Source organism: Liolophura sinensis, chromosome 9 (assembly GCF_032854445.1).
Source record: "Liolophura sinensis isolate JHLJ2023 chromosome 9, CUHK_Ljap_v2, whole genome shotgun sequence".
Classification (NCBI taxonomy): Eukaryota; Metazoa; Mollusca; class Polyplacophora; order Chitonida; family Chitonidae; genus Liolophura; species Liolophura sinensis.
In genome coordinates, this window is record NC_088303.1 from 11,690,097 (window position 1) to 11,751,945 (window position 61,849).

At 40.8% G+C, this 61,849-nt stretch overlaps 4 protein-coding genes across 5 annotated transcripts; 1 reads left to right on the forward strand and 3 right to left on the reverse strand.

Annotated features, from left to right (window-relative positions):
- Positions 1-3,753: 3,753 nt before the first annotated feature.
- On the reverse strand, positions 3,754-8,881 carry LOC135475345 (coiled-coil domain-containing protein 115-like). The gene is made up of 3 exons (XM_064755202.1): positions 8,859-8,881; positions 7,141-7,236; positions 3,754-6,327 (listed from the first exon to the last, which is right to left on the reverse strand). The coding sequence occupies exon 3, from the start codon at positions 6,280-6,282 to the stop codon at positions 5,662-5,664; it is 621 nt and encodes a 206-aa protein (XP_064611272.1). The 5' UTR covers positions 6,283-6,327; positions 7,141-7,236; positions 8,859-8,881; the 3' UTR covers positions 3,754-5,661.
- Positions 8,882-12,029: 3,148 nt separating this feature from the next.
- LOC135475446 (F-box only protein 42-like) lies at positions 12,030-17,820 on the reverse strand. Its single transcript, XM_064755349.1, has 8 exons — positions 17,529-17,820; positions 16,644-16,880; positions 15,866-15,969; positions 15,459-15,619; positions 14,979-15,075; positions 14,611-14,667; positions 14,132-14,252; positions 12,030-13,636 (listed from the first exon to the last, which is right to left on the reverse strand). Exons 1-8 carry the CDS (start codon positions 17,689-17,691, stop codon positions 12,435-12,437), a joined length of 2,142 nt encoding a protein of 713 aa, XP_064611419.1. The 5' UTR covers positions 17,692-17,820; the 3' UTR covers positions 12,030-12,434.
- Positions 17,821-25,257: 7,437 nt separating this feature from the next.
- On the forward strand, positions 25,258-35,427 carry LOC135475596 (endoglucanase E-4-like). The gene is made up of 11 exons (XM_064755521.1): positions 25,258-25,454; positions 27,384-27,482; positions 28,344-28,552; positions 29,043-29,227; positions 29,824-29,983; positions 30,573-30,681; positions 31,332-31,491; positions 32,269-32,404; positions 32,913-33,090; positions 33,615-33,811; positions 34,565-35,427. Exons 1-11 carry the CDS (start codon positions 25,258-25,260, stop codon positions 34,585-34,587), a joined length of 1,653 nt encoding a protein of 550 aa, XP_064611591.1. The 3' UTR covers positions 34,588-35,427.
- A 1,447-nt stretch (positions 35,428-36,874) lies between these two features.
- Positions 36,875-57,806, reverse strand: LOC135475453 (caspase-2-like). Of its 2 annotated transcripts, XM_064755359.1 has the most exons (9): positions 57,630-57,806; positions 54,130-54,274; positions 52,836-53,259; positions 50,030-50,088; positions 48,939-49,109; positions 46,913-47,141; positions 44,402-44,572; positions 43,520-43,629; positions 36,875-37,361 (listed from the first exon to the last, which is right to left on the reverse strand). In XM_064755359.1, the coding sequence occupies exons 2-9, from the start codon at positions 54,259-54,261 to the stop codon at positions 37,242-37,244; spliced, it is 1,416 nt and encodes a 471-aa protein (XP_064611429.1). In that variant the 5' UTR covers positions 54,262-54,274; positions 57,630-57,806; the 3' UTR covers positions 36,875-37,241. The 2 variants fall into 2 exon arrangements, with proteins under 2 accessions (XP_064611429.1, XP_064611430.1); XM_064755360.1 differs by lacking the exon at positions 57,630-57,806 and having other exon boundaries at positions 52,836-53,165; positions 54,130-54,257.
- Between the last annotated feature and the right edge of the window lie 4,043 nt (positions 57,807-61,849).

Here is a 61,849-nt window from a genome sequence, read left to right on the forward strand (position 1 = left end):
TTTTCACAGAGCATAGGCCCTACAACATTTACAATTTTACATGAATTATACCAATACTCATTTTGGGAGCAAAACATGGGTGATCAGAATTAATTTGTAAACAAAGCAAAGGTAAATTTCATAACACATTTCGCTAATTTTCTCCCTTTCTATTGTAGGAAAGTACTTTCTATTGTAGGAAGTAGGCAAATACTCTTAATTCTCGCTTATCTTCCATTTTAAAGCTTTGAAATTTTGCTTAAAATAAAAAACGGTCACTCACATTGTTGATATCTTTGCTTAGTAGGTGTAAAGATATTAGTAAAAGAACATCAAAGTTCCCCAAACTGTTAAATGATCACTTAGAAAAAATTCTGTGGGGACATTTTTTTCTTAGTTTAAGTACATGTACAAATCTATGCACTTGGACAAAATTTTCAAAATGTTGAAAATTGGTAAAAAAAAAAAAACGTTTTGAAAAACAACCGCTCTGATATAAGCTTTTATATTTTTACTAATACAAAAGTTAGATATATGATTTTGAAGTACTTTTTCAAACCTTTTGGAAATTTGAAAAGAAATTTTAGTAACATGAACTGTAAATGTTAAAAATAATATTAGTCTAGTAAGTGCCATACATGTACTATCAAATAAACTTGTACTATCGAATAAAATAAACCTCGTGATATAAAAATTTCGTATTTTATAATTTAGAAATTTCTGTATAATTTCAATTTTCTAATGTCGATATCATCCTATTCCAAATGAGAATACAAATGGGACATCACAAAACAGCAGCAAGGTACAGATTGGAAATAACCAGCTTTGTTGAACTTCGATAATTCCTCAGAATTCATTTCATAATTGCACTATTGCCCAAATAACTTACCGGAGGAGTGGAAGTGGTTGAGGTCCTGGATGACCATTAAGGTACATCCTCGCCAGCAATTTACCCCACCTTACGGTTAACGTTGTTAATCACGCGTGTTAAATATCTGTTTCCTTTGGCTTCCGTGGTATCTGTTACAATGTATCTAATGGATATTCACCAAGTGATGAAATCCATATAATAATTCCTATAAAATAATAAGGAAAACTAACTTATTGCGTTTTTTTAAGGTTTGAGTATTACCACTCAAATTTACATTTACTTTAACAATAACAGAATGTATATTAGTGAATTGTGTTTAAAGGTCGACCCCAAAAAGGGTCAAAGGAATTTTACAATATCTGTCTTTATATATTTCGCTCAGTGTTTTATATAAAAAAAAACAATTGACTTCAAACCTGCAACTAAGAATAATTAACTTGTCTGACCAATGTTCAATTTACTATATGCACTATATGTGCACTATATAATTATATAAGTTACGTCATTATGTTAAGTTTTCTGATTATGGACATATTTCCTGTGTTGTACTGGTAAGCCTTCTTGTACAAATTCCATTTTGTTATTTCTCCAGCTGTACGTTGGAAGGTATGCAACCTGGTCATGAGTTTCCCAAGGGCTTTGCCCGGTTTCCCCCCACCATAAAGCTGGCCGTCGTCGTATAAGCAAAATATTCTTAAATACAACAAGCACCAATCAAATAAATATATAAATGAAATAAACATTTAGCAGTCCTAAGTTACGGGGGATATTTTCTCGGCTTTATAAATGTGGTACAATTTTAAGCGATGATTATGGTATAGTGTGTACATACATCCATTGTGTCGGCAAATGTGAATTCACCATGTGTTCAACAATTTCACAAACGCAACTCCCCAACCCCAGGCACTCATCCACCCACCCAAAAGATATCAACATGACCCAATTAAGTGAAAAGCACAAATGGCTAATGGTCCATTAGAGAATGTAAATACCTATGGTAAAAGTAGTAGTGTCATTTTGTGGGTTGGTACACGAAAGTAATCAGGGGATTTAATTAATACTTCCAATATGTTTTAAAATTTGATTTCTTAACATTTGTTTTGAAGTTTCAAGAAAGGTGTCGTGTTTGTAATTAACACCCCCTCCTCTCCCCTCCTCCACTCAGTGAGATGTGGGCTTAGCTATCATTGGTCTTAAAACAACTGAACATGGCACATTTCAGACTGTGTCTCCAGGCCAACTTTGTCCAGTTGTTGGCCTCTGTATGACGTACAACTACGTCATACAGAGGACAACAACAGTATATTGAGGACAGCACATTGAGAACCAATGAATGCAGGTGGATACACATATGTCTCTTTATTTATTTCACTGGGGTTTATACGCCTTACTCAGGAATAATTCACTCATTACGATGACGGCACGTATTATGGTGACAGCAAGCCGTGCAGAGCCACGGGAAACCGCGATCATTCGCAGGTCGATGGCAGAACTTTCCATGTACGACCGTGAGCTTGAATTCCCCCGTAGAGCTGTTCTTAATGTACTAGTACTACCCTTATCAATGAAACTAATTAACTTGGTGCAGTGTGGTCACGTAAATAATACAGCGAAAACTTTAAAGGCACTGGACGTGTCCAGATAGACAGCCATTCTGAAAAGTCAAGTGACATACACGTGATTTCCGAAATGTAAGGGCTCTTGCACCGAAATAGTTCTGAGACTATAACGGTTTCATTAGAGTCTGTAGGAAACACTTCAACCTTCACAATTCAGCTGTGAAGGACATAAGAACAGGACTGGCTAGTTTTGTGTGCAAATAAGTTTGATGGCCACGAACAAAGACCTTGCTGGAACCATGCAGCTCTCCAAGTTACACCGTTCGGAAATGTGTGGTGATTCTTTTGAGACACATGAGGATGAACTCAGTGTTACCATTAATATAAGAATTTTTAGATACTACACTAGGTGGGTCCATCTAGATGTACCAAATTCACTTAAGCATTTAGTTTTTTTCTGAAACTATACCTGCCATACAGTGCTTAAACTCATTTATTTATTTCTCATGCTGGTTCGTGCCGATACCATGTATTTCTGAATCATTTACCGTCCATTACTTTAGGTATTCCATCCGCTTACGAATACATGGCTGACGACGAGCCCAGGACTGCCTTCTGGGAGGCTGAAATACCAGTGGGTGATTGCTGTGACGACCTGGGACAGTTTGACGTCAAGGAGCCGATGAACGTTTTGTTCAACGTCATCCCAAGGTGTACGTCGACAGAAGACGTTTTGACGTACTTGAAGAATCATCGTGGGCTAAAGGCTTGGGCAATGTGCTCAGCCAGCCATATCGGCACGGTGTCCACCGTAGTCTCCCATCAGGTATCGCTGCTGTTGAGTGACGACGTAGTGGCGAGGCTCTTGGAATCCCTGAAATCAAAACCTGATGGCTTTATTATTTATGATTTGTCGAAGACGGAGTTGTTTTCGAACATGACAATGTGGAACACAGTTGCGGCTAACGCGCCGGAAATTAGCCACAGATATCTCTACTTAGGTCTGTGTTATAATTTCCAGGTAGCCGTCGAAGTTCTCGAGGAAGCCATTCGGGAAAACTCCCAAAAGCGGCGTAAGAGTAGCTTATGGACAACAGCGTGCGCGCCGATCACGTTGGGCATCAGTCTGTTTTGCACTTTCCGTGAGAGTTACAGGCTGGTCAATAAGGAAAACTTTCCCAGAGACATTCCTTTGTCACATAAAGTTTACCGAGGAACTGTCGTCGAATAAAGCGGACTTAAACAACTATTTCTTTTGTGAAGCATCAACTACATTTTCTGGCATCAAGAATGTATATGTGAATGTCTGGGGTTATGTTACATGGTCCGGTTATGTTGAGTTGGGGCCACCGTGAAGTAGGCCTAGAACTCCGCGTGAACACTCAACGCTCACTTTTCTGCACTCCTCTACTAAATTCATCCTGCACGGACGTGTTGAAACCCATCCCCGTTATTTCAGATTCACTATGCTTATATAGACTGAGGGATGCATGTCATTTTCTGGAGGAGCACGTGCAAGCGTCGGCCTTTAGCTGAATTATATCCAGTAAAACGATTGCAAGCATGTGTTGAATTGTCGCTCAGTGACCGGTTTAGGCCATGACGGGTAGATTTGCAACGCCCAGGTCCCCATTTAAGTACGGGGTGTTATGGGTTAGGAGTTTTGATTAGGATCATGTAGTACATACTCTAGATAACGAGGATACACGTGTATAAAGTATTATTAGAGACAGAGGCTGAGACAGAGGTTTTTTTTAAAATTATATACATGTATATATACAACTTCGAGTCTCATGATCGTGATGCCAGTAATCTCAGGGTTTTGCTAGTGGTAACAGTGTTACGATACGCGCATGCGCTGTAAGGAGTAGGACATTTATTTCACTACATGAATGATGAAACATTTACTATGTTTCTGTTCACATAAAGACTTTAATACATTAATTGTGTCATTGTTGTGAATCCCATTGGGAGACGAATTGCTGGAATTTTCTACATTTCAACACATCATACTCATTGCTGTAAACAAGAACTTAAGCATGTGGTACATTGTTTCAATAAGTCATTTTTTTTTTACTTTATTATGCTTCCCATACTTGCACACCACTTACATAAAAATAAGCTGTATTCTGGTACACGTGAATCCTGTATTAAGTGATATTGTAATACAGCTTTATAATCTAGACACCCTCATATAATGACAAAGAAATTTATGAGCAAGTTGATATTAGAAATTCTGTGAGGGTGGCATCATATATCATCATGTGCCAGTAAGCAGATTAATTCTGACAGCTCCTGAAGGAATCAAATCCCTGTGCAGTATCCATGGTGATGATTTCTACAAACTTCAAGCCGCATGTACGATAGGTGCAGCGAGAGTTGTAACTCCATAATGTCCTTAGGCAATGACTTGGACCAAACATTACATGATGGTCATTTGAGTCAGTTAGACTTACAACTTAGTGCATGAGGACTGTTTCACAAGTAGGAAGACCAGCAGATTTGGTTAATTACAAATTACATTACTTCACATCCTTTTTCTTTTTTCACAAATGCATCAAGACGTTTAAATAAAATTTAACACAAATAATACTTAAATACTTAAAAATAATAATGAAAAATAATCTTTAATTTAAATATTCAAATTAGCTTTACAAGTATGTATATTTGTCTGATTTCCCTTTCAGAAAAGGTGACAAATGTCTTGTTCAAAAATCAAATTATGAGTTGTAATTATATTATAAGTTTAGGGAAGTGAATCCTGGTTATATAATGTACTGTGATTGCTAGGAGTAATATAAAAGGAGCCACTTGCCACTGTATGGGTTTCCCTTCCATTTCTGTAAGATGACAAACAAAAGCACACCTTAAAAACTCAGGTAGATAAATTACTCAGGTATATTCCCCCTACACCGGGTGGATTGGTTCACCAGTGAAGGACACTTGGAGTAATAAAATCTGGAGGTTTGGGACCAAGTACCAGCAAAACGTATTTCTGAAAACAGGCAAGCTACAACTGGAGTAACACCTCTACCCACACCATGCATGTATATCATGGCAAGTAAAGAAGGGTTCCAGGAGGTTTTGTTATGAAATTTCTCGCATTTCCAACCATCATTTTCAATAAGTTATATGTTATTCCCGAAATCCTTATTCAGTCTCCTGATTATTAATAATGTTACGTGCTACATAGATTGATACCTGTATAAAGAAAACGTCAAAACTTCCATCATTCAAATTTCCTAAGATTCCTCACGATTCTACTCTGGCTTTCTCAAGCTCTTGATAGCTGTTTTTGATGGTCAGAAGTTTGTGTCGCAAGTTGGCCATTTCCACTGCCAGCTGTATAGCATCCTGAAAGCTTTTCTGGCTAACTCTCAGTGTTTGTGGGACTAGAACACCAAACCACTTGAGTGGGTCCTGGTTCACTGGCTTGGACTTCGGCTCTGTAGGAAGTCCATCCAGGGATCCAATGCCCATCTTCTTTATCTGATCATTAATCCAATCCATGTCGTCAAAATCTTCTTTTTCAGTGTCGTCTTTGTTGGTGCATTTTTGCCCTCGCTTTCTGGGTTTTCCTGATTCCTCATTGGTACTGCTCACTTCTGACCCTTCCCTCACCAGTACAAACAAATCTGTGGTATCTCCTTCTGAATTCACATTGATCGTAGCTAAGGGCGTCGTTTCACGTTCATCAAACTGTAAAGCACCAACTGCCTTCACACCCATTGTGTAACGCGCTTTGGACAAGTTGAAAAATCCGGCGCTGAGCTGGTCTTGAAATTCCTGTTGACAACAGTACAAACTGTCCAAGGTGTTGAAGTAGTCCACAACTTTGTCATCCATCAGTTGTCTCCCTTTATCATCAGTCATTGTTGGGAATGTGTATCAGGTAGAGTCAACTTTACCTTTCACAATCTGAAAAGACACAAATGCTGTATTCTGCAGATGTTTTGCACTATACACGTATCAGACAGGGGAGGGAATGGGGTGGGTGGGGGTTGGAGGAAGATGATATGCTTTCAAACAACCCGTAGATCAATTCTAATTTTTGCCTTATGTTCATCCTTTAGCAGATGGAAATATGCACAAAGCAGGCGTATTATTAAGAGATATAAAATATTTTTTCATTTCCCTTACAACCATAGTCTTTGTTTTAGAGTTCCTTTTCATGTACCCTGTGCAAATTATTGTTCTGTAAGAGTGGGTTGGAGAATTTCTGGTGAGTGCTCAACCAGACCTGAGCGCATGGCAAATTTATTTATTTTATTTATTTGATTGGTGTTCTACGTCGTAGTCAAGAATATTTCACTTATATGACGACGGCAAGCATTTTGGGGGAGACTACATGGCAGATGGTTTAACTCACATGGAGCTTCATCACATTCAACTGACCTATGGCAAATATCTGGCTAAGACTGGAAACATCAATGCATTTATTCTATACACAGAAATTTTTGACACCAACACAAATGAAACTACATTCATGTCTGTGACCCTTTTTGTTTTATACAGAAGTATCTGATACATGAAATTCACAAAGTAACATGCCTTATGAAATGAACACAAAGATCTGCAGTCATCTGCACATGTATATATGTGGGCACGCTCTCTACATGTTTGTCCATAACTGATTCTTGAACTTCAAACACACTTTAGTTCTTCAAGTATTGATATTTTAAAATGTATAGTGATGCATAATATAAATTCAATGAAAGGTAGAGCACTTACATGTACATAAATGGTGACTTTCTTCTGCAAACGAAAACTGTGACCCGTCCTCATGCAGGGCTGTCACCTTCAAGTATTGTCCTAGGATCTATTAGCCTGGAGACAAAGTTATGTTTGCTGAGAAGTCAAATACACAGCACATAATGGCGAGAGATCAGAGTAGTGGTATACCCCTAACAACCCAACGTGATATCTGAGCTACATACCATGGCTGAGAGGGAAACAAGAATACTAATTGCTGTCATGAGATATTTTTGTTTGACTCCTACATCAGTGTATTTTTATTAAATCTGTATCACACCCATACACTAAGGATGAGTGTGGCATTTCGATTGTCAGAGGAGTAATACATGGTCTACATGTAACTGCTACCCTATTTCCTCGACCTTTTCACATATGAAAGAGCAACTTTCAGTTCAACTTATGCATATTTATAATTTCATTTTGGAGACAAGAGCATATTGGCTGGATTGGCCAATTTCAGGGCTCCGCAAAAAGAATAGTTTTATCTGTCAACACAGAATAATGCCTTCGGAATATGTCTGAATGAACACCTAGCAAACATGCTATAATGAAGAGCTATAATGCAAAATGCAATATGTCCTGAAAATATAGTTCCCAAAAACAATGTACAAGCCAAACTGAAAAGTTTATTTGACAATGTGAAAATGGAAGCTTTTCAGTGGGAACTGTTAAGCAATAAGTACTCACACGTAATGTATGACTATACCAGTGACAGATGTGGATGAAGGTATAAATTTTATTTAAAAAAATCACATGCAAAATATCCTTTCTCAGGGACTTCAAGAAGGCATCTTGTTCAGCATTGTAACTGTGACACTTAAATACGAATCACATTATTGAACCCAAAAATCTGTTGTGGTTCAGTTAGTCAATTGATTTGTTAAGGCGTAGAGAAAATACCTGCCGAGTAAGATTAATTCACCATAATAAATTTGAAATCACACAGATTCCTTAAAATGTACATTTTGTCTGCTGATTAACCACAAGTACAGCATCAACCATATGTTTCCAAAATTTCAAGGCCATGGGATACAGACATTCTTTTGTACCAGACAACATACAGTCCGACACCAGTACACATGATGTTCGGAACGACCTGCTGTGCTGCCAGCCACAAGATACATGTATATTTCACAAGCAGAGTTAACTGCATAAGGTTTTTAAGCATTCTGTGGAGCATTCTCTGACAATAGCTTCAGGCCGAAATTAAGTAATTTATTTATTTCATTGGTGTTTTATGCCGAATTCAAGAATACTTCACTTATACGAAACCGGGCAGAGCCTGAGGGAAACCCACGCCCATCTGCATGTTGCTGTCAACTCTTCCCACGTATAGCCAGAGAGGAAGCCAGCATGAGCTGGACCGAGATTAATTACATTTAACATCAATTGTGGTTATACATGTGTATGATTAACTGGTGACAACCACATCAACAGATTTATCAAAAAATGGAAAAAGCAAGGGGCATCTTGTGCACGAGATTTTCTTGTTTGTATGTTGCCCTCAACCCTCAGATCATTAAATATCCCCAGAATAGACATTTAACTTAATTTTATTGAATTTAATGGGGCACACTCTACGTTGACAATAAAATCATCTACTGCACGATATTGTAAATGGAAACGATCTGTCCATATTGTGACTATCTTATTCACTAAGAATCAATTTAAACGAGTAAAGCATGTATACATACCCTTACGCACATCCATGAATATCAAAACCACATGACCAGGACAACACAGGGGATATTTGTGTCAGCTTTACAAACACAAACCTATGGCCGATTGTCTATGACTTACCCATCGACAAATCTCATACACATGAAACGGTGACGTCATCCGCATGACTAAAAACTGGAATCTGCATATGAACCGGACGCGTGGTTCAGTTGAGTGCACTGCATGCCACATGTACAAACCGCTTAAGCCATGCCATAGATCCTAATGTAAATGTTTTCGGGGGATCTTTTTCGCCTTACATGTAACTTTCCCAATTCCATATTACTTAAACTTCAGACAAACAAAGTCAGTGTCACGCAAAGACCTAACCGATTTTATAACATTTTTATTTTTAGAATTTTTGCCGCCGCATGAAATTCATGTTAAGTAGGAAAACGTTCGGTGGCCTATCCGGACAAAATCTAAGTGATGTGATGTCAAATCACTTACTAAGAATGCCATCAACCGAACATGTAGGCCTATTTGCCTATGTTTTGGACAGAAAGGTATTTGCCGTGAAATCATCTCTGATAAACTTACTTTTGGGTGAGTCAAGTAAGTTTTGATACTTAGGTGCTTAAAATAATGTGCAAACAACTTTAGAAAAACGCATTGGAGGAATTACGCCGTATGACCTATAATGTTATCAAGCGTAAAACAAAAGCTACCTGTACATGGAATTCTACAGAATTGTGCAGAAATTGTCCACCTCCTTCTTTTCAAACGAGCTGTTTATTGAGGAAAGTCCGCATTCTTATTGCTCCATACTACTAGTAAAAGGCACCTCGCTTTCTGGGAACATTTCCTAGAACTTCACAAGCAGGTTTCCTCTTCAAAAATTACGTCTGCTTATAAGGAGCACTGAATATTTCCTATGTTTTGTAGAAATAACTCGTGGATTAAAAAGACACGTCAACCACATTCGATACTGACTGGAATCTTGGTAAACTCCTCTGGTTTTATTACGTACGTGTAGAATACACCAATTTACATGACATATCACGGATATTTTTGTTCACTTTTTCCATGAAACATTCATTTCAAACTGATGAGTTTATGCTGCCAATGAAACGCGATAGGATGCAGGCATGTACAGACCATGTCAGGTGGAGGTATACATTTGTACCTACTAGGTGCACTTACTCTAATTCTTCAACTATTTCAATATTTTGAAACATTCTGAGCTATAGGGTGTAGAGAACTAATCTGCAGTTTTATTAAGCGTGCATCTAAAGTGAAAAACGAATCATTTTAGCGTCATTTGTATGCTTAAATTCCTCAGGAATTTAATGGTTATAAAGGTTGTAGATTTACAGTATATATGTACATAGGGCCTATTTCTGATCATTAATCTTCATCCTCCAGTTGTCATACCTGTATCACCTCTTCAGATTTGCCAGGGACCAAGAAAGAAAGAAAGAAGTGTTTTAAATCGTTAAGACCTAACAGTAAATGTCCAATTAAATAAGTGTGATCAAAAGGGAAGAAAAAGCAATATTTAACACCTTTTTCATGCTTCAATTTGAAAATATACTTTATCATGTTAAGATTATATATGTGAGCTAGACAGAAAGGTGATACGATCCTGGACAATTATTTACAATAAAAAATTTAAATTAAAACATAACATACAGAACATAGAATGTGTGTTTTCTGTGAATAGTAAATTTTCTTTTCTGTAAATTGTAGCTACATGTACATGTTTGCATTATTTACAACTTAACACTTCTATACATCGCAGACATATTTCACTTTTGTTAAATAATAAGTTCATTACTATATGACAATTCACCTACATGGCCAGGCATATGAGGTACAGGCAACGGTGTTTCAACGGAGGTTGGGTGGGTTGAGCGGTGTTTCAACAAGGGTTGGGTGTATATGGTTGGGAGTGATACCTGTACAGGCTTTATTGTTACCTGTGCAATGACATTCATTCAACATCAATCAATGAGGTTTTTGTCTCGGTGATACTTCAGGTGTACCCATCGTCTCTTATGGACAAGATGCCATGCCAGGCATCAGTACGAAGCTTTAAAGCTTGAACGAAACCTGAACAAGCCCTTGTCACTTTTCACAAAGTTGTTCCAAGCATTTACCAAAAAAACCCAAAAAAATAAAACCCAACCAATCTTTAACTATAAAGGTTTTTCAGGCAGAGTTCCTTAAGATGTTTTACAAAGCTTTTTGAGAAAGGTTATTCCACTCAGTCTTTTCTAACCCTCTTATGTGAGTCATCTACTTTCACATGTGATAAAAAGGCCAAAGTGAACCATCTGACATAATTATTTCTTCCTTCCTACAGTACAAATGTACAAAACACAGATATAAAGGTAAAACAAAAAAACTGTCTCAAGCCAAGTGTATCACACCTAGGAAAAATTTGGCAATCTTTCAGATCAGGCAAAAACTAAAACGCTGCACCATCCAGGCAGTTTTACCAAACATGCAGAGTAGAATATAACATAAAAAAAATGTTTTTTTCCTTTTTGCATGTAAATGGCATGAATGGTTATAATGCTAGTGCTCATCTAACAACTTTTTTTGGTTGGAACGCCAAAGGGCAATACTCAAGAATTTTTCAACTATAAGGTGGCAGCCAGTTTATTGATTGAAGAAATGGGAGTGCCTGAGTTAAACCACCAACACCTCACCAACTTTGCCTGTGTTCCATACCCGATGCTGGTAGAGGACAAGCAGTCTCTCATCTTTAGCAGGATTCGGGCACTCATTTTGGGTAAAAAATATATATCCTTGCACTCAGGTGTGTTTCTAATGATGAAGTAAAACATACAGATTCTGCAATAATTAGCCTTTTGATAATAACCACTTCAAAACACTACAAGTTGATAAAATCTCACGAATAGGGTCCTACCACACTTTCTAAGTTCTGTATACACATACAAAATCACACGAGCATGCAAACTTCATGGTTTTAGATTGAGCATATACTAATCTCGCTGAACAATGAGATCAGAAATACACCTAAATAAAAACAATGTAAAACTGGAGAAAGATAGTGGACAGGTGCACTGCTCCATTGCACACTTGGCACCATTTTCATCACTTTCATCCTTCATAACGATACGGTACAATATTACCAAAGTGGCATTATGCCATTCTCATTCATTTAAATGACATCAAATGGCAAAATGAAATCAATTGACTGCAGCAAAGCAGCCTCTGGCCAACTAGGATGTAGACTAGTATTCAATGGTCTGGCAGCCACCTGGCTTAAGCTGATGTATCTGGAACATGTACCGGGCACTGGTTTATGTAGGAGAATCTGATTTCTTCCACCATTAAATCAGTAAATGTAATACAGTACCTAAAGTATCTTACCTGCCAGTTGTCATGAAAGTAAAAACAACCAATAGTTTCTAAACAGAGCTATCACCATTATTAACATATGAAGCAGGGTAATAAATGCTACACTGTGCGCGTACATCTATTCTTGTGTCTTTATCATAACCTTGAGGCAAAACAGGTTCCCCTAAATAAGAGGACGATGTATTACACAGAGATCATAACTCAGACATGACTCTACTTTTTTATGTGATGGAGGGTTTGGGCATGGATATCACATACAGATCATTACTAACCACATGGGAGTCAATGTCCGCCCCAATCTGCATGGAACTCAAGTCCTTCTGGATGCCACCAAACATGAGCAGTTCGCCGCGTCCTGCCGCCAGTGAGTAAAACACTGTCTCTTCTGGAGCATGGCAGAGAATGCGCTCATTGGTCTGCTGCCAGGTGGCCTCGCCGTGACAAACTACGCGCGACAAGTCCAGGACGTGAACAAACATGGGACTTTTAGGGTCCTTTGTGACAGGACTAGGGGGGCTGACTTCTCGCCGCCCAAACGCAGCACGCCCCAGATTGTGAGGCACATGCTGGTTTAGGGCGTCCAGGCCCATGTCTCTGCTGCGGCCTTGATCAGACGCTGATGCCAGGTGCTGTTTAATGCGGTCAGCATGGCGCCGCAGTGCATCAAGCTGTTTTGACCGATTCTTCATGGCGTTTGGTCTCACTGACGGGAGCCCTGGGCGAATGCCAGGCAGACCAGAGGAACTGGGGGAAGAATCAAGGGAGAGCCCGCAGAAACGACGGACCTGCTGACGAGAAGTCTCTGTTGTGGGAGAATGTGTGTGGCCTCTGTGTGAGCTAGGAACCTGATCATTATCGTGCTGACTAGACGTGCCAGGAGTTGGGTTGTCAGACAGAGAACTACTGCCTGTAAACGCAAATCTGGAGGTGGTTTTAGATTGGCAGTGTCGAAGGTTTCGACTGAGTGGGACTCTGAGGCTGCCAGTGCCCTCATCGCTGGAGCTGTCCTGACTGTTAGCATAGGTAGATGCCACACTTGCGGACAGTTTGCGTTTGCTACCCACGCCCAGGCTGCCATTGCTTCCTGCTCCCTGGTGGGAATGAGACCAATCATTATTCCCTTCACAACCTCTCGGGCCACCTGGAGAGCCTGGATCTGCTGTGTTCAGATGTAGGTCAAGGTCACTAGTATTCCTTTCAAGGTCATGTGAGACACCGTCACTGGGGTCACCCTGAGGGTCTGGGAGGGGTAGATTTTCTTCTCGTGGAGGGATCCACACTCTTTCTACCCTGACCCTTGGGGATCTCGCATTAACTGGGGCCTGAGGAGCAGGGACATGGTGTTCTGTTGGTCCCTGGCGCTCATCCTGTGACGGAGATTTTATCACCTTATTTGTTCGGCTCAGCACCACAGCACAGTCTCCTACCTGTGAACATAGAACACCAAAAGGGCTTAAGTCAATGGGCTTCACCTTCAACCCTCCAACACACATTTAGCTGTGTAAAAATATTCCAAAATCATTATAAGTATTTAAAACAAATCTTTGGAATAAAGATACTACAAAATCTCCCCCAGGCTGGACAGTTGCCCACATGCACGTGTGTCTACATATGATCCTAGCACTTTGAAATGAACTGGAATCAGGCCATAGTTTGGCTGCTAAAAGAGCTTGATATTCAATTGCTAGGACACAAGAGGCACGGGTTCAAACCTGACCTTAAACAGGGATGTATACTGTATTCCTGCATTTATGCTTGTGGGGTTTTGGTGACAACAAGCAGTGGAGAATGCTGATGTGGCGCCATGAACAGTCTATCGTTCATTGAAGACCACTTGCCTTCCCCCAATATATTGTGTGTATCTGTACAACTGTACATCACAGGTGGGAAAGTCAATCAGTAACTTGCCAATGGTAACCTACCTTACATGCTGGGTGCGACCACAGCTGAGACGGTGAGTTGGCTGGACAATTGACCGTCACCTCTGACCACGTCCACATGCTGCCTGTCAAACTTAACAGCCAGAGATCATTGAAGATCTGAAATGACAAACAATGGTGAGAAAAGAAAATTAGGCATTGACTGGTGTCATTACACCTTACACAGGAACAACAGCACATGACCGATAGGGTTATGAAGTTCAAATCCTGCTTGTGCTCTTATGTCTGTGGCCTTAAGTAAGGAGGTTTGTCAGTTGAGGTGCCTAAAGAGTTGTTGTGCAAAGTTTCCTCAATAGCTCTCACTGACTACAGTCATAAAAACATTGTGAAAACACAGATCAAAAGTTTTGGTGAGTTCTCATTAATAGCTACACTGTGATTCTAACCACTCTACCAAGACTTCCCACCCTTTTTTTCAACATGTGATCAATGTTTAGGTGCCGACTGAAACACTCACTTGGTTAGGGCCTCCACATCCACCTATTATCAGGATATGGCTCTCGTCTATGGTCAGCTGCGAACAAAGATAACTGCACATTATTACAGGTCTCTTGTGATGACTTTTGATGTATATTTATTATTGTACTTAACTTTGATATCGGCACTATACTTCTGCTGACAACAACTACTGCCATCAGTATCAATGTCACAACATGAAAATGCACTTGGTTTCATCACTGAACAATACTGTGCAGTCCCATAGGGTTAAAGTACGTTCACCTGCCGTGTTTTTCATGGCTCTGTGATAAGTAGGTTAGCATCTAGAGATTTACTGATTATGCTGACCCCAGTGAGATGACTCATGATGGTTTAACAAATGTTTACCTGAGATTGGCCATAACGAGGAACAGGCTGAGGTAAAGTTGTGTTCTGCTTCTCCCAGTTCTTCTGCACAAAATCATAGACCCAGGTGTCGTTACATCTGTCAACATGTAGTCAAGGAAAGAAGGGAATGGAAATCAATGTTGTGCTTTTAATCATGTTTGCTCTTAAAGTAATAAAATGAGATGAAATCAGATACAGTATTACACCAATGTCTAACCTTGTACCTGGCAGAAACAAATGCCCATATGTACATGTAGATACACAAACATCCAGCTCTAAGTAGCAATACTGCATTACATCAGAATAAAATGAAATCCAAGAGAAAACTGATCCATGCCTTTTCCGTCATACAGCCCCATTCAAGCCAGATCCATGTACTGATTAGTGAGTCACCCTGCAGTGAACTAGGAGAAGTATGGCATGACACCAGGCCAGTGTGGAACTAAACAGGACTACAGGTACACACATTTACACACTTACCCAAGCCCAGGACTGTGACATCCTCCAAACACAACCATCTTGTCCTGAACGACACAGGCGGAGTGGCCAGCGCACGGCCGAGGACTGGTTTGAGGGAAGAGGTGGGACCAGCGGTTTGTCACTAACGAGTATGTGTGCAGCTCATTAAAGAAGCGTGGTGCCTAGATATCACATAGAAGAGAGAGAAAAAAGTTGAAGTACTGTGTAATGCTATCCACAGGTGTTGACTTTCAGAGCCTGTAATTAACAGGTTACTCACAAGTTCTGATTTGGACAAACTTTTTTACCTAGAAGCCATTTACACAAAAAACATGAGCTGCTCCTTACAGGCTTAAATTTACCGGCATTTACCTGAGTTTTTGTATCTTTCAGAAAAGAGCACGGCATTACGTGAATCTTTATCTCACCTGATGCAGAGGGTACGGGGAGGGGTGATTCCAGCCCCCAAATAACACCAGCTCATCCTTGTAAACAACCATTGAGGCACAGGCCTTGGGGGAGGGATATGTTCCTAGAAAACATCAAGATACAGGTACAGTACAAATAATAGAAGGTGGGGAGGCCACCCATGTATAAAGTAGAAAGTAGGTCTCAGCACTTATTTATTTTATTTACTTGACTGGTGTTCAGTGCTGCACTGAAGAATTTTTCACTCATACATGAGTTGTCAAGTATTATGGGTAAAGGACTTGCCCTAAGCCAAGAATCTTCACCAGGTATTAAACCTAATCACTCGTAACAGCCGAACCAGCGAGAGCCAGACACCTGACTGGTCGACAGCATATTGGGTGCGATGAGAAAAACCCTTTCGCCAATCAGCCAACCAATGCTCTACCTGTACGAGTCCGCATTAGATGTGAAGAAAAAGGCCTGCAAATTCACAACTGCCCCAGACAAAAAGATTAAGTTGCTCTCACACAGTGGGTGTCAAATAGAAGGGGCAAATAATTCACTTATACATCAGGTTTTTGAATGGATAAATTTTTCTGTTGACATATACATATAAATCAAGTAACTGTTGGTGTGTGACAGCCTCTTGAGACTTTCAAAACGGACAAGGCAGTGCCTCTTTATTAATAAAATGGTCTATAGAACAGTCATCATAGTGTAGAGCACCCAAAAAATATACAACAAAAGTCTTTAATGATTATTTGTTGATGGAATGGGGAGATGCTCTCTGCTTACCCATCGCTAATGGCCTGATCCACTGTCTGCTTGATAGATCCACACGCCATAGATCATTAAAGGTTGTACTTGTGGAAGTGCAACCTCCAAACACGTACATGGACTTGTCTGTGTAACAGGCACAGTGTGAATACCTCTCCGCAATCGTTGGTCCCCCATCTTGTCTCAGTGGCTGCCAAACAACGGATGCCTCACGCACAGCTTTGTTAAATGACTGTTGCATCTGGCGCATCACTCCTGTTCAGACACAGATACAGTCACTGACACTTTAATTCTTGTTTGAATATATAAGGTCACAATAGAAGGGTTGCATGACTTACTTCTGGTAGCCATACTGGAGTACTGTACATGCAGCCATAGCAGCCCATGTTAACAGGACTCCAATATGGCTACCTGGCTATTGTTCTGCCAAGGTGACGACGTCATCTAGACCTGTCACAGAGGTATACAAAATAAAAAAAAAAGAAAATAAAAAAGAAAAACAACACTGGACACGGGCTGGACAGGGCGAGCAGAAAGTGAACATCAGCAACAGCATCCTATAACTAATATTAAATGCACTGCCACTGAATCCACTGACAATAAATGCACTGACAATAAATACACACAAAGCCACCGGTTTCCACATAAATTAATGATTATGAAAGCTTTTCCACTTTAATTCTAAGATGTTCAATGGAGAGTTACACAACAGTTCATTTATGCAGTCTAAGAGTATTATGTATCACTGAATGAAAAGTCTGACGGATGGTTTTACGACTGATGTGATTTGTCACAGTTTTAAAACAGTAGACCTGGACAGACTTGATTTACTCGCTGTAAACGAAAAAAAAATCTCAAATGTGACAAAGCAACAGGTACCCAAAGTATATTTGAAGCGCATACCTTCCACCAAGCGATGCCATTGTTTGCACACCTCTCTGGCCGCCTTTAGGTCGTGGTAGGGAGACAAATTCTGAATTATTTGTTCCAAAATCTCTTCGGGTAGGTCGTTTATTGAAAGCGATCGGATCAGCCCATCAGCAGAGATTTCGTCTTCTTTCAACATCGCTGCGAAGGTAGAGAGCCGCAGACAAATGATGAACAAAAAATGTGTGGATTAACAACCGTTTAAAGTCATTGCAACAGTAAAACGATCTTGGCTTTTGACAGAAAGTGGTTACTCAGATTAAAGAGAAGCGACATTTCAAAAGAAACAGGAAATGAAGACGGTAGACTTTCTCCGGTTCAAAGCTTATTTTATCCCGGGTATTTTTCAAACACATAACACGCTTTACTGTGTGACGTCACTGGTTTATGAGCTTGCGAGCTTGCGAGCAAGCTGGAATTCACGTTTTGTATTCTAGTTTCGTGGCGTTTGGGTATAGAGTTGGTCACGTCGATATAAAACCCCCTGGATTGTGTGTAGATTGACCAGTCTTAGCAGCGCATATTTTATTGTGTAATATTGGTTGAGTATTTCCCGAGAAATCTCCAAATTAAACATCTGGTCTATTTCATATTTTTACTTTACTGTCCACAGCACTTGGTTGATTTAAAAACGTTAACCGTAAAAGTCAGATGGAAAGTCAATAATGTTGGTATCTCATTCATAACCAATTTTAATTCTACCTGTACTGTTAAATGGTTACACCTGTGAATTTATTTATACTGTTTCTTTTATAAGTTTGCATTGCCCATTTTGTTTAATTGTTTCATATGGCTTGGCCTATATTATCAATACAGGCCTATACGTAGTCTTACGGTACTTAGAACAGTTTTAATAAGGACTGTTATGCTCTAAATGGGACTGAATTAAAATGTATCCAACTGATTGAGCGGGTTTTAAAGGTAGGCACACATTATGATCACAACAGAACATTTGGATGCTCTTGTACACACCAGAGCAGAACCAGCGACACAATTTTTATATAGACCTATCGTATTTTATACAAATCGTGGTCAAACTCGTGTAGGGTCATACCAAAGATTTGGTAAAAGAAAAAAAAAAGATACTTATTGCTGCCTCGCTTGGTGCCCCACACTGAGAGGCTAGAGCAACAAAACAGGATTGATTGTCAGTATAACGGGACTGGGTGGGGTGTCATGTCTGGTGACTCCAGCATGATACATGTACTTAAGTTGCGACATGGACTCGCACTGCCACAAAAAGACACAGTGTATTCCGCACACACTTAATGACTCCTCGCCGTCGTATGGCTGAAAAATTGTACAGTACGATGTTAAAGTCCAAGCATACAGCTCAATGAATATATTTATTTATTTATTTATTTGATTGGTGTTTTACGCCGAACTCAAGAATATTTCACTTATACGACGGCGGCCAGCATTATGGTGGGAGGAAATCGGCCAGAGCCCAGGGGAAACCCACGACCATCCGCAGGCTGCTGACGATCGCATTGATCAGAGGCTTCTGGGTCATTACGCCCTAACCAACTCAGCCAAGGAGGCCCCAGGTAAATATAAAACAATGGAATAAAAGACAACATAAATATGAAGTAGGCTTGTCTTTGAATTATAAATGGAATCAAATGTTTGGGTTCTAGGGTGGTCAACTTGCTTGAAAGTGTATATCTCCAATGACATCAGACCCACTTTTCCATTGCTCTTAAAGTGACTAATGCCTATGTCCACTAAAAGACTACCATTCAACGTCTCTTAAACCGGCGTTAAATATTTCTTAAATTTTTTTCAACCCAAGAAACGTTTAATGAAACATCGTCTTGACATAGGTTCAGCACGTCTTCATTATCGAGGGCAAGGCGACCAAATGTTTACTCTAGCTCTCTAACTGCGAAGGTATTTTCCGTAGAATAGTCTAAGCAGTAGCCCATGACAGATAAGTTGTGAACTTCGGCGATGAAGGCCCACGTGATAAATATACATTTCTCAGACACTGGACATACGAGAAGAATATTTCTCTCACTGTTTGTACTGTTAATACAGCAGGCCTACTATATCATTTACAAGGAACTCCAGCGACCCTGTTTCAATAGCCTAGCTGTAGATGCTGATGCGCTGCCGGTGTAGTCCTGGTTCAGCTCGTAGTCTCCAGAGGGGTTGTGCTGGTAATTTTGACACCAATTAAATGTTTACAAAATTACAATGGGGTTGTTGTACAACTAGATTCTGATTTTGCTCAATTCTGAAACAAGTGGTAAAAAATCTAAGTACCCTGAGGCGGTTAAACATTGGCGATATCTTACAAATTCATGCCACACATACAATATACACATAAGTATGGAAAAGCAGACTGAAAAAGCAAATATATGCAAACAATTTCTGGACATCATGGAGAAAAAGTAGACCATAGCCGTGCACCATGTAAATGTGTAAAATTTCTGTTTTAATAACACAACAGAACGCAACAGGTGGGACGTACACACGGACGGAACCTGTTTTAACATACCCCCGCTGAACTTTGCGCGGATGTAAACATATTTAATCCTATACAATCCAAGAAATTTCGCTTTGAGAGAAAGATAAGCCTTTAGTGCCAAAGCATGTGGATTATTCTGTCATAGGAACATGGTTTAAAGAACAAGAATTTCTGCACGTGGTTGTATATAGCACAATATTCACGCACGAGAAGCACTGTTGAGAACTTTTGGGGGGGGGGGGGGGGGCTTGGTTGCAGAATTGGTCGCGGCGCAGTGAGCTAGGAGCCTCTCATCAATGCTGTCGCTTTAAGTTCAAGTCCAGTTCATGTTGGCTTCCTCTCCGGGCGTACATGGAAGGGTCTGTCAGCAACCTATGGTCGTGGGCTTCTCCCGTGCTCTGGACGGGTAGTATCAACCCACCATAATGCTAGCCGCCGTCGTATATATTCTTGAGCACGGCGTAAAATACCAATCAAATAAATAAATAAATAAACAAATATATTTGAAACCTTTCGGTGTAAACTGCGAAACAGCAAAGCTTAAATCGTCCTGCAGGTTTTTGTCAACGGTTATAAAGAATTTTCATCTTGAATATTGACCCTGTACATTTATCAGAACGACCATAGCTTTCTCTCCCGTCGAGAGATGGCCATCTATGCAACTATAAATCTGTTATACGTTACATATTTGGCAATGATGAGGTTTAAATTGTTGCAATAGCCCCGAATGTCCTACATTCAATGTATATATTATAGAATATTCCATGCACGACTGATGCAACTGCATCACCAACCTGAGGTATCACCTGCAGCTTTTATATGCCTGTCGAGCAACTCTTCCAAGCCAAATTGTGAAAAGCATATTTTATTTTCAGAGTAAGTTTACCTTCATGTTACTAGTTTAAAAATCGGCCAGACGCTAACATGGCGGTGAAAATGGAGGCCTTGTCAGATTGTTGGTGGAATGGATTTCTGGCTTACCAAGGGCACAACCGACCTTGTGGTAATAATACAGCACTTCAGATGCGCTGGAGGGGCCTCCGTGGCTCAGTTGGTTAGCACGCTAGCGCAGCGTAATGACCCAGGAGCCTCTCACCAATGCGGTCGCTGTGAGTTCAAGTCCAGCTCATGCTGGCTTTCTCTCCGGTCATATGTGGGAAGGTCTGGCAGCTACCTGCGGATGGTCGTGGGTTTCCCCCGGGTTCTGCCCGGTTTCCACCCACCATAATGCTGGCCGCCGTAGTATAGGTGAAATATTCTTGAGTACGGGGTAAAACACCAATCAAAAAAAAAAAAAAAATCAGATGCACCGGTAAACAGTTACTTCCATTTGATTCCTTTCTTCCTCGACTACGGCGTTAGTTCCTAATTAAATAATGAATAAATCAAGATAGACTGTGCATAAAGTTCTCTGGTATGTATAAAGAAACATCCACTAGACACTGAATGAAGATGCAATCTGATAATAAAACACGCATGGAACATACATTATATGCATATATAATAAATACCTTCCGAAATAAAGAAGAACTTTCATGAAGAAGTAGCAGCCCAAGAAACCTTTCTCTAAACGCAAAGAACAACTTCCACGAAGAATGACGTGTCTAACATACCTTCCTGTTGAAATAAAGAACAACTTTCACAGAGAAGACAGTGTCTAATATACCTTCCTGATGGGATCAAGAACAACTTTTACAGAGAATACAGTGCCTAAAATACCTTCCTGTTGAAATAAAAAAAAAACAACTTTCAAGAAGACGGCTTTGCCTAAGCAAGATTCCTCTAAACATAAAAGACCAACTTCCAGGTAGAAGTCGGTTCTTATCGTACGTGACTTTCCTGTTGAAATAAATTTTCCACAAAGAAGAAAGTGTCTAACATACCTTCCTGTTGAAATAAAGAACAACTTCCACTAAGAAAACAGTGTCTAATATACCATCCTGTTGAAATAAAGAACAACTACCACAAAGAAGACAGTGTCTAATATACTTTCCTGTTAAAATTAAGAACAACTTTCAGGATGAAGGCATTGCATAAGGAAGCTTCCTCTAAACACAAAAGGCCAAGTTCCAGGAGGAAGTCGGTACTTATCGTAAGTTACCATCCTGTTGAAATAAAGAACAACTTCCACAAAGAAGAAAGTGTCTAATATAATTTTCCGTTGAAATAAAGAACAATTTTCAGGCAGAAGGCGTTGCCTAAGGAAGCTTGTTCTAAACATAAAAGACCAACTCCCAGGAGGAAATCGGTACCTGTGGTACGTGACCTTCCTGCTGAAATAAACACCAACTTCCAGGAAGAAGACAGTGTCTATAATATACCTTCTTGCTGAAGTAAAGAACAGCTTTCACAAAGAAGACGGTATTTTATGTACATTCATGTAGAAATATATACACTACTTATACCGTGAAGAAGATCATACCGAATGTATACCTTTTTGTAGATGTAAACAACAACAGCCGCTAATAAGACAATGTTTAATATACTTTCCTGTAGAAACAAAGCAACTTTCACAAAGAAGACGGTACCTAATATATCTCCTTTTTGACAAAAAGAACACCTTCGACGAAAAAGATACTATACTGCCTCACTTCCTACATGCGAGGAAGTTATCAGTTTTGTTAACCAACAACTCGTTCCTTGTGAATGAGTAGATGCTTTATTAATGAAATCGAGATATGAAGTCACATGATGATCACAAGGTGTAGAGGTGATGAGAAAGTAAAAAGCTACAATAGAGGAGAATAGAGGAGAAACAACGTTCGTTAGGTATTTTCCTCATATAGTTAAAGGATATACATCCACATATTATGAGTTCAATTATGACAAATGAATTAAATGCAATACGCCTGGCAGTACATCTCAAAACGTTTTATCAACATGTAAAGTTAATAACATTTAAAGTTCTACCTATTCTGACAACTTAAGAAATGGCAAAATTATCCCAGCCATAAAATGACGGTCTACTTTTATTATGTTCATCTGTGTTAGAACATAGCTGGAATGTAGTGTATTACTACGAGCCGGCAGAGGTATAATTAGATGAAAGTACAACCGAACACGTGCTTATTGAGCTAACAGCACCTTTAACGAAATGACGCTAACAAAGAAGGTATATCGTGATTAGATATCTACACATCACAATTACAGACACCTTTAGAAAGTTATTTAGGCGAACATGTTTGTGGTGATACAGTAAACCACCAGAATACTTTCAAATTTAGCCAGAACACATTCACTTTCTGTATCAACAACAACATGCACTGCGCACAACGATATGCCTCTCTCACACTAACCTACACAGTTTCATGATATGAAAATCACATAGGTTTGTTCTATTTCGTTCATAGTCAACTCACACATGCAGGGGGAATCTGAAGGGATTCCAGTCCGTGACACGAGGTTTGTGTCGTCTGTGTTCAGAGCTGAACATCCGATCCGGCTGCAAACTGCTTGCCGTGGCAACATGCCGTGGCAACACGGAATATACCAAGGAATAAACTGTGGCGTTACAGTTGATCCGACGACACAATCCACAGCTTACCCGAGACAGCGGGTACCACCTACCGATCGCCTACAATGAACTCATCAGATTAGACAGTGACCGCCTTAAACCCAGAAGCCATTAACCCTGAAGCTATTATCTATGTTACATTGTTGCCTCTTTTTGACACCACTCACTCTCTTACCGTATATACGTTGTCTTGTATCTCTGTATGTTCATATGGTTTGATAACGATGTAAGAACCTACATCGAAACGTCACCAACACAATAAATCCAGGAGTTGTTATCCATAAGTAATGCCGCTGTCAATCTATACCATCCCAATTCCTAAATGACTCTGAAAGAAGCCATACGTCATCAACATGGAAATGCGACAATTGCGGACATCAACAAGCTCAACAAATCAGAGAAAAACTATGTCAAAACCAGCAACCACCTCACCTTTTTGATGAAATGTAGGAAGAACAACCTGACACCCAATGGACTTACCTTGAAATGCCCAGTGCATTCACATGCAGCAAAGAAGATTATTAACACAGCCAGCAAATTACTAGTGAAAGAGAGAATCCAACATCATCGGAACACCAAAGCAAGAACCTTAACCACCATTACCCAGCTGCAAGGTCGACCCTAAGTGATCATCATTACAAATCATTGCGACAGGCACAAACAAACAGCAACCAACGGCTTGGCCAGAAAATTAAAGGATCTCAAAAAAAGGTTGAACTTCTGTCTAAGCACACTAACAGGGAGAGTACTCAAATATACTCACAATAACAAAACCGTCATCAATCTAAGCAGTCGGACCCTCACACCCAATGAAGCGACATTACTGGCTAAGGGTTTGAACTATATTCCTACCCAGAACAAAATCCCCAGAGATGATTTTGTGTCAGCTATAGAAAAAAGGTCTTCAACAACTCGCCCCTGGAGGTAATGTTGATTACATCCGACACCAAATCAGCGACATTCTCATCAAAGCAACCAAGCAAAAACCAAATATCACCCGAGAAGAAAGAACGGCCATCAAGAACCTACGCTCCGATAATACCATCACCATCGCCCCTGCAGACAAAGGAAGAGCCGCAGTTATACTTGACAAGAACAAATTCAACCAACTAGTCAACGACATGCTCAGCGACACAACGACATACGGGCAAAATAACCAAAGACCCCACACCGAAACTAGAAAGAGAATTTAGGGCAAAACTCAAAGCCCTGCAGAACAGCAATGAAATCGACATCCAACTGTACCGAAAGCTCGACACAACGCACCCCAGAGCACCTTACGCCAGGGCAACCATACATAGTCCATAAGAATCCAATCAGAGCCCGACATATTGATCTGCTCCAGAGGCACTGTCCACTACGACACGGCACAGTACCTCACTAAACTCCTAACACCTCTGGGCAAAACTTCCAAATCTTACATCAAAGACTCAGCAGAATTTTGTAACAAAATTAAAGACTCCAGGCACAGCCCAACTGATCAGTTACGACGTCATCGACCTATTTACCAATATCCCTAGAGAAGAATCCCTAGACATCATACGACAGAAGCTGAACAGCGTACAACACCACCTCAACACAGCCATGAAACCTGACAGCATAATCAGCCTTCTGGACTCGCGTATGCATTCCACGTATTTCACGTGTGGGGATGACATATATGAACAACTCCACGGTTTACCGATGGGATCCCCCTATCACCACTTATCTCCGAAATATACATGACAGAATTTGAGAACAAAGCCTTAGCTGCAAGCCCCATCAAACCTTTGTGTTGGTTCCGTAAGGCAGATGACACATTCGTAGCACTAAACAAGACTGACAAGCCCCAGTCCCTACTAGACCACCTCAACACCCAGAACAACAGGATACAGTTCACCATGGAACAAGGATGCAACAAAACCATACCGTTTTGGATGTACTTATCAGCAAGAGGAACGACGAACTCGTCACTTCAATATACCGCAAACCCACACACTCAGACCAATACGTGAATTACCAATCTAACCAACCTAATCGGATCAAGAGAGGAATAATATCTACCCTAACAAAACGAGCCATACAGATATCCAGCATCAACCTCGAAGAAGAAATAAATCACCTCAAAACAGCCTTCACCACCCAAAACCGATACCCCCCACAATTAGTGGAGAGAACGATCAGTAAAACCCTCAATCCGACTAACAAGACCAGAGCAACGAGACCCGACCAGATAAGAAGACTTCTGCGTGACAAACTGAACATACAAACAACGTTTACCTCCGTCTCTAACCTTAACACCCTACTCAAAGCCAATGGAAAGAAACAGCCAACCCATAGGGAAGAACCCAAAGGATCTGTGTACTGCATTAATTGTGACTGTCAACGGCAATACAGAAACCGGTAGACCACTCAGTATCAGAATTGCAGAGCACAAGGCCTCAGTAGAAAAATTAGATGGAAAATCAACCCTCAGTGACCACATCAGAGCCCATCCAGAACACCAACTCCAATGGAACACAGTTCATACCCTACAGAACAACCAGTCAGACTATAAAAGAAGGAAACTGCTGGAAGCCATCATGATCCGACGACACAATCCACAGCTTAACCGAGACAGTGGGTACCACCTACCGAGCCTACAATCTTCCTGTACAAATAAAAATACTTTTACGAAGGTACAAACAACAATATACACTATTACAGCGCAATGAAATCTCGCCGGTCACTGGAGTAAACAGGGGTGGTCAGTGTGTGTAAATCACTCAATTTTGAATGATTTATTTATTTGATTGGTGTTTTACGCCGTACTCAAGAATATTTCACTTATACGATGGCGGCCAACAATATTGTGGGAGGAAAACGGGCTGAGCCCGAGGGAAAGCGACGACCATCTGCAGGTTGCTGCAAGACCATCCGACGTACGGACTTGAACTCACAGCGACCGCATTGAGAGGCTCCTAGATCATTGCGCGGCACGGAGCAACACCCCCCACCCCCAACGCAATTTTCAAGAAATTGGTGGTTCTTTTTCTCACGTGTAACGTGAGGGATACTGCTGCAAAGCATCTGGTCTCCAGCGACCTTCATGCGCGACCACACAAGAAACCATCAAATTCCCTGTCTGAGAATAGGACTGAACATACGTCTCATGTGACCGGGCGATTGACTCAAGAATATTTAACTTATACGACGGTGGTCAGCATTATGGTGGGAGAAAACCGGGTATAGCTTTGCTAGGTAGCCTATACCGCACCTGACATAACTTCTAACTTAAGGCCGCAACCGAATCATCCAAGCTGGAACTGATCACAGTGCCGTGACAGCGATATCGGCAATACCGTGATAGCGACGCCTTTGCCAACAGAGGCCCCGAATGGCGCGGAATGAGGTATGCATTATGTACAACGCACTGTGTTTCGTTTATTGTAAATGATTATAGTGTGTTTACCGAGAATGAATATCGATACAGATGTTCCAGAAAGTCTGTTTTGAATTTTCCTGACGAAGACGGAATTAATGTACAATCGATTTTATCTATACAAAAACAAAGACGACACCTAGAAATGTATGTTGTGCAAATGCGTAGTGCTTTGTGTTTCAATCAGAAATTCTAATTGAACTAAGAAAACAAGAATTAAATCCTCGTGGATAACAAAATAAAACAATCGTCATGTTATGGAGGATCAGTCTGAGCTTAGCCCAGTCAAACTTCTGGGTGTGGCTTACTGGATCAGTTTTCTCGGATTTACATACGCTAGCAGAGAAAAAATAATTTCTCGGTAAGTCATCGATATGCACTTACGGACAAGTTCTCCGCTGAATTCTTTGCTAATTTGATATGTTTGATATTTTGTTAACCGCACAGTCTGGGTCACAACTCTGCTATAAAACAGTCCCCCGTTACGCTAACCAGTCAGTCACCACATTTCTGGAAGGACTCCAAGACAAGAGAAATTGACATAATGTAAGTTTGTATTTTTCAAATTGTAGAATATGGTTAATTTCAGTCTTCTGTGTTTCCTACATTTGAGGAGAAGAATGGAATCTTAACTGTGGTAATACTTTCCCATATCCGAACTTCCCAAAATAGAAAACTTCCTATTTTATTTCCTGTTAAATCCCTAATCCAGCCTAATCCCCGGGGATATGTTGTCCGGCTTTTTGTATATCGCCCATTAATAGGGAGCTATATTTTCATTTTTGGATTAAAGCATGAAAATATTGTTACATTAATTAGTATATACATCGGCGAATATTTATGTGCAATTTCCCTCCTTTTATTGCTACTTTATAAAATCTGTTTCATTGTTTTTTCTTGAATAACACAGAGAGCAGATGCTGAAGTTTACATTTCGGTAATTCTGCCGTCAATATAGTCTCACGCAGTGAGCTTCATGTGCCTGATTTAAGAATGTATGCTTATATTTTTAGGCAATCTGGAAACATCGCTTCAATCTTTTTAAGTGCCAAAACGCTCATCTTGTACAATTTTACAATAAACATTTGTTTACCTGACAGACCATTTCCCTGGAATATGTTACATATATAAATAACACCATTCAGTTATTGAAGTTCACCATATATTACACATCAGGCAAGAGACAAACGACATATAATTTGGACGGGAACGTGCTATATACCTCAGGCACTGGATTGCAGTGTGTGTTTCACCTCTAAATCTAAGAAAAGAAATGCTAAATTTTGATATTAATGAAAATCTGACAAAAAAGCAAAGGACATTAAAAGACAGTAGTTATATTCTGTATGTATACAGTAGGTAATGTATCGTGGATATCTTTGACACTGTCTCTGCCTTTTCCACCAGGTTTCTTCAGACATTGTTTTTATCCTTGGCTTTTGTGGCCACGTGCTCAGCACACAACTACGGCACTGTGCTCTCCAAATCCATTCTGTTTTACGAGGCTCAGCGCTCTGGTGATCTTCCTAGCAACAACCGCGTCTCGTGGAGAAGAGACTCGGCGACTAATGACAAGGGAGATAACAACAGGGATTTGAGCGGTGGCTGGTATGACGGTAGGCCCCATTCACGCAATTTTTCTTGTCAGTCCAGATGTTTTTTTATAAGCACTGGCCTAGCATACATCCCTCTGATAGCCAGCTTCTATAGATGTAATCACTTCTGTGGGCTATGGATTTTATATCTGACACATGGGTGATATTAGAAGGTATGATTAACAGAAAGGTCTGTTCTGTACACGCATTGCCATTAGCTTAGACTAGACCAGGTAACGCGGCGGTGTAGACATGCTATGCATGAGAGAATGTTATAACTTACTTTAGTGCTGATGCGATGCACCCTTTTGTTTGAAAATGTTTGTATAATGGAACACACTGCGGCATAGAGTAAAACCAGAGCAGCGACGACGGTTTGATTGCTGGCGAATGGCCACACTGTCAGCTTTGGTTTGTCATGACCGACTTTCGGTTGGTTGGTTCTGTACACTGATTTCCGTTCATTAAAACTCATTGGCTTTATCCCTCACGATAGTTTCCTTGATTTCAGCCGGTGACTACGTGAAGTTTAACTTTCCCATGGCTTGGGCCGTGACTGTCCTGGCCTGGGGAATACTGGATTTTAAATCGGCTTATCAGGCCAGTGGACAGTACCAGAACGCCCTGAAACAGATCAAATGGCCCTTGGACTACTTCCTGAAATGTCACCCAAATGCGAACACATATTATGTCCAGGTGTGTGAAGATACTTACGTATTTGGCTGGTGTTTACCGCCGTAACCTCCTCCAGAATATTTCACTTATACATACGACGTCGGCTAGCATCATGGGGGAGAAAACTGTGCAGAGGCCAAAAGCAGGTTGCAGGCGGACCTTCCAGGGTACGCTACATGAAGACTATATATACCGGTAGATTCAAGTGTTCACCGTCACTGGGAACTTGTTAACGTTTGAGTGAGTCCTTGGGGTTTAACGTCGTACTCAACAATTTTTCAGTCATATGACGACGATGTTAACGTTTGAGACGATGCACAAACAGAAGACGAAACATTTTCAAACACTAAACTCTGAGACAACTATAATAATTGCAGTGTGCTTCAAATTCTCTTTGGTAAATAGATTTGGTAAAAAAAAACAACCTATTAGAAAGCATCACGACTGAATTGTGGCGTAAATAATGTCCACATTAGAGGCTGGAAACCTCCAAGAATAATCACCATCGACACAGTTATTCGAGTTTAGCTTGATGCAGCTATTCCATTTTGCCCCTGTCCGAATCCAGTGTTTTCTTAGGTGCAGACACGTCGAGCAAGCTTGTCTTTCCATTCCAGGTTGGCAATGGTGACGTTGATCACGGTTATTTTGGACGTCCGGAAGACATGAATATGTGGCGCCCTGCTTACAAAATCACGACCAACAAACCCGGAAGCGACATCGCCGCTGAGACGGCAGCCGCCATGGCCGCTGGATACCTCGTCTTCAAGGACTCTAGTACGTGATCACTAATAACTTCCTATTCGTATTATTCAAATAGAATAACTTAACTTGAAGCAAAACAGAAAGGTGCAGTTAGAAGAAGTATTCCTCGATATTAACAATGGTATTCTAATCCGCTGATGATCCTCTTAAGTAGTTATTCATCAACAGCATAATTCTAGATAGTGAGATGGAATATCTGCTTTCCATCACTCTCTGGTCTTTTCCTTCTGGTGCTCTCCGCATCATCATGTTACAACTCACAACTCCACATCCTGTTTAACAGCAGCATGGCCAAGGTGGACACTTGTACGCTGTGACTGCCCTAGTCAACAACCCTGACTAATGCTCGTACGTTAAGGTTTTATTGGGTTTTAAGCCCTATTAGGAATACTTCATTGGTGTGGGATTTTGCGCTAAAGTTTTCATTTATATGACGGTGGTCAGTTTCATGAGTTGACGAACCCAGACTTCCTCAGGTTGCGTACTCACCACACTGTGGTTGCCAAACACAACCGTCCGTAAAGTTCTTCGTCATCAGTCCGAAGGCCTACATTGTCATTTATCGGGAGCTATCGGTCATATATTTTGTTTTGCTTCATAGACCGAGGATACGCCAACACACTGAAAACACATGCCATCCAGTTGTTTAACTTCGCTAAGAATTATCAAAGGAAGTATTCGGACCACGGGTCGGAGTTCCGATTTTACACGTAAGTCCTCTTCACGTTGACCAGACATTAATTATATCTGTCACCGTCTTGTACAAGCTACCATCGTATCAGCAAATTGATCGAAGTTCGCGTTTAGAGATGAAAAAAAAACAAAGAAAAAAGAAAATAGATTGCCAGAAATTGGAACCAAGCAGCTTAATTCGTCTAGCGAAGTCTTCCGCACGGGTGTGTCACATGTCAACCTGTGTCTGAGATGCATGAAATGAAGTTGCCCGCAAGGAAAAAAAATATGTCACGTGAAAACTGGACTATTTGTGACGCGGCTTTAGTAACATATGCTTCAGAAAATTCAGTAAGAATCAGAAATTTGAAATGCGGCTGATGTTCTTCGTCTACTTCAGGTCTCATTTTTGTTGAACATTCTGTTCATCCCGTTGATCTTGGGTCCATTCCGCTGACCATGTGTCTACCCTGTTGACCTTGTGTCCATTCCATGTGACTTTGTGTCCATTCCGTTGACCATGTGTCTATCCCGTTGACCTTGTGTCAATTCCATCTGACATTGTGTCATTCCATGTGACCTGGTGTCCATCCCGTTGACCATGTGTCTATCCCGTTGACCTTTTATTCATTCCTTGTGACTTTGTGTCCATTACATGTGACTTTGTGCGCATTCCGTTTGACCTCAGATCCTCCGGATACAAGGATGAGTTAGTGTGGGCCGCGGCTTGGTTGTACCGTGCCACGAGAGACAACACCTACCTCAGATACGCCGAAAACAACATCAACCAGTTGGGAAATGGACCCGCCTGGGCCTTTTCCTGGGATGACAAGAAAGCTGGTGCACAGGTAAACCGCAGTGTACCCCGCGACTTTCACCTTTTCAGCAGTGTTACTATTTCCAGATGTACATCCTAGGAGGAGTCAGTAAAACTGGGGTATAGATTCTAAATTAAGATTAAGTTGAAAATACAACTAGCACTATATGCTCGTTTCATACGTGAGATTTTTTAAAATTTTGCATATTTTATACTCCATAACACGTATGAGAAATGTCACAAACTCATGAGTCCAAATTATTCTGGAAGGGCTGGTTCTGTCTTTCATTTGGACGGTACTTTGGTCTTGTCAGTATCAAAGAAGTCTTCTCATGAGCCGCTTAGTCATGTAAACGATTAATTAAATGTTAGTTCCAATATGGCAGAGTGTATCCCATCATTAAGCTATAGTCATCAAGAATTCATTCAGTTCTCTCTCACATGGACAACGTTAAGCTGTCTCAAAACCCCATTTACATTTTGCCGGTTTTAACGTTCCCGGGGTGAATGGATGTAGTTTCTCTCCTCTGTACGGTTCATTCATGTCGGTGTGAATGGATTCTCTGTCTCTTGGCCCCAGTTTCACAATGAGACGTAGACGACATTTTTTATGGTGTGTTTGTCATACGGTATTTTGTACGTCACTATTACCATACTACTGTCCTATATGTATGCGGGAACAGCCGATTATCGTACACGCACGACATCTTTGTGAAACTGGGCACAGTACCGATGATTCACTTTGTCTGTGTGAATGGACGTAGGTTCTCTCTCCTGAACAAAAAATTCTCAAATGTACTATTTTCAGGTCCTCCTCCACCAACTCACTGGGAGATACAAGTCGGCTGTGGAGGGCTTCCTAAGAAGCTGGCGTCCTGGTTCTATGACTTACACCCCTCAGGGTATAGCCTGGAGAAATCAGTGGGGACCCAACCGCTATGTGGGTAAGTGCTGCCACACTTTTTTGTATAATCGAGTGTTCTGTGCTCAGTACCTGACGCAATAGCCTACCGTGCTCAGTCTCGACAAAATATTGGACACCAATGAAACTAATACTAGACACCAGACTATGCTTGACACTCTATCATACCGATGACGCTATTGGGCTCAGTTCGATAGAAAATAGAAAATAAACCATAATACGACATACATAATTGAATAATAACTAAAAATAAGTTTTTTGTTGTCAAAATTATAGGAAAACCAGATATTGACTCGACGACGGTATAACAAAGGACATTGGATACGCATTCCAAGCCTCGGGGCTAGGACAATATACACATTCCAAGTCTGTAGAATACACATTCTGTATCATAATTAACGGCGGGTGGGGGTGGTGGGGCGGGTGGGGTGCGTGGGAGAGGAATTGGCTTTCGTTAAGAATTTTGTTGAAGTCCCGGAATGATTTGAACGGATAAATTGATAAATGGCGGATTGTTGTTCACTTCTTAGCCAACACCGCCGCATTGGCTCTACTGGCTCACAAAAACAACATCAGGATAAGTATGGGCAACCGTAACAATCGGGATTGGGCTTGCCATCAGATAGACCTGTTACTGGGCGATTCTGGGAGGAGTTACGTCGTAGGTTACGGAAACAGGTACCCGAAGAAACCCCATCACAGATCCAGGTAAGTACATTATATACGAGACTACAGCATGCAGAATAAGTTGGCGTCTCGGCAATGTGTCTTCCACACTTTACCCTAAAAAAATGAAATAATTATAATCAAAAGCATATGAACGGAGATGTCGTCAGAACTACACATGTAACTGCAGGACTAAGTTGCGTTTTTCCCTTGAGCTTCTGAAACGCCAGCAGTTGACGACTCATGTCTAGGGTGAAGCACATATAGAGCGCATAACAATGAACAATAACAATGACACTATGAATGGGTTTGTAACATGTATGTTAGGACCTGTGTACAAAACACAGTCCATCTTCATACCTGTTGGATTATGCAGCTCGTACATTGAAGTAAAAAGCATCATAAAACAAAGATACTGCCGACTGTGATACTATGATCTTCCTACTGAAAGGCTCTTTTAGTTTGTGAAATTTCTACCGGTAGTTCAGTTGCTAAGAGACTATAGGGCTTGTGTTTTCTCAAAAAAAATAAGTACACTAAGTCACATGTATATTGTATCCTTGTAGCGCTTGCCCTGTGAACCGTTCCCAGGCCTGTAACGTAAACACCTTTAACGACGAAGGTAGGAATAACCCAAGCATCCTCAACGGGGCGTTGGTAGGTGGCCCCGGAAGTGACGGAAGTTATGAGGATCGGCGTGGGGATTACATCAAGAGCGAGGTTGCTGTCGACTATAATGCCGGCTTCCAAACAGCTGTTGCAGGTACGTGGTTATACGAACACATGCTCATTGGTTCAGGTGCTATGATTACGCCTGTAATCATCAGGTGCTATGATTACGCCTGTTGACACACCCTCAATTATGTAGTGCCTGTGACTACGCACTCAGTTATATAGGGCCTGTGATCATTCGCACTCTGTTATGTAGGGCCTGTGACTATGACTTCAGTTATGTAGGACCTGTGACTACGCACTCAGTTATATAGGGCCCGTGACCATTCGCACTCAGTTAAGCAGGGCCTGTAACTACGCACTCAGTTAAGCAGGACCTGTGACTAAGCCCTCAGTTATGTAGGGCCTGTGACTAGGCATTCAGTGATAAAGGATCTGTGACCATTCACACTCAGTAATGCATTGGAGCGCCAGTCACAGTACTTGATACGATTCACCAGCAATGCCCTTCCCAACTTCTCCAGAAAACAAAACCATGGATTACGCAATATCACTTAGCACTTCATTTCACCACCGAAATTGAGAAATTAATAATGTGGATAATAAATCTTATGTTTCTTTTGACGGAGTGAACTAAAGTAAAGATAGTTGTGAATTTCCAGCAAGTACTGCTTAACCAGTTCTGAAGTGTTTTGACAGGTTTCTCTGCTCTTCAACATTGACAGTTACACCAGACAAACTTTATACGTTGTGTTTTGGTCGTTTCACGCTGAACCCACCCTGTAGCAGTTTGTCACATGTGTCATTTCTAATCATATCTGACATGCGTTTTTGTATTGAACAGGCTGCAAGCAGTTGAAGGGGTAGATGATGCAAACGTCAACGATGTCGCAATCTCGAAATCCCTGGTCATGTGATTCTATGTCCATTTTCTTGGGAAGATAAAAAGAAACTTAGCAATCAATTTTATTTTGTGTCTGCATTGATTTATTTGTTCATATTCCTCAAGCTGAGCTTTCAGTTCAGAATATTTCGCTTATACAATAGCGATCAGGTTTATAGGAAACTAAGGATAGATCGGAGGTAGGACTTCTGACAGAGATCGGAGAAAACTACAATCCAGTATAAATGTACAAGCAACCTGGGCCAGCATTTGTCACGCAACTTAAGACTTACGCCATAAATTGCTCATAAAGTCCTTAAAAAGCCAACTCCAAGACAGGAAAGAGCTCAAATTGTAGGTAGTACATTGTTCTGCAGTAATGAATCTGTACAAAGTCTACACTTTTTAGAGTGGAACATTTCAGTTGTAGCTGTGTTTGAATTTTTGACTTAAGTCTCAAGGCGCTTGACCAATGCGGGCCCTGGGTCCGATTCCACTAAGCTTATTTTGACTCTTCAAAATCTGAAATACAATCTTAAAACGTATGTTTTGCTGGTTTAATCTTTGTATGCAGTAAGTCTTTTAACATAATCTACATTCTACCTCGCGAAGTGAACGAAAGTGTGTGAGAAACGGCCATTTCCCTACAGACGTTGTACGAATTTTTGAATTTACTGTGAGGCTCAGAGTATACTTCAGATGATATTTATATTAAACTGGTAGGATTTAAATGAAAATCGCTATGCCATCTTACGTTGAGATTTATTCGAAGCGTGTACAATTGAGAGAACAACATCAACAATGCGAAACATTTCTGTATTGTGAAGAGACATAACCGGATTGTAGTACAAAGGCAATTTGTCTGAGGCAGCTTTGCATCATGTCCTCAAGGAAAATAATCCATAACGCTCACAGATGAACATAGGGGACCATACCATTTTATTTTGGAGCAGATTTGATGGCCTAATGGTTAAAGCGTCCGCCCCTAGGTCGGGAGACCTGGGATCTTACCAAAGACTTGGTACATATATTTGTTGATACCACGCTTGACGTTCAGAACTGAGAGGTTAGAGCAAGGAAACAGGACTGGTTGGCCCGGTGTCAGTATAATGAGAGTGGGGAGTCATGTCTGGTGTCTTCAGCAGGATACTACGGTTGAGGCAGCACTTGGGACTCACCCTGATACATGAATGTTACACCTAAATGTTATACACCTACTGACTCGTCGTCGTCATATGACTGAAAAAAAGGCTCAGCGCGACATAACAAGCCTAAGCATACTTTATTTATTTTGGATTGGGTGAAAACATGCTTTAAAATGCATTTCTGTATTTCTACACACACAAAGGTGAGGCGAACGTGTATGTGTATGTTGGTTATTGATGTACAGTCAATTTGAACATCATTTGTGGCTGAAATGTTGAGTGACACGACTGGTTATTGCCTGCTAACATCGAGTTATGGGGAGGGTGGGGGGGCTCATGAAAAATAAAAACAATACATAGCAGCAGACAAGTTTAAAGAATTGACTTCACCTCTCAATCGCATAGTGTTAGTGGTATAATCCGCATTGTCTAGAACAAAACTCAGTTTGAAAATATGATTAAAATTCTTTATTTAATATACAGGCACATGTATTTACAAATTTCACATAGAATTGTGTTTCTTTGTGAAAATAAAATTCATAGTGTAAAGCTTCCTCCGTTGGTATACAATAAGCCGTTTCTAGGCTTTTGTATAATTGCAATGTTGTACTCACTCTGTCAGCAAACAATTCTTGTTTTAGTACTTGAAGTATTAAACCATGTCATTTTAATAAAACCAACAAGATTTAGACCAAATCAGTCTATACAATATACTATGCATTTTTCTATTACACAAAATATGAGCAAGAGTGACTGAGTGCTTGGGGTTTAACGTCGTACTCAACAATTTTTCAGTCATATGACGACGAAGGAATCATTAGAAGGGTGCATGTACGTGTAATGTGCCTCCTTGTTGCAGGACGGATTTCCACCGCTCTTTTATTTAGTGCTGCTTCACTGAGACGACTTACCGAAGGCAAGTAAGCCGCACCGCCCGAGCCATTATACGGGTCAACCAGTCGTTGCACTATCCCCTTCATGCTGAACGCCAAGCGAGGAAGTTACAACTTCCTCTTTTAAAGTCTTAGGTGTGACTCGATCAAGGATTGATCCTGGATCTACCGGTCCGAAGCGGACGCTCTACCAACTGTGCTATCCGGGCAGGTAAAATATGAGCAATGGACATAAACATATATATGCACAACATAAACATATATATGCACAACATGAACATATATGCACAAACGGGGCTTGAGTAGGTACAAGAGATGAAGCATCAAGGCCCATGAGTGTACGGGTAAATTCATGGCCTCAACAACCTTGGCATAGGAGCAGTAGATCTGTCCATACATGCACCAGCACTGGTTATTCTGATACTATAATCTTCCTACTAACAAATCTGCAGATAACATAACACTTCAGATGAAAAACTTGCAACTTCACCCAGTCATCCATTTATTATATACTGTTCATTTTTGCACGCTAGTGAAGTTCTGGCATGTCTGGTAAATATATACAAGGAATAAAGGAAAATTCCTAGTTCAGAATATGTGTTAAACATCCTTCTCGGCTGGTGCGTTGAAATACCACGATTTGCGAGTCATTATGACAGGTGCTGGCATCTGATGTCCCTGGGAGTCACTCTGGTGACGTGATGCAACCATATCGTTAACCTGGGGAACAGTGCAGACAATGCAGATGATAGAATAACCTTCAGCACTGGAGGAAAGGCCAGGTATGGGATTACATAGTGTCAGTGACAGCATAGTCTTCAGAATGTTAGGAGACTCAGTGACAGCATAGTCTTCTGAATGTTAGGAGAGCCAGTGACAGCATAGTTTTCTGAATGTCAGGAGACTCAGTGACAGCATAGTCTTCTGAATGATAGGAGAGCCAGTGACAACATAGTCTTCTGAATGTTAGGAGACTCAGTGACAGCATAGTCTTCTGAATTTCAGGAGAGTCAGTGACAGCATAGTCTTCAGAATGTTAGGAGACTCAGTGACAGCATAGTCTTCAGAATGTTAGGAGACTCAGTGACAGCATAGTCTTCAGAATGTTAGGAGACTCAGTGACAGCATAGTCTTCAGAATGTTAGGAGACTCAGTGACAGCATAGTCTTCTGAATTTCAGGAGAGTCAGTGACAGCATAGTCTTCTGAATGTTAGGAGAGTCAGTGACAGCATAGTATTCAGAATGTCAGGAGAGTCAGTGACAGCATAGTCTTCAGAATGTTAGGAGAGCCAGTGACAGCATAGTCTTCAGAATGTTAGGAGACTCAGTGACAGCATAGTCTTCAGAATGTTAGGAGACTCAGTGACAGCATAGTCTTCTGAATGATAGGAGACTCAGTGACAGCATAGTCTTCAGAATGTTAGGAGAGTCAGTGACAGCATAGTCTTCTGAATGTTAGGAGACTAAGTGTTAGCATAGTCTTCAGAATGTTAGGAGAGTCAGTGACAGCATAGTCTTCAGAATGTTAGGAGACTCAGTGAGAGCATAGTCTTCTGAATGTTAGGAGACTCAGTGACAGCATAGTCTTCTGAATGTTAGGAGAGTCAGTGACAGCTTTGTCTTCAGAATATTAGGAGACTCAGTGACAGCATAGTCTTCTGAATGTTAGGAGAGTCAGTGACAGCATAGTCTTCAGAATGTTAGGAGACTCAGTGACAGCATAGTCTTCTGAATGTTAGGAGAGCCAGTGACAGCATAGTTTTCTGAATGATAGGAGAGTCAGTGACAGCATAGTCTTCTGAATGATAGGAGAGTCAGTGACAGCATAGTTTTCTGAATGTTAGGAGAGTCAGTGACAGCATAGTCTTCTGAATGATAGGAGAGCCAGTGACAGCATAGTCTTCTGAATGTTAGGAGAGCCAGTGACAGCATAGTCTTCTGAATGATAGGAGAGTCAGTGACAGCATAGTCTTCTGAATGTCAGGAGAGTCAGTGACAGAATAGTCTTCTGAATGTTAGGAGACTCAGTGAAAGCATAGTCTTCTGAATGTTAGGAGAGCCAGTGACAGCATAGTCTTCTGAATGATAGGAGAGTCAGTGACAGCATAATTTTCTGAATGTCAGGAGAATCAGTGACAGAATAGTCTTTTGAATGTCAGGAGACTCAGTGACAGCATAGTCTTCTGAATGTCAGGAGACTCAATGACAGCATAGTCTTCTGAATGTTAGGAGACTCAGTGACAGCATAGTCTTCTGAATGTTACGAGAGTCAGTGACAGCATAGTCTTCTGAATGTTAGGAGACTCAGTGACCGCATAGTCTTCTGAATGTTAGGAGACTCAGTGACAGCATAGTCTTCAGAATGTTAGGAGACTCAGTGACAGCATAGTCTTCTGAATGTTAGGAGACTCAGTGACAGCATAGTCTTCTGAATGTTAGCAGACTCAGTGACAGCATAGTCTTCTAAATGTTAGGAGAGTCAGTGACAGTATAGTCTTCAGAATGTTAGGAGACTCAGTGACAGCATAGTCTTCAGAATGATAGGAGAGCCAGTGACAGCATAGTCTTCTGAATGATAGAAGAGTCAGTGACAGAATAGTCTTCTGAATGTCAGGAGAGTCAGTGACAGCATAGTCTTCTGAATGATAGGAGAGTGAGTGACAACATAGTCTTCTGAATGATAGGAGTCAGTGACAGCATAGTCTTCAGAATGTCAGGAGCCTCAGCGACAGCATAGTCTTCAGAATGTTAGGAGAGCCAATGACAGCATAGTATTCTGAATGATAGGAGAGTGAGTGACAGCATAGTCTTCAGAATGTTAGGAGACTCAGTGACAGCATAGTCTTCAGAATGTTAGGAGACTCAGTGACAGCATAGTCTTCTGAATGTTACGAGAGTCAGTGACAGCATAGTCTTCTGAATGATACTAGAGTCAGTGACAGCATAGTCTTCAGAATGTTAGGAGAGTCAGTGACAGCATAGTCTTCTTAATGTCAGGAGTGTCAGTGACAGCATAGTCTTCAGAATATAAGGAGAGCCAGTGACAGCATAGTCTTCTGAATGATAGGAGAGTCAGTGACAGCAAAGTCTTCAGAATGTTAAGAGAGTCAGTGACAGCATAGTTTTGTGAATGATAGGAGAGTCAGTGACAGCATAGTCTTCAGAATGTCAGGAGAGTCAGTGACAGCAAAGTCTTCAGAATGTTAGGAGAGTCAGTGACAGCATAGTCTTCAGAATGTCAGGAGAGTCAGTGACAGCATAGTCTTCTGAATGTTAGGAGAGTCAGTGACAGCAAAGTCTTCAAAATGTTAAGAGAGTCAGTGACAGCATAGTCTTCTGAATGTTAGGAGACTCAGTGACAGCATAGTCTTCAGAATGTCAGGAGAGTCAGTGACAGCATAATCTTCAGAATGTTAGGAGAGTCAGTGACAGCATAGTCTTCTGAATGTCAGGAGAGTCAGTGACAGCATAGTCTTCTGAATGTCAGGGGAGTCAGTGACAGCATAGTCTTCAGAATGTCAGGAGAGTCAGTGACAGCATAGTCTTTTGAATGTCAGGAGAGTCAGTGACAGCATAGTCTTCAGGATGTTAGGAGAGTCAGTGACAGCATAGTCTTCAGAATGATAGGAGTCAGTGACAGCATAGTCTTCAGAATGTCAGGAGCCTCAGCGACAGCATAGTCTTCAGAATGTTAGGAGAGCCAATGACAGCATAGTCTTCTGAATGATAGGAGAGTCATTGACAGCATAGTCTTCAGAATGTTAGGAGACTCAGTGACAGCATAGTCTTCAGAATGTTAGGAGACTCAGTGACAGCATAGTCTTCTGAATGTTACGAGAGTCAGTGACAGCATAGTCTTCTGAATGATACTAGAGTCAGTGACAGCATAGTCTTCAGAATGTTAGGAGAGTCAGTGACAGCATAGTCTTCTGAATGTCAGGAGTGTCAGCGACAGCATAGTCTTCAGAATGTAAGGAGAGCCAGTGACAGCATAGTCTTCTGAATGATAGGAGAGTCAGTGACAGCAAAGTCTTCAGAATGTTAAGAGAGTCAGTGACAGCATAGTTTTGTGAATGATAGGAGAGTCAGTGACAGCATAGTCTTCAGAATGTCAGGAGAGTCAGTGACAGCAAAGTCTTCAGAATGTTAGGAGAGTCAGTAACAGCATAGTCTTCAGAATGTCAGGAGAGTCAGTGACAGCATAGTCTTCAGAATGTCAGGAGAGTCAGTGACAGCATAGTCTTCTGAATGTTAGGAGAGTCAGTGACAGCAAAGTCTTCAGAATGTTAGGAGAGTCAGTGACAGCATAGTCTTCTGAATGTTAGGAGACTCAGTGACAGCATAGTCTTCAGAATGTCAGGAGAGTCAGTGACAGCATAATCTTCAGAATGTTAGGAGAGTCAGTGACAGCATAGTCTTCTGAATGTCAGGAGAGTCAGTGACAGCATAGTCTTCAGAATGTCAGGGGAGTCAGTGACAGCATAGTCTTCAGAATGTCAGGAGAGTCAGTGACAGCATAGTCTTTTGAATGTCAGGAGAGTCAGTGACAGCATAGTCTTCAGGATGTTAGGAGAGTCAGTGACAGCATAGTCTTCAGAATGATAGGAGTCAGTGACAGCATAGTCTTCAGAATGTCAGGAGCCTCAGCGACAGCATAGTCTTCAGAATGTTAGGAGAGCCAATGACAGCATAGTCTTCTGAATGATAGGAGAGTCATTGACAGCAAAGTCTTCAGAATGTTAGGAGACTCAGTGACAGCATAGTCTTCAGAATGTTAGGAGACTCAGTGACAGCATAGTCTTCTGAATGTTACGAGAGTCAGTGACAGCATAGTCTTCTGAATGATACTAGAGTCAGTGACAGCATAGTCTTCAGAATGTTAGGAGAGTCAGTGACAGCATAGTCTTCTGAATGTCAGGAGTGTCAGTGACAGCATAGTCTTCAGAATGTAAGGAGAGCCAGTGACAGCATAGTCTTCTGAATGATAGGAGAGTCAGTGACAGCAAAGTCTTCAGAATGTTAAGAGAGTCAGTGACAGCATAGTTTTGTGAATGATAGGAGAGTCAGTGACAGCATAGTCTTCAGAATGTCAGGAGAGTCAGTGACAGCAAAGTCTTCAGAATGTTAGGAGAGTCAGTGACAGCATAGTCTTCAGAATGTCAGGAGAGTCAGTGACAGCATAGTCTTCTGAATGTTAGGAGAGTCAGTGACAGCAAAGTCTTCAGAATGTTAGGAGAGTCAGTGACAGCATAGTCTTCTGAATGTTAGGAGACTCAGTGACAGCATAGTCTTCAGAATGTCAGGAGAGTCAGTGACAGCATAATCTTCAGAATGTTAGGAGAGTCAGTGACAGCATAGTCTTCTGAATGTCAGGAGAGTCAGTGACAGCATAGTCTTCAGAATGTCAGGGGAGTCAGTGACAGCATAGTCTTCAGAATGTCAGGAGAGTCAGTGACAGCATAGTCTTTTGAATGTCAGGAGAGTCAGTGACAGCATAGTCTTCAGGATGTTAGGAGAGTCAGTGACAGCATAGTCTTCAGAATGTCAGGAGAGTCAGTGACAGCATAGTCTTCAGGATGTTAGGAGAGTCAGTGACAGCATAGTCTTCAGAATGTCAGGAGAGTCAGTGACAGCATAGTCTTCAGGATGTTAGGAGAGTCAGTGACAGCATAGTCTTTAGAATGTTAGGAGAGTCAGTGACAGCATAGTCTTCAGAATGATAGGAGACTCAGTGACAGCAAAGTCCTCAGAATGTTACAAGAGTCAGTGACAGCATAGTCTTCTGAATGATAGGAGACTCAGTGACAGCATAGTCTTCTGAATGTTAGGAGAGTCAGTGACAGCATAGTCTTCAGAATGATAGGAGAGTCAGTGACAACATAGTCTTGAGAATGTCAGGAGAGTCAGTGACAGAATAGTCTTCAGAATGTTAGGAGAGTCAGTGATAGCATCAGTCTTCCGAATTTTAGGAGAGTCAAAGTACTGGCTGACAAGGCATCTGTGACAGCAGAACTTTCAGTAATGGAGGAGAAGCCAAGTGCTGAATTACATGGTCTCTGTGACAGCATAACATTCAGTACTGGAGGAGTGACCAAATATTGGCTAACAGTCTCAGTGTGCTGTCAATAAAGGTATCACATGGGAGTGGTTGATATGTAAGTAACACATTAAGTTACTCAAAAGGCTAACAAAGGTTTTGTCTGAGAGTTTATGACGATTCTGTACCATACAACACAGAAAATATATCAATTTGTGCTAAAGACACTCACGGAAACTACATATACACAAGTGTACCTTTATTGGCATGTTATGTTACATAATTGTACTATATTCCATAAATGCACAAGGCACAAAGCACTGCTGATGCAAGCAGAGCATTCGGGGTTGTGGGGTCCATGTGTCATTCATTTCAACAGTGGGATGCCATGACACAAAGGCTATGAAGAAAACAGTAACTTCAAGGCCACTTTGTGACATTTTTAACTGACCATAAAATAAAAATAAAATACATAGTGTAAAGCTAAGCAAGTGCATCATCATTGCCAAACAAGGTCATAGAAAATTTGGTCTGTCAGAAAATTTAAGGAAAAGTTATGGATAGCTCTGGATGAAAGTGTGGTGGTGATCTTCACCATTGCCATATGTCTGTCAGAAATGTTACAAAAGACTCATGCACAGATTTGGATGAAACTTTGGGTTAATGCTTAGCTTAGGCACAAGGAACAATCCATTTTGTTTTGTTGGAGATCTGTTATACTGTCCCCTTTGTACATAGTAGGGGGATTTGTACATACGTGTAGCTGTGATTGTAGTTTGTGCTCTTGGAGTTTTTTATAGCTTAAACGGATATATTAGAACATTTACAGGTGTCACTTACTTTGATGAGCAAATCAACGACATGCTTTGAGCGATGGTATTCCTTGAAAACCTTGGTCAGGGCCTCAATATACCAGCTGCCTTGAACAGTATTCCTATACGATACTTCACCTATAAAATGAAAATGTGTAATGTGATGAATTACTGTCCAAACAGCCAAAAATAGCAATACTGAAAAAAGATATATCTGGGCCCTAAATGTCATCTATGATCCACAGACTAAATGTACCATTATTATCTTTGTGGGTTATCTCTTTAGTAGTCCAGCAGACCGGACAGTTGCAACTTTTCCCTGAATATGACTTGCATTAGAGATTTACAAGAGAAATGCATCAAAACATTCATTTGCATCATGTGTGAGGATAATCGTCACGTCTCTGATACATGTTAATTACAATATAATAGGCCTGCTGTGAATTACCTCCCTTGTTACTCCTATGACTATGATGTGATTAGTATTGGAGGCGAGAAACTACAAGAAGTGGTACCTCACATACAATTAAAACCATGCAGTATGTAGGCCTGAGAAATGTTGACAGACCTTAAATGGATCAATCTTTTTCAGCTTATGAGTTCGCTGAATTAAGGCCAGGATTTTCAAATTACCTTCAAATTGATTAAAAAAACTACATAACATTTATCCTGGGACTTCCAAAATTACAATCTGTCTTAAAATCTGTGGTTTTATCCCTGAAATTTCCCATTACACATTTTCTAAGGTCCCACCTCAGCTTACTCCCCTAAACAAACCTTTTAAACGGGAGAGACACCTCAAGGAAGATAATTCCGTGCAGCCCTATTGAAATGAAACTCTTGAGGCAAGGAAAGGTCAAGGATTCTTTGTTCTACATGTAGGACGGTATTCAACCCACATTCACAGTACCTTCTGTGGTTGAGTAGGCCAAAATGACATCTGAGTTAGTAGGTATACTCCTACTGATTTCTGGACTAAGTAATATATGGGTGCCAGCATCTGATTGGCCAGTCTCACACTGCAGGTCAAATGGTACAACATCAAACTCACTTTCAGGTGTGCCAACATGACTACTGTTCCCTAAAACAGATGGCATGTTAAATGTTTATTAAAGCAACCGGTAATTTATGCTTCATTGGAGAGTATCTTGTGTGTTGCATGACAGTGTTCTGGTCTACAATTATGAAGGGTCAAGCCACAGCTGGAAAGATGGACAAACCTAGACAAAAGGGGAGCCCATTCCCAGATCACATTATCAAAGTTCTGACCCTTACCCTTCTTCTCCACTCATATTAATAGGGATGAAGGAACCAGGCAAAGTTCTCACCCCTTACCCTTCCTCTCCACTCATATTAATAGGGATGAAGGAACCAGGCAAAGTTCTGACATCTTGCCCTTCTTCTCCACTCATATTAATAGGGATGAAGGAACCAGGCAAAGTTCTCACCCCTTACCCTTCTTCTCCAGTCATATTAATAGGGATGAAGGAACCAGGCAAAGTTCTGACATCTTGCCCTTCTTCTCCACTCAGATTAATAGGGATGAAGGAACCAGTTAAAGTTCTGACCCCTTACCCTTCTTCAACACTCATTTTGATAGGGCTGAAGAACCCAGGCAAAGTTCTGACCCCTTGCCCTTCTTCTCCACTCATATTAATAGGGATGAAGGAAACAGGCAAGGTTGACCCCTCGCCCTCTTCCCCAGTCATATTAATAGAGATGAAGGAACCAGTTAAAGTTCTGACACCTTGCCCTTCTTTGCCACTCATATTAATAGGGATGAAAGAACCAGGCAAAGTTCTGACCCCTTACAGTTCTTCTCCACTCATATTAATAGGGATGAAGAACCCAGGCAAAGTTCTGACCCCTTACCCTTCTTCAACACTCATTTTAATAGGGATGAAGGAACCAGGCGAAGTTCTGACCCCAAGCCCTTTTTCTCCACTCATATTAATACGGATGAAGGAACCAGTTAAAGTTCTGACTCCTCTCCCTTCTTCTCCACTCATATTAATAGGGATGAAGAACCCAGGCAAAGTTCTGACCCCTCACCCTTCTTCTCCACTCATATTAATAGGGATGAAGAACCCAGGCAAAGTTCTGACCCCTTACCCTTCTTCAACACTCATTTTAATAGGGATGAAGGAACCAGGCAAAGTTCTGACTCCTCTCCCTTCTTCTCCACTCATATTAATAAGAATGAAGGAACCAGGCGAAGTTCTGACTCCTCGCCCTTCTTCTCCGCTCATATTAATAGGGATGAAGGACCTAGGCAAAGTTCTGACTCCTCTCCCTTCTTCTCCACTCATATTAATAAGAATGAAGGACCTAGGCAAAGTTCTGACCCCTCACCCTTCTTCTCCCCTCATATTAATAGGGATGAAGGACCTAGGCAAAGTTCTGACCCCTCACCCTTCTTCTCCCCTCATATTAATAGGGATGAAGGACCTAGTCAAAGTTCTCACCCCTTACCCTTCCTCTCCACTCATATTAATAGGGACGAAGGAACCAGGCAAAGTTCTGACCCCTTACCCTTCCTCTCCACTCATATTAATAGGGATGAAGGAACCAGGCAAAGTTCTGACTCCTCTCCCTTCTTCTCCACTCATTTTAATAGGGATGAAGGGACCAGGCAAAGTTCTGACCCCTCGCCCTTCCTCTCCACTCGTATTAATAGGGATGAAGGAACCAGGCAAAGTTCTGACTCCTCGCCCTTATTCCAGGAGGAAAACAAATCATAGCATTTTGTGCCTCAAATATGCATCTCCACCTTTATTAAGACAGACACTTCGCACGAGGCTATGTTTACTGCCTTCATCCAGCAGGCAGGAATAGCCAACAGTAACTGATGGATGTTCGTATAAATACAGTACCTAATCATGTAGTATTTTGTATAGTTCTGGAAAGCAAAGACAAAACAACAAAACCATTCATAGGTTGTCCGTACACAGGGTTGATGGAAAGGTCAAATCTTATGGCACAAGTATTTATCACATCCTCTATGAATGGAGACAAAACCGGTCGAAGCAGCTGGATGTTGGTTAGCTTTTGCACCAAAACGTAATGTCAAATATTTTCGATCTACGCATCAAAACGATTTTAGTGTATTTTAATGACACTTCTATAATTTCCTATCTGTTTAAATCTTTTGCCAACTCGAGCAGGTCACAGTGGCACATATTTTGGCCTAAAAAAGATCTCACAGTGCATCAACCATGAAAATTGTGTGCAAAACCTCAGCTCAATTCATTCCATACTTTTCGAGATACCACCTCTAACATTTACTTGAAATTGCTTTCCCTATTAATGGACATCGACACTGACACTCTGAGTATAGTATAAACTATGAGTGTACAGGCGAGGTAAAAAAGCACAGCTAATGTGTTACTATACTAGGTTTTTATCAGGTTTTTATACTTACAACGCTGCCCTCTACATGCTTGTAGGATGAAGAGCTTGGGCTTGCCTTGCAGCTGTGGGCATTTGTCAATGTTAAAACAACCGTACATTTCCTTGAAGTTGACCCTGATGCCATCCACCCCATAAACCATCCCATTTAAGTCCCCGTGAGACAGAATAGCCATGATACAGGAATCCACGTGGTTATGTACATCCAGCTCAGAATAAGTCTTAACCATGTCTTTCATCTCCTAAAAAAAAAAATGATAAATATACATGTAGCTGTTAAAGCAGCCATACTGGTGTTCCAGCCGGTATCTCTGGACTATGCAGCCTCACATCCGGCAAACTGAGTGACGTCTATGCACTGAGATGTAAATAACTCAATTATAATGTATACATTCTTGCTGGTCATCAATACATTGTGCGTATGTTAAACAGCATGTATGTATCCATGTGAGTGCTTGGGGTTTAACGTCATACTTCACAATTTTTCAGGCATATGATGACGAAGGAATCCTTAGACTGCATGTATATGTGCCTCCTTGTTGCAGGGCGGATTTCCACCACTCTTATCTAGTGCTGCTTCAATGAGACGCCTTACCAAAGGCAAGTAAGATGCCCTTTATACTTATAGGGGTCAACCAGTCGCTGCTCTATCCCCTTCATGCTGAACGCCAAGCGAGGAAGTTACAAGTTCTTTTTTTAAAGTCTTAGGATTGACCCTCGATCAACTGCTCCCAAAGGGGAAGTTCTACCAACTGTGCTATTGGAGCCCATATGTATGTATGTGCATGTATGTATGAATGTATGTACATGTACGTATGAATGTATGTACATGTATGTATGTATGTATCTATGCATAAATGTATGTATATGTATGTATGTACATGTATGTATGCATGTATGTACATGTATGTATGTATGTATGTACATGCATGTGTGTTCATGTATGTATGTATGCACGTACATGTATGTATGTATATATGTATGTATGTACATGTATCTAGGTACATGAATGTATGTACATGTATGTATGTATGTATGTATGTATGTATGTATGTACATGTATCTAGGTACATGAATGTATGTACATGTATGTATGTATGTATGTATGTATGTACATGTATCTAGGTACATGAATGTATGTACATGTATGTATGTACATGTATGTATGTATGTATGTATGTATGTATGTATGTATGTATGTATGTATGCACGTACATGTATGTATGTATATATGTATGTATGTATGTATGTACATGTATCTAGGTACATGAATGTATGTACATGTATGTATGTATGTATGTATGTATGTGCTGTGTCTTCTTGAGACAGGGTGAGTATATGCTGCCGCTAGTATAAGTGCTGGTGGAACTGATGTATCATGCCAAAGACACTGGATAGGACACCCCATCCTGACATATTATACCGGGCCAACCAGTCCTGTTTCCTTCATCTAACCTCTCCATGCTGAGCACCAAGCAAGGAAGCAACAAGTACCAATTTTAGTGTCTTTGGTATGACGCATCCAAGGTTTATCCCGGATACCCCAACTTCGAGGTCAAATAGAAATGTCTGATTTGCCTTCACTTAATCCCGAGTTCATTCAGAACAAAGTCATTATAATGAAAAAAATAAATGAATTAGTTTACTAACTAGAAAATGTGCTGGTGAATGACTCTGATTACTAGCAAATGTGTTACCCTTCAGTGACAATGCCCTTTGACCTCAGTCACTGAGGTCAACCCCCCCCCCCCCCCCCCCCCTCTCCATTACATCTTTGGTGTATTAAATAGGATAACGGTAAAGAAGTAAATCTCAAAGCAATTCACAGAGACAGAAACAGCAGATAAAACCTGACAAAAGCTACAAGATTTAAGCAGCCTCTGGGGCTACTTAGTTAATTACAAGAACTGGTCAGTGGTCAGTTACTCACTCAATTAATATGGTGACTTGTTCCACTAACATTGTGCGGAACAGCTGTGGAAGATGACAAGGTGATTCCCACAGCCGAATGGATCTGATCCATATGATATAATTGTTACCTGAGCAGTAAGATCTTTCTGATATTCAATCAGATAGCCCAGCTGACGGAAGACACTGATCAGATTCTCCCCATCGGCCTCTGCCCCAGCTCTGTTCCACTCTGGATTGCTAAATGTGATGTTGTTTATAATTAACATATAGCCTCTAGGATTGGATTCCATGCGATATTTCTGTACACACAAAACAAACAAAAAACAAATGTTCATGTTAGACATCGTTCAAATACATACTTGTAAAAACCCTAATGTAACGATGTCTATCTCATATATGTATCTATAATTACTTGAACAAAAAAATAATGAGGTCAAGTTACTTGCATAATAAAGCAGATATCACATATACTGTATTGATGTCACAAATATACTCGTATGACAGAAGCAGACAAGGTCAAATGTACTGTATTGATGTCACAAATGTCCTTATATACTAGGAGCTAAAGTTGTATGTACTGTATTGATATCACAAATGCACTTGAATAACAGAAGCAGATGAGGCTGAATGTACTGCATTGATGTCACAAATGTGACATAATATAATGAAATCAGATAAAGTCTCGAATAGTGTATTGATGTCACAAATGTAGTCGTGAAACAGAAGCAGACGAGGTTGAATGTACTGTATTGATGTCAGATATATAGTTGTATAACAGAAGTGGACGAGGTTGAATGTACCATACTGATGTCAAAAATGAACTGATATAACAAAGCAGACGAGGTCACAAATGTACTTGTATGGTGGAAGCAGATGAGGTCACTAGTACTGTATTGATGTCACAAATGTAGTCGTGTAACAGAAGCAGACGAGGTTAAATGTACAGTATTGATGTCACAAATGTGACATAATATAATGAAATCAGATGAGGTCACTAGTACTGTATTGATGTCAGAAATGTAGTCGTGTAACAGAAGCAGACGAGGTTGAATGTACTGTATTGATGTCAGAAATGTAGTCGTGTAACAGAAGCAGACGAGGTTGAATGTACTGTATTGATGTCAGAAATGTAGTCGTGTAACAGAAGCAGATGAAGTCACATGTATTGTATCAATGTCATAATGTATATTGTATAACAGAAGTAAACATTAATGCTTACATCCTCGCAAATGGCATAGCCAGACATGTTTTCCTGCTGGTATAAATGAACACGTTCTCCTGCAACAAAAAAATTACAACAGAGGCTATGTTAGGTCAAAACCAGTTTGCCACCCCTTCCCTTTGTCCAGTCATGGGGAATATCCATTAACACAGCCACATAACTTATTCACTGTGTAAACACTCAAAATCGTGGGAAATTGTCAAAATTCCAAAATTTGTCAAATGTGGTAAAACTGGCAGAAATACAAAATGTTCTTCAAAATTACATCACAATAATAAAGGACAATGTGTACCAAATTTGAACGGTCTTAACTATACTGATTAGTATTTAAGTATCTTGTGAGACATGAAAGCGTTCACACAGGAACCCACCCACCAACACATAAACATGTACAAATCATTCCCATTTCAGGTAGTAGCCAGCATGGTCACTGAGGTAACTGATAAAATCCACTAGGCCATTACCCATCATGAAATGTACGAACAAGAAAATAAGAGAATATTTCCTTGACTTCATTAGTCACGGCCAACTTATTCAATGTTGTGATCATCAGTGTGGAACATTCATTTACTTGAGGCTAACCAAGAAGAATTTCAGTCATTGTTGCGTGGTTTTAGATATGACCATATTTTACTATTCCTCTAGTTCAAGCTGAAAGAAAACTGTTCATAACAGTTTTGTTGGAATTTTCTCATGCACTCTCTAAGAATGGGGCATATTCGGTATATGCTCTGTTCTCTGCCAGTTACATGAAAACAACCACAAATGACTGCTACCCATATGTGCCTATGCAATACATCCATGTGCTCTAGGACAGATCTTTTGTTACATGTATTGGCAATGGTCAACTGGCGGGTTAAGAATGAATATGTCAGATCTACTCTCCATCCAAATGTGACGATCTATATAAACTTACTGTAAAATCGTCTAACAGAAGTGACACGTTAAAAACAATAGCCTGACAGCCATTTCAGTCACTAATGCCTCCTACTTTATCCTGTAGCGTATAATTTGAAAGTCTGTTTACCCTATTATGTAATGTAGGTCAGTTAAATCTACTGTCATGTTGCAAACATCTAGGCTATCATATACTACTCCAATGTGCCATAAATAAAAAACTGACATTTAGGCCCAAACAAGCAGGTCCTGGCATTTAGAAATTCCATCAAAATCTCCTTAGGAAAGTTCTCTTCATCACATACAGAGTATGTTCCAATACAAAAACATCAAATTTTTTCTGTGTTTTTTGAAAAAATGAATGCAAGAACTTATTTATTGAGCTTCGGCTCTGCATACAATTATTCCCCCCCCCCCCCCCACCCCACTTACTGAATTTTTCATTTTTTTTTTCAAATTGAGTGTCTAAAAAATTGGCTACAAAAGAAACCAAGAGAATATTTTCAAATAAAAATATCTGAATAATTCCTTCATAGAAATTTATTTTTACTTCACAATAACAATAATAAATGTTATCATTTTTGCCCTTGGGTGTGCATGTTATCCATGAATGTTTACAAAAATACTTTCATGCAAAGGCACTGGGGATGAATTACCTCCCTTGGACAAGCCTAGATCAAAACAAGCTCATTTCATTTTCCTACAGAAACTTAAAGGATTAGAGTCCAGATTTAGCTAATGGTTCTAATTATAGACATTATTACCTGTTTAATCAATATATTACCAAGAGGGTTTCTGAGAAATGTATTAATGACTTTAAATCCACCCAAAACATTAGATTACTGCCCCAGCCAATCTCCAGTCGCCCGCCCTGTATGGCTCAATTTTGGCCACATTCTGTAGCCCTTAAGGCTGGTAAATTCAAGATAATTCACAGTTGTAACTTACGCTCACATGCTGTGTGGACATTGTAACCTAATAAATCGGGTTGTTGCTCAACGCACATGTGTGTTTGACCTTTCACCATGCCTCTATGTTTTGATCTAACAGACAGAAAGCTGCGTCACTACAAAGGCATGAATTTGCAATTGTCTGAAGGCTATGGAGCAGAATGATGGACCTCACAATTTGTGTGAAATGTGAAATTATGTTTGCAGTAAAAAGTGGGGTTGCCTTTGGCAAATGTTCCATTCTAAATTTCATGGAAATTCCATGGCATGCCCGCCTAGATGACCCAGATTTTAAAAACAAGGCAGCGCATGGCGACCTATTAAAAACGAGCCTATTTTTGACTTTGGCAACGACTTACACGAGATTGGCAATGTACAGGCAAGTACGGATTGTGGAAAAATGTGCGTAAATATTTTAGCTTTCAGAATCACCGTGCTATGTGTGTATTCAGGACGAATCTAACACGCATCCATCGGAAATGAACGAGTGGTTTGCTCTTTGTAAGCATTGTACTAGAATCGGATCCGCATAACTCCTGGGCTAAGTGTGGCCAGCGGTCCCCACGTTTCAGTATATATAAGCCACCATTAAACCGACGTCTAGGGCTAGGTTTGGCATGTCACAAAACAAAATGTTTCTTTTTTGACGTCTTGGCATAAGGGTGTAAAATATCAAAATGTAATAATAAAAGTGATATCTATGACATATAGGTAAGTGAAATAACCTGGGATATAGTCCATACTATATCAGAGAATTAACACTTTTATCAATGAAGGAACATATATATATATAGCAAAATGGACATACTTTCTCAAGAGTACACTATTTCTATTACTTTTCCACCAACTAGTACACATGGAGCATAGTAGGGGCAAGCCTATCTTACAGCTGCTTACAGATTGCATTTCAGCTGAATTACACTCAACAAAGATAGCTAAGGAGTATGTCTGCTTACCACTGGAATCATCTGCACCTTTATTGCTTGAGGATGACCCCATGTCCATATCTGTCTCCATGGAAGTGGCCATGGAGCTCTCAGCCTGGATACGGCCAGTATCTCCTGAGGCCGCCATCACAATTTCCCCTCTTTCTGACACACGCGGGGTGACAGTGGCCTGAGCAATACACTGACCACCTGCGCTCACTGTGGTCATCTGGCTTATGTGAGGGGTATGTGCCTGCTGGGCGGTGCTGAGGGCTGCCCATGATGCCCCTTGGGGGAGTTGCCGCAGACGGTCTACCTCCAATCTCAGCATCTCTGCCAGGCACTTCTGTTCTGTAATAACTAAACCACTCAACAAGCAGTCAAAGGCTTTTGGGCCACGCCGTTGCAAATCATCCAACAAGCGTCTATTTTTCTTAAACTCAGTACGTTCGGCCTGCAAGGAAAAACACGCTGAATTGATATTCTGTTTATAAGGCTGGGTGGGACTTAACACCATGCTGGAGAATATTTTGCTTGAAAGTTGGGCTTCTCTATAGAGAAACATCACATGGTTTGACAAACTTACCATTATCTCAGTATTTTCTTTTTCAAGAACATAATTAGTATATGACATTATATTTGTAGCTGTCATCTGAGTTGTGATCTTATTGGAAAGCCTGGCCCTTTGTTTTACTCCAGGCTGCTATTTTCATGGATACAATTACACACATGCAATATGTACTACCTGTGATCCCAGCCCACATTTCCACACACATGCCTATAAACACTTTCAGTATTTTCTCTCCAGACCACACTCTCTCCAAGAGGCCATATTCAGTTCACATTCTCTCCAAGAGGCCATACTCAGTACACTCTCTCTCTAAGAGACCATATTCAGACTACGCTCTCTCCAAGAGGCCATATTCAGTTCACATTCTCCCCAAGAGGCCATATTCAGTTCACATTCTCTCCAAGAGACCATATTCAGACTACGTTCTCTCCAAGAGGCCATATTCAGACCACACTCTCCAAGAGGCCATATTTAGTTCACATTATCTCCAAGAGACCATATTCAGACCATATTTCCATGGGCATCTCTGAACACACTTATATTCACTCTCCATGAGGCCGCATTCTGTCAACATGTTCTCTGAGGCCATTTACAGTCCACCCTCTCTCTAAGAGGTCATATATCAGACCACATTTGTACAGACATGCATGAAAACACTTACGAGTACTTTTTCTCTAAGAGCCATATTAAGTCCACATCTACAATGACATATGCCTGAAAACAATTTTTGGTGGCACATGTACTAGTACCTACCATAATCTCAGCTACCATCTCTTTTGTAAACACTTGCTGTGCCTCCAGAAAATCCAACAATGCATCTGGCTTTAAATCCTTGACCAATTCCACCCTATAGTTTCTCAAGGCAGCACTATGAATCTTCTCCATCCTGGTAGCCTGCCTAGAAATAAATAGTTGTGTTGGAACAAAATTCATGAACATGATATGAAATACAGCTTCCCACTACATGTAATAAACATTTTTTCTTTTTAATTTCACATACTGATCATGGTGTTGCCTCACTGGAATACCATGTGGTGGACATCAGACACCATGAGGGTTTCTCCTTGTAGCTGGAACAAGATGCGGCCAGGCACCAGTCACGATAATGGTGCATCCTGGTAGCAGGCCAGTCTCCATGATGATATACAGATCATAAAGCTGCCTCACTGGAAGTTCGAACATGAGGTGGCTGGACACTAAGCACTTTAATGGTTCCTCCTTCTACATCTAGCAGGCCAGTCTCTTTGTGACATAGCGATCATAGTGGTACCTCACTTGAACATGATGCAGCTGGACATCAGTCACCATAATGGTGCCTCCTTCTACACTGATCTCTGTGTCTCCTTGTGACACAGAGATCAGTGCTGCCTCACTGGAACAGTATGTGGTGGTCAGGACAATCACATGGACACACTCACTGTCAATGGTGCATGTATACTGAAATCGACATTGTCTCTGAAGACCAAAATTACTTGTTAGGGTACATGGCGGCTAACCACTATACAATGTTTGAGCTTGGCCATCTTTAGTAATGCTCGGAATGCCTCAGCAGGCATATGAATGAACATTTTATGCCTTCATGAGAAAAAAATATGTAGGTACACGAATGCATCAATATTTACAAACTGGCTGCACAGGTTAACTTTTGGGTGCAATGGATAAATTTCAAACCCTGCATTTTCTATGGTAACTCACTGTACAAGTATGTCTCCTTAAAAGTATGTATTGGGTAAACACATTGGTTTGAGCACATTACTGATTTATACAAAGAGCTGAGCAAATTCAAACCAGTCAAGGCATTCATCTGTCACGCCCTACTGAGCAGTTTAGGTCAACAGGGAAAATCTCAAGCAGAATATCCTAGAGAACCATGTATTTACCTGAAAGGATGAACTGATTTACTATACTTGCATTCTAGAGAATACAGTTTCTAGGCTGAGAGCAGGTAGATTTACAGGTGAGAGTCAATGGAGTACTAAGGAGCCTGAAGTGAGAAGCTTGATGGTCAACTGACAAACCTGAAGTGAGATGCTCGATGGTGAAGTGAGAAGCTTGAAACGAGAAGCTCAATGGTGAACTAAGAACCTTGAAATGAGCTCATACTGCAAGACATGGCTATGTTCCCAAACAAACCAGATCAAACTTGATGAAGTCAACCTATACGTAATGTTTTATGCTGAAAATTCGACAAAGCATCTAGTGGTGTCTGAACAGATTCACTTTTGGTGCAAATGTCAGCTGTGACCTACAGAAGAACCGAATCCTAACCGAATATTCTACACCCATCGTGGCCGGATCATGACCTATTATACACTTAAGTGTCCAGCGCCTACTATATTATGTAGTAAACACAACTGTCCAATACTTTTAATATATTGGACAGTTGTAACTGTGACGTCACACGTACAGGCTACTTTTTGTTTGTCAACAAACAGGCGACACAACACGATGTTCGTCCGAGCTCGTCCTGAAAAATCTGTGTCTCCAGACAGTCCTTTCTACCTCACACCAATTCCCGCATGTCGTCTCAAACCTGATGCAGCTGTGTGGTATTACTCCACTCCAATGGGAGAGCATTGTTTGGGAGAGCTACTGAAGAGGGCAGCCGAGGCTGCTGGACTGAAAGGCCGGAAAACTAATCACTCGGTCCGATAAACAACCATCCAAACCCTTGTAAAATCTGGCGTCGCTCCATATAAAATTATGCAGGTCACCAGACACAAATCCTTGCTAGCATCCAGGAGTATGATTCTAAATTAGATCACGTAGAGCAGAAGCAAATGTCGAGTTTACTTCAGGGCAATCGTGCCTTCAGACAACCATCCCCCGCGCTTCCACTCGCCCGGCCGGTCAGTTCAAGTGCACACAAACGAAGTTTTCCCCACTCCGATGCCATCAACTTCCGCACAGAATCCCAAGGATCCCGTCAGCCAATGAAAGTGCTGTATTCAGTATTCCATATTCATCCGCTATTGTTACGCGATATGAAATAATTAGCACAGTTTTACCCCACTTGTTTAGCGTTAGAGTTTATTTACTTACGTTTTTGACAAGAGGGTGTATAATAAATAGGTTATTCCATTGTATGGTCCTGTATGGACTCGTCCTTGTCGCCGGAAAGGGACACGCAATCTTGTCCCTTTCCAGGGCACCCAGGACTCATCCATACAGGACCATATTATCCAATAACCTATAAATACGCAGGCGGTCTGGCCATCATATGCAGACCCTTAGCCATCTTGACGTGATGGTATGCCCATGGTGGTCCCATCATGGTACGATTATGGGTGTATCATCTTGCCATCCTGATCAGAATTTGACAGTGTTCATGCTATGTCTGTTATGAACTTATTTACGGACAAATTCGTCATGTCTTCATGTATTGACTGGGATTTTTTCCTGCTTGACAATTTCCCACAATATTTGAGTCTATAGCACAGGTGTTTGTAGCTTACTACTAGGGACTATTGTGCACTATTGCGAACTTTTCAGCACCCATCTACCGAACATATATTGGTACAATGCACAAGTACATGTGATAAAAACAGAAGTCTCTCTAGTTAGCATTTGCTGTCTTGGAGATGGATTGGGATTTGTTCAAATTAGGTTGCTGATTACATGGCTAATTACCACAAATAATTCTTTCCAGTTCTGGGTCGGGAAGGAGCCATATGTACTACCATAATGTGAACTCATGAATTCTTTAATTCTTCTGTATTTTGGGCTGCATGCATTTTTTTCTGCTTGTTGGGTGGTATTGCAGAGCCTTCGAAGTTCTTCCAGGTATAAATTTTTCTGTTTTTCAGAAAATGGTTATGGATACACACCAGGTAAGTAGTGAAAATCCCATTCAACTGGCCTCTGAGTGGTATAGGTTTGACCCCAGTCTGCTGTTTGCCACTATAATTTGTGAAAAATTTCATCAGTCAACCCCTTTCAGGAATTTGATTGGAGTTGTGTCACGGGATGAAGATTATCAGATCTGGGGATAAGGTTTAATTGCTAAAATTTTGTCAAATCTAACGTCAGAGCAATCTCGGACTAGACGTCAATTCATTGAAGAATCTGCTTTTCATAATGAGCATCCGAGAAGACGGTTAATGACAAACAATACGCTATAACTTCAGCTTTACAACACCCAACTGTTCTCGCCACAGACGTCCGGTCTCACGAGAAATGGGGCCTGAATAATCCTCCGTCATACACTAGAGCACGATACTTTCACTTTCAAGGGATTCAATTGAAGTTCTTACCTGTGTTGATTTCAGCACTTAAACAACAAATTGATTAGCTGTGGCTACTGTCACAACCTTCTGACCATGATGGGAAGGAAACATTCTGCCCCATGGGCCACAGAGCTGTGTTTTTCACCCAACCTGGCCAACGTACGTTTCTCTCGATGTTACATGTGTAATAGCTTTTAGCATTCACGTTCCACCCCGGAGTCTTATAAACTGGGAAGTTCCGGTAACGAGAACGAGGCTCTACTTGGCCCACTCGACAACGGGAAAACCCTTGTTGTGATTTTGTTATTTATACTTATTACGTTTGGGAAATTTAGCTTACGTGTACGTAGGCCAACAGGCGTTGTCGAGTAGGCTATCACAGCCCCCTATAAAGCTATAGACATAGATCGAGGTGTCTTAAATTGCTGGTCATGAGCCCTCGTTGAACTTTAAGCACCGGTATGGGACATTCATTCTTATACAGGCCTGCATGTACACAAACACCGATAAAGTCTTACTAATTCTGTTTGTTTATTTATTTATTTATTTATTTATTTAATTACTTATATCGAACGTAGTGAGGTGAGGCCAAAGGCCGAGTCCTGTGAAAGAGGGGCCAATAGGTATCGTGTAATTTTCATTCATTTACCCGTCATATTCGTGAGACACGATGAATATGAACGCTTTTGATTTTCAGTGCCATATGACGCAGTCACAACTGTCCCTTCCCTACGCTCCGCCCATTTATGCTAATGAAGTGACGCAACGTACCTCGAACAAACAATGCTTGAACAACACAGCGGGCAGTATGAATACGTAAAGTTGTAAATCTCGAAAGTTTACCTGCCAATTTATCGCTCAGTTTTTGGAAAAACGTATGTGTGTCTCAGAAATTAAGGCAAACTGGTTTTAAGTATGCTAGCGAAGGGTACATCCACGATGTTTAATTGATGTCTGTACAGTTGTCAGCAGATGTTATCAACGTATCGGCGAAGTGCTTCAGGGCCAACGTAAGACAGAAACCCCTCATTGAATCAGGTTTCGGGGCAAACCAGATTATCTCAGCCCACTGCACAGGTACAGCTGGGTAAGTTTGGATCAGTAGATTCTGCATTCATTACTTCATTCATAAAACGGAGGCCTCCTTGGCCTTGATATTGTTATAATACTGTCACAAATACAACAACGCACACATATGTACACGCGCTGCACTCAGCGCATGAAGAGTCCGCCAATGTCAAGGGCACCGCTAACATCACGTGGTATACATCTCGTGAATTTATGGAAAATACTCAGAACAAGCTATTTAAATACTGAGAGTTTACTCGGTTTTAATCAGATTTATTTATTTTAATCACAGGTCACTTTTCGTTTCAGATTAAGTGGGTGCTGCTCCCATATCACTGGCTCATTACAAGCCCTGTGGCGGTGGGAGATGATGTGATTAACAGAGCCTAGCTCCCACTGATTTATCCAATACCAGTCTACCCCAGATGGGAAGGATGTGGGGGGGGGGGGGGGGGGGGGTACCAAAGCGGGCATAAAATAGAACCTGTAGCTGCACCCCATATGGTTATTCTTAAACCAAAATCAAAAAGAAAGAGGAAACCAGTGACAAATGCTATTATCGAAATGGTGGTCACATCCTGTTTTTTTTTTTTCAATTAGGCATTTTCCTATGCAATAACGTTAGGGAGGAGCGTTTTCTTCACCCACGCCGTTTGTTACTAAGGAGATCACGTGGTCTCTAGCTTCCGATCCGTCTCACAGAATCTGAAAACATGTTTCAGGCATGAGTTGAAATACCGCCCATAAAAGACATTTTAATACCTAAATTCATGTAATCTATGTAATCATTATTAATACATGTATTTCATTTTCTAACAAACTCTTCTTTTCATCCCTACATGATGTTTTTTTTTCTTCTTCTTCAATTTTAATAGCCATATTGTGACAGAGTAACTCCACACAAGTCCGTTTGACCTCCGAAGATTTATTCTTTAATTTGTCATCAGTGGACAAACTTTGAATGGAACAAAAACAACCTCAGAAAAGATAGAAAGATAAAACAAGATTAGTCATTGTCTTACAATAGACAATAGCATGAGATATTATCTTAGACAATAGCACACGTATGTAATGTTACTGGCATGTTACTAACCTTACTAACTTTGTGTCCAGATAAATATCTGTATATGGACATGTAGGCTACCATACAGGCAGTTCAGCTTACACACACATTTACAAGCTTATATACACCGGGATATAGCATTTCACCAGGACATTAATCTACATGTATGTCACAGTTACCATACAGGTTACAGTTCTTCTGACACATACTGTTCTTACTACATGACAGAGAAAGCTACATAACTTACAAAGCATTTGTGCCCTAAATGAAAACAAAATAGAAAGAAATAAATTATTAAAGACAGTCATTTAATATTTATATTAGAAAACGATTAAAATAAGTTTGAACGCTGTGCATGCGGAGAATTTCCTGTCACGCACTATGACACACACTCTCATGCGCAGATCTTGCCTGGCAACACACAACTTGACTTACTTTACCACAACTAGAAAGAGGTAAAATTCAGTGAACACCTACCCTGACAATGTCTCAGACTGATCCCTCCAGTGCCTGCCCTAAACCCAATTTTGTGGCAGCACAATGACTGCTAGAAAATGGGTGAAGCCTAGTGAGAGCATGATGGATACAGCGGTGTGATGAGCTTCATCTTCGTCAAAAGTGGCAAGATAGCGCCCCCTGATACAGGAGTTCCCTCAACTATCCACGTGATCTTAGGACGTTTACTCCAATAAAGACATAAAACAAATCACTGCTACTGTTGAAGAACCATGTATTATTAGCAATATGGAGCCGTGTTAAAGATATTACACCAAAGCCATTATAAAGCTGTATGTACCATTCGTTAAACTAGGAAACGTCGGTTCTACGAAGCAATGCCATCCTCCTTACAAATTCCTCACAGAGTACCATGTATACTCCGGCTGCTATCTCCTTTTTTTCCTTGTGCGAAGCAATGGCGAATAAATTCTCCCTTAGATTGTTTATATCTTGATCTTATGGTACATCACTGGTGGCGGCGAGAGGATAAGGATGAAATATACCAAATAACCTCCACAGGTACTGTATACACTACTGAGGATGTGAACGATGTGATTTTCCATTTTTAATTCTTTCCGCCTCTTGAACATGAAAACTAAATTCGCATTATGAATACTGTAACCTGGACCGAACGTATATTTTTTTTTAGTTTTCTTTAGTGTTTTCTTTCTCCTCACTGATTATGGGGATTAACTCAGTGACGGGTGCTGAATGTTTATGGCCTCCTGCCAGGGTAGTGTAGTGGAGCTATATATATCCATGTACATGCATGTATAGACCCACACAACCAAAACAACAGCCTTAATCACCATCAGCCAGGGACCAGCTTAATGAAAATCCTTTTAGTTCTCCTCAATTTTCAAACATAATATGCTTTGAAATTCTGCCTGCACCTAGGTGGGTTTAATATTGTACTCGAGAATATTTCACTTATAGACTCCGAACGGCGGGAAGCCCTAAGTACCCGAGGAGTGAACCACCCGGTTGTGGCAAATAACATACGAAAAAGTGAATAAATGAAACTACCTGTATATACATGGAAGCTGCCAAGTTGTATTTTGTCTGTCATAACAGAGACTGACCTGAACCCCAGAAACTGCTACAAGCATACTACATGGCATGCTAAAGACTGGTACTACCAATCGTAACGCAATGCTTCCAGACGAGAGAGATTGAAACTGGTCCCACTACCGAGGTAGCACTGTAGGTGACACCATTAATCGTCAATCGAAGGACTAATCTTGGGTACCCATAACCATTCCTGAATGGCGGTGCCTTCATGCTTCCCTGGTGGTACGACCATGTCAGACATGTTTGTGACCTCTTACGCTGGTCAGGCGTTTGGAGCATGACCATCCGACATTACCACGACTGATTTTGCTCTGGTGATCATCCATGACCTGCGAACAGCCGCGAGCTCTTTCTACAGTTTGCCCGCCATTCCAACATTTTTCGTTCGCAGCTAGGTAGTAACTTCGTAACAGGCCCAGTGAGACTCGACTGTCTGAATATATCACATTGGGAGATGATTTCGAAAGTGGATTTCACTTCCCTGCATCATTCCATCAACAGAACGCAAATTTGATGCTACTGCCAATTGTACTGCCTTATCCAACTT

Excerpts from the sequence above, each read along its gene's own strand:
- LOC135475446 (XM_064755349.1), bottom strand. The coding sequence starts at position 17,691 with ATGTTGAAAGAAGACGAAATCTCTGCTGATGGGCTGATCCGATCGCTT. Across the intron at positions 15,076-15,458 it reads TGTCACAGTCCTGGGCTTGG|ATGTAACGACACCTGGGTCT; the intron begins GTAAGTGTGTAA and ends ACATGTTGACAG. Across the intron at positions 13,637-14,131 it reads GCACCCAGCATGTAAGGTAG|GAGACTGTGCTGTGGTGCTG; the intron begins GTTACCATTGGC and ends GTTCACAGGTAG.
- LOC135475596 (XM_064755521.1), top strand. The coding sequence starts at position 25,258 with ATGACAGAATTTGAGAACAAAGCCTTAGCTGCAAGCCCCATCAAACCT. Across the intron at positions 25,455-27,383 it reads AAAACCATACCGTTTTGGAT|TCTGGGTCACAACTCTGCTA; the intron begins GTACTTATCAGC and ends TTAACCGCACAG. Across the intron at positions 27,483-28,343 it reads ACAAGAGAAATTGACATAAT|GTTTCTTCAGACATTGTTTT; the intron begins GTAAGTTTGTAT and ends CTTTTCCACCAG.
- LOC135475345 (XM_064755202.1), bottom strand. The coding sequence starts at position 6,282 with ATGACTGATGATAAAGGGAGACAACTGATGGATGACAAAGTTGTGGAC.
- LOC135475453 (XM_064755359.1), bottom strand. The coding sequence starts at position 54,261 with ATGGAGAAGATTCATAGTGCTGCCTTGAGAAACTATAGGGTGGAATTG. Across the intron at positions 49,110-50,029 it reads GCTATGCCATTTGCGAGGAT|AAATATCGCATGGAATCCAA; the intron begins GTAAGCATTAAT and ends TTGTGTGTACAG. Across the intron at positions 37,362-43,519 it reads TCGTTGATTTGCTCATCAAA|GTTAACGATATGGTTGCATC; the intron begins GTAAGTGACACC and ends ACTGTTCCCCAG.